Genomic DNA, 72,089 nt, shown 5'->3' on the forward strand with positions numbered 1-72,089 from the left:
TTGCTGGGAACAGCCTTCCAGTATCTCTTGCTGCCGCAAGTTACACCTCCTGCTGTTGAGCCAATGCTAGTGGAGCAGATCATATTTTCTGTAAAGGAGAGTTAGCGAAGGTATAAGTAAGAACCAATGCATGTATTCTGGAGGCAAAGGGCATTAAGTTCACCTGTGCCCAGTGAAGCCGGGAAACTGCAACACCTAGGGTAGGTCGGAAAGAGATGACCCTAGGTGAAAAAGATTGCTCTCATAAACTAGTGACCGAAGTCACAGTGGCCTGTGGTGAGAAGTCTCTCTACACTACCGCCCATATTGATTCCAGTTCGGCTGCCAACTTCATCCTGTCAGGACATGGCTTTTGAGCTTCAACTTCCGACACAACGACTTGATCAACCCATGGCTAGTGCTTCCATACATGAACAACTCTTGGCTGAGCCTATCCAATTCATGAGATAGCTCGTCAGGTTCCAGATTGGAGCTCTGCATTCTGAAAAGATTTTGTTCTGCGTGCTGTCAAAATCTGTGAACTCTGTCCTGCTGGGTCTGCCATGGTTGCGTTCACACGTGCCAGCTGTCGATTTGTCCTCCGGTTAAGTGCTTCAGTGGGGACTGTCGTGCGCTACCGCTTGCCTCGCCAAGGTCTTGACCTAGTCTCTGCCTTCCATGCCTACGAACTGTTCTTCTCTGCCCACCTATTGTCAAGCCTTTGCAGGCTTGACATTGAAGGCAGAGGTCTTGCCACCTCATAGACCTTACGATTGCCCCATAGACCTTCAGTCTGGCACCTCTCCTCCCCGAGGCTGGGTATACCCTCTATCACTACCAGAGACTCAGACCATATCAGAATATATCCAAGAGAACCTTGCCAAGGGATTTCTTCGTAAGTCCTCTTCTCCTGCTGCTGCCAGCTTCTTCTTCGTGACAAAGAAGGATGGTTACCTACATTGACTATCAGGGCTTTAACAAAATCACCATCAAAAACAATTATCCTCTGCCCTTGATTTCAGAACTTTTTGACAGAATCCGTGGGGCTAAGATTTTCATCAAATTGGATCTAATAGTGTATTATAACTTGATCCAGATATGCAAAGGCAACGAGTAGATGACATCTTCAGGGACCTTCTTTATATTAAAATGGTTGTATATTTGGACGACATCCTGATATTCTCTCATTATCTACTGTATCCACCCATAGAAGACACGTACGTCAGGTTCTGCAGCGTCTATGGGAGAACAATTAATGAGTCTGTCGTGTCTTCTATCCAGCACTTAGAAGAGGCCTTTATGAGAACTCCGGTGCTGCATCACCCTGACCCTAACAAACAGTTTCTACTAGAAGTGGATGCCTCCTTTATCGATGCTGGGGAAGTTCCTCTGCAAAAAACTTCTTCTGGGAATCTGTCTCCTGTGGATTCTTTTCTAAACTGTTCTCACCGACTGAGCGTAATTACTCTATTAGGGATTGCGAACTACTGGCCATTAAGATGGTGCTAGAAGGATGGCGTCATCTACTGGAAGGCACCAGCTCTCCAGTTATTATATACACTGATCATAAGAACTTAACCTTTCTGCAGTCAACCCAACGGCTAAATCCTCGTCAAGCCAGGTGGGCACTCCTCGTCAAGCCAGGTGTCCAAAAGCTGACAAACTGCTCAGAAGACATAACTAACACATGGAAAAGTGACAAGTACATATAGTCATGCGAAAATAGAAGAGGTGGAGAAGTAAAAGGAGGGGGAGACACAGATATAGGCATGTCATGCCCTTCTAAAATCCAAAAAGTGAGAAGCCGACACGGCCAGTCCGCTCCTACCCGTGCCACCTCCGTGTCGCCGGGTTTGTGCCAGAGCCGCAGTGAACCCTGACAGCCAGCCCCCCTCTCCCAATACTGGTGCCTGTCCGCTGGTGGGTCGAGCGAGCCCCCCTGTGGTGGAGGCAGCTCTAAGCTTTTTAATTTAAATTGTCTCTCTAATTTGAATGAATACACTTTAAATCCATTTACAAGGATCTATTGGAGGGCAAGTCTCATGCCAGCAGCCGCGGTAATTCCAGCTCCAGTAGCGTCCACTAAAGCTGCTGCAGTTAAAAAGCTTTTATAAGGATCGAGCTCGGCTGTCCACCGCAAGGCATCCTACTGCCAGTCCCAGCCCCTATGCCTTGGGGTGCCTCCTGATGCTCTTCACTAAGTATCCCATGGTCCCGAAGCATTTCCTTTGAAAAAATTAAGTGTCTAAACTACAGGTGGTGCAGCTTGCTTAACAGCCGGGATAATCCGCTCACTAGCAGACACTGCTACTAGGCACAAAGTATTTCCTGGGCTAGATGCAGTTAAAAATTTGTAATTAGATACTCTCGTTGGATGCTGAGAAAGCATTCCATAGAGTCTCCTGGCACGCCATATATGATTCTCTTAAAAAGCTTGGGGTAGGGGTCTAGGGGACCCTTTTATAGCCAAAATCACGGCCCTGTATCGCAATACGTCACCTAGGCTGAAGATAAATGGAACTGTAGCACCCTGAGGGCTCGGTTGCTACAGACGTATTGCACCTCACCCAGAGGTGTGATATCTCACTCTCAGGTAAGGATGGAGTGTGGATCAGGACCCGACACCTGCATGCATTACACCACATTGCCGTGGGGCAGGGCGACCAATATGCCCCTGAGATGGGCACGACAGTCCCTGTCCCTGGCTGGAGTGGGGGGAGGGAACACTGAGGAAGGGGAACCCTGTAGTGCAGGAGCAGGGAGGAAGCAGTTCCTGGGTGCATTGAGAAGGGAGTATAAAAGGTGGGCACCATCTTAGTTCAGTGCAGAGAAGTCTGAGCAGAAGTGGCAGGGAGCAGGGGCTCTGCATGAGCTCTGCTCCGGAGGCGGGCCTAGTAACAGAGGCCCAGGCCTGGAAGAGGGAGAAGGAAGGAAGAGGAGCGGAGAAGGCTCCAGGAACGAGGAATGAAGGGATCCCAGGGGTGCGGACGGGCGAGTCGCCACCGCACGCCCGAATCCACCTGCGTGGAGGGGTCAGGCCAAAGGGGGAGACCGGTCCCCGAACTAGTGGAGGCAGGAAACGACCCTCAGCTAGAAACCGGAGGCTCTGACATTTTATGTGGCGCAGCCCCTCGCTACACCCGCTAGGAAGGCACCACATAGGGTCAGGGAAACTGGCGCCAAGTTTACCAAGAGGAGGCCCGAGGCAGCCGGACAGAAGTGTTGGTAAGAAAGGCCAGACAAAGGACACACAAAGGGGGTCCTGTGAAGTGCTCCAAAGTTATCTGGGAGTTGTCTGAGCCCCTCACCTGATGAGCACAGTACGACGTGGGCAGCCGTTACCTGCAGACGTGGTCTGGATAATAAGAACTGTGAGTAAAGGCCCTGAACTGCATCACTGACTCCGTGTCGTTACTGCAGCTGCCCTGCACCATCACCCCCATCCTCCGCATACACTGCCCTGAGGCTATACTCCTCCCGTGGGGAGTTATGCTACGCTCTGCTGCACCCACAACACCAGCCTCAGTGGTCTGCCCTGTAGCGGCGGTTCACTCTGACCGCAATCCACGGGTGGCGTAGTCGGACATTTAAACATGAAAACCACATAAATAGTTCCGCCACTGGTTTGACCGCCCTGAGCCACGGAACTGGGTCGCCGCCACGAAGACTACAACCACCAGCATCCACCAAAAAGGGTCCGGCTCCGGGTGTCCCAAGGCCCAGGGGGTGCGTCACAACATTTTCATCACCTTTCACAATCACCAATGGGACAAGGCAGTGATGTCCTCTGTCCCCTCTCTTATACATCCTAGTGACGGAGCACCTGCTCTCATCAATTCGCCATAACCCCAATATTAGGTGGATTGAGGTGGGAGGCACCGAGTACAAGTGCTCTCTATTTGCTGATGATGTCCTAGTATATATCACTCAATCACATATATCCATCCATGCTGTTATGGCTGAAATAGATCACTTTGTTACATGGTAAAATTTTAAAATCAATGCAGCGAAGTCTGAGGCCCTCGATGTCTCCCTCCCCAAATCCATATAGGATTCCATCCAGTCCAACTTTCCCTTTGCCTGGCCCTCACAGGGTATCAAATACTTAGGAATTCCTATTCATAGAGACCTCTCCCATCTATGTTATCTTAATTTTGGGCCCTTTATTGAACAACTCCATACAGACTGTAACGGGTCTGGGAGGCGGAACCTCTGGGCTACAATACAAGGGGGCGGTCCTTGTAAGGGAGCGGGTGGCGACCAGGCAGGCAGTCACAGGAGGTGACCTGGACAGTCTCTGAGTGAACGGGACAGTCTCTGAGTGAACGGGACAGTCTCTGAGTGAACGGGGCTGGAGGTCACGGCAAGTGACCGGGGCAGTCTCTAGGTATAGGGTTGGTACGACCTGTGACGGCTGAAGATAGACGAGAGCTCCCAGGTGAGCAGGCGAGAGTCTCTGGATGAACGGATGGTCACAGCATGTGACGGCGGAGCCTCCAGGAAGACCAGCGGACAGGCGACAGATGAGCGCTCCCAGGTGAGCGGGCAGAAGTCTCTGGACAGGCGGGTGGTCACAGCACGTGACGGCAGAGCCTCCGGGTAGGCAGACAGACAGGTAGCAGATGAGCGCTCCCAGGTGAGCGGGCAGGAGTCACTGGACAGGCAGGTGGTCACAGCACGTGACGGCGGAGCCTCCAGGTAGGCTAGCAGGCAGATAGCAGATGTGCGCTCCCAGGTGAGCGGGCAAGCTGGTCCATAGACAGACTGACAGGAGTTGGTAGGCAGACCGTCGGACCTCAGGCAGGCAGGCAGGTAGCTGATGTGCGCTCCCAGGTGAGCGGGCAAGAGTCTCTGGAATATCTGGTGGTCACAGCACGTGACAGCGGAGCCTCCGGGCAGGCAAGCAGGCAGGTAGCGGAGAAGCGCTCCCAGGTGAGCGGGCAGGCTGGTCCTTAGACAGACTGACAGGAGTAGTAAGGCAGACCGTCGGACCTCAGACTAGCAGACAGGTAGCAAGTAATCAGGCAGGAATCTGACAGGTAACAGGCAGGTAACTGGCAACGGGACCTGAGGGCTGAAGCACAGGTGAGACACAGGTGCAAACAACATTGCTCGGGCACCTCCATTTTGGAGGAGGTGCCTTATATATGATGAAGTCCTCCGGCCATTGGCCGGGGACTCCTTAGGACGACGCGCGCGGCCCCTTTAAGAGGAGGGGAGCGCGCGCGCGCCCTAAGCACAGGGGCCGGGAGAGCAGAGCGGGAGGAGGACGCCGGGAAGGAGCGCGCGCTGACAGCAGAGCGGGAGAGGGACGCCGGGCACGGGGCAGAGCGGTGAGGGGAGCAGCGTCCCTGCCTAGCAGAGGGCAGGGACGCCGGCACTACAGTACCCCCCCCTTTAGGCCCCCCCTTTTTTAGGCCAGACAGAAATTTAGCTAGGATGAGAGGGGCATGGATGTTCTCCCGGGGCTCCCACGTTCTCTCCTCAGGACCAAACCCCTTCCAATCTACCAGAAAAAAGGTCTTTCCTCTTACCCTTTTGGTGGCAAGAATGTTCTCTACCTCAAACTCGTCCTCAGCGGAAACCGGAGCAGGAGGCGTACCTGTAGACTTGGAAAAAGAGTTAAGTACCACAGGTTTGAGGAGAGATACATGGAAGGAGTTAGGGATCCGTAAGTTGGCCGGGAGTTTCAATTTATAGGCCACCGGGTTGATCTGACTGGTGACCTCCAGAGGTCCGATGAACCGAGGCCCTAACTTGTAAGAAGGTATCTTGAGTCGAACATATTTAGATGAGAGCCAGACCTTATCTCCTGGACGAAATTGAGGAGGATCCAGGCGTTTTTTGTCAGCGTGTCTTTTCATCCGTTCGGACGACTGAAGGAGTGCGGATCGGGTACTCTCCCAAATGGAGGAAAATTTGCTAACGAGAGATTCCGCAGCCGGGTTGTCCACCGAGGTGGAGACAGGAAAAGGAATCCGAGGATGCTGACCAAAGACTACAAAAAACGGGGATTTGGAGGAGGATTCGCTCTCGTGATTATTGTAAGAGAACTCGGCCCATGGTAGGAGATCCACCCAGTCAGAATGGTGGGCATTAACGAAGTGCCGGAGGTAACTGGTCAGGTTCTGATTGATCCGCTCCACTTGACCATTGGACTGTGGGTGGTAAGCGGAAGAGAAGTCCAGGGTGACGTCTAGTAGTTTACAAGTGGCTCTCCAGAAGCGTGAGGTGAACTGTACCCCACGATCCGACACGATGTGGAGGGGCAGGCCATGAAGACGGAAGATGTGACGAATAAAGTCTCTAGCTAGCTCGGGTGCAGACGGGAGGCCTGGTAGGGGAACGAAATGAGCCATCTTGGAGAAGCGGTCAGCGACCACCCAAATGACCGTACAACCGGCAGAGAGTGGGAGGTCAGTTATGAAGTCCATTGCAATATGCTGCCAGGGGGCAGCAGGTACTGGGAGCGGAAGGAGGCGACCGGCTGGCAGATGTCTCGGAACCTTGTTGCGGGCGCAGGACACACAGGCAGAAACAAAGTCTATTACATCCTTGTGCAGGGTAGGCCACCAGTAGTGACGGGAAATAAGCTGGAGGGTCTTCTTCTGACCAGCGTGGCCAGCCAGTTTAGACGAGTGACCCCAGTGAAGGATCTTCTCCCGATCAGGTACTGATACGAACGTCTTTCCGGGAGGGAGACGATTTAGACTTACGGGAGCCACCTGCATTACTCTGGCGGGATCGATGATGTGTTTCGGATCTTCCTCGAGATAAGATACCAGAAAGGATCGAGACAAGGCGTCCGCCTTGACGTTTTTGTCAGCCGGGCGAAAATGAAGGACAAAATCAAAACGAGCAAAAAACAAGGACCACCGGGCTTGGCGCGGGTTAAGTCTCTGGGCATGCTGGAGGTAAGCCAAGTTCTTGTGGTCAGTGTAAATTATTACCGGGTGAAGAGCCCCCTCAAGCAGGTAACGCCACTCCTCCAATGCCAGTTTGATGGCCAATAACTCTCGATCTCCTATGGAATAATTGCGCTCTGAGGAGGAGAAGAGTTTAGAGAAGAAGCCGCAAGTTACCATCCTCCCGGAAGAAGATCTTTGAGTAAGTACCGCTCCAGCTCCAGAGGAGGAGGCGTCCACTTCCAGGAAGAACTGCTTGTTGCCGTCCGGGCGATGCAGCACCGGGGCGGAAGAGAAGGCCTGTTTTAAGGAAAGAAAGGCTTCTTCTGCTTCGGGCGGCCACTGTTTGGGATTAGTACCCTTACGGGTGAGCGCGGAAATTGGGGCAGTCCGGGAAGAGAAGTGTGGTATGAAGAGGCGGTAGTAGTTGGCGAAGCCCAGGAACCGCTGAATGGCTTTCAACCCCTCCGGTCGGGGCCATTTCTCGATGGCAGACAGTTTCTCTGGATCCATTCGTAGGCCGGTCTGAGAAATAATGTAGCCCAAAAACGGAAGCGAGGTCTGCTCAAAGAGGCACTTCTCGTATTTAGCGAAGAGGTGATTCTGCCTGAGCCTGAGCAGGACCTGACGAACGTCCCTCCGGTGAGTCTGGAGATCCGGAGAGAAGACCAAGATGTCGTCCAGGTACACTACTACGCAGGAGTAGAGAAGGTCCCGGAAGATGTCATTGACCAACTCTTGAAAGACGGCAGGAGCGTTACAGAGACCAAAGGGCATTACCAGGTATTCATAGTGGCAGTCCCGGGTGTTGAATGCCGTCTTCCATTCATCCCCCTGACGGATACGAACCAGGTTGTACGCCCCACGGAGGTCTAGTTTGGTGAAGATTCTAGCCCCCCTCAGACGATCAAATAATTCTGGAATGAGCGGAAGGGGGTACTTATTCTTCACCGTGATCTGGTTTAGGCCTCTATAGTCTATACAGGGACGGAGAGAGCCGTCCTTCTTTTTGATGAAAAAGAAGCCTGCTCCCGCCGGGGAGGTAGATTTCCGGATGAATCCCCTGGCCAGATTCTCCTCAATATATTCGGACATCGACCGGGTCTCAGCAGCGGATAAAGGATAAATACGCCCACGGGGAGGAGTAGTACCGGGTAACAGGTCGATGGGACAGTCGTATGGTCTATGAGGGGGTAATGTCTCTGCCTCCTTTTTATTAAAGACATCAGCATAAGACCAATAAGGAATCGAAAGTCCAGGTAGATTAGCTGGGGTAGGAGAGGGACGGACGGGATGGACGGGGACCAGGCAGGTCTTATGACAGTCTTGTCCCCAGCGAAGGACTTCTCCGGTCTGCCAGTCAAGCACGGGTGCATGTTTCTGGAGCCAAGGCAGACCTAGCAAGAGGGCGTGAGAGAGTCCAGGCAGAACATGAAAGGAGATACTTTCAGAATGCAGCATTCCCACCTGCAGAGTAATGGATTCGGTGATGAGTTGGATGGGGCGTGGTAAGAGCCCCCCATCCACGGCAGCCACAGACAAGGGTACAGCCAGAGGTTTGGTGGGGATGCGGTATTTCTCTACCAGGGACTGTGAAATAAGATTCCCGGCTGCTCCAGAGTCCAGTTGGGCTAGTTCGAAATAACGGTTCTCCCCGTAGACGATTGAAACTGACAACAGCAGGGATGGACAGGATTTATTCTTGTCTAGGTGGACCTCTCTGAGCGAACCTAGACACAGGCGTTTCCCGACCTCTCCGGGCAGGCACGGATCCGGTGCTCCTTACTGCCACAGTAGAAGCAGGTCCCCTCGGCACGGCGTAAGTCCTGACGGGTCTTGACCATCTTGGTCTGGTCGACCTGCATAGGCTCAGGAGGGTGTACCTGGTTAGAGACAGAAGGAGTGACGGGTTTCTGAAAAGTAGGAGCTAGACGTAGTAACCTCCTCTCACGGGTGACCTCTCTGGCACGCTCCTGGAACCGTAGGTCAATCCGGGTGGCAAGAGTTATTAAGTCATCGAGAGTGGTAGGAATGTCCCGACCGGCAAGTTCATCTTTAATACGGCCGGACAGACCCTCCCAGAAGACGGAAACCAGAGCGTCGTTATCCCAGGCCAGCTCCGAGGCAAGGGTACGGAACCGTATGGCATATTGGCCCACGGTGAGGCTTTCCTGACGGAGGCGTAGCAATGATGATGCGGATGAGGTCTTCCGTCCGGGTTCGTCGAAGACTTTCCGGAAAGCCGTGAGAAAAGCAGGCAAGTTGGACACCAGGGAGTCTCCTCTCTCCCATAGAGGATTTAGCCAGGCCAGAGCCTCCCCGGTGAGATGGGACATGATGAATGCAATTTTGGCTCGGTCGGAGTTAAACTGGTGGGACAATAGTTCAAAGTGCAGGGTGCACTGATTTATGAAGCCCCGAGCCTGGACGGAGTCGCCTCCGAAGCGAGGAGGTGCAGAAAGCCGGGGTCCGGGGTAGGATACCATGGTATTAGTGGGCAGCGGAGCTGCCGGATTGCGAGACATGGCACTGGCGGAGGTTGTCGGTGGAGCAGTCAGAGTATCCAGGCGAGTATTGACATTCCGCAGGTGACCCAGGATGGACTCCTGTTGGGACCTTTGACGGGACAGTTCATGACACAGGTCCGAGAGCGAGGGAGCTTGGGTGCCACCGGGTTCCAAGGCCCGAGCAAACTGTAACGGGTCTGGGAGGCGGAACCTCTGGGCTACAATACAAGGGGGCGGTCCTTGTAAGGGAGCGGGTGGCGACCAGGCAGGCAGTCACAGGAGGTGACCTGGACAGTCTCTGAGTGAACGGGACAGTCTCTGAGTGAACGGGACAGTCTCTGAGTGAACGGGGCTGGAGGTCACGGCAAGTGACCGGGGCAGTCTCTAGGTATAGGGTTGGTACGACGTGTTGCGGCTGAAGATAGACGAGAGCTCCCAGGTGAGCAGGCGAGAGTCTCTGGATGAACGGGTGGTCACAGCATGTGACGGCGGAGCCTCCAGGAAGACCAGCGGACAGGCGACAGATGAGCGCTCCCAGGTGAGCGGGCAGAAGTCTCTGGACAGGCGGGTGGTCACAGCACGTGACGGCAGAGCCTCCGGGTAGGCAGACAGACAGGTAGCAGATGAGCGCTCCCAGGTGAGCGGGCAGGAGTCACTGGACAGGCAGGTGGTCACAGCACGTGACGGCGGAGCCTCCAGGTAGGCTAGCAGGCAGATAGCAGATGTGCGCTCCCAGGTGAGCGGGCAAGCTGGTCCATAGACAGACTGACAGGAGTTGGTAGGCAGACCGTCGGACCTCAGGCAGGCAGGCAGGTAGCTGATGTGCGCTCCCAGGTGATCGGGCAAGAGTCTCTGGAATAGCTGGTGGTCACAGCACGTGACAGCGGAGCCTCCGGGCAGGCAAGCAGGCAGGTAGCGGAGAAGCGCTCCCAGGTGAGCGGGCAGGCTGGTCCTTAGACAGACTGACAGGAGTAGTAAGGCAGACCGTCGGACCTCAGACTAGCAGACAGGTAGCAAGTAATCAGGCAGGAATCTGACAGGTAACAGGCAGGTAACTGGCAACGGGACCTGAGGGCTGAAGCACAGGTGAGACACAGGTGCAAACAACATTGCTCGGGCACCTCCATTTTGGAGGAGGTGCCTTATATATGATGAAGTCCTCCGGCCATTGGCCGGGGACTCCTTAGGACGACGCGCGCGGCCCCTTTAAGAGGAGGGGAGCGCGCGCGCGCGCGCCCTAAGCACAGGGGCCGGGAAGGAGCGCGCGCTGAGAGCAGAGCGGGAGGAGGACGCCGGGAAGGAGCGCGCGCTGAGAGCAGAGCGGGAGGAGGACGCCGGGAAGGAGCGCGCGCTAACAGCAGAGCGGGAGAGGGACGCCGGGCACGGGGCAGAGCGGTGAGGGGAGCAGCGTCCCTGCCTAGCAGAGGGCAGGGACGCCGGCACTACACAGACCACGGTTGGCAAGTTAGAACTGTAAGATTCACTACGTGAACCACTGGTGTTTTGTGGAAAAGCACATGTACACTGCGTTCCAAATTATTATACAAAAAGTGTTTAGGAGTGATAAGGGAAGAATTTGTTTGTTTGTCAGTTAAACTCATTGATGGTGATGTGTGTCAGGGCTCTTTATATCACTGTAAGCAATTGCAGACACCTGTGCTAATTAGTTTGGCAGGTGTGTCCAATGAAAGGCAAGACTACTTAAGAAGGCTCTCTCACATTATTAAGCAGCCTACATTTTCTGCCAAAATGGGAAAGAAAAAGGATGTGTCGGCTGCTGAGAAGCAACAAATTGTGGAGTGTTTAGGTCAAGGCATGACTACAATCAACATTGTGCGATGATCAGGATGAAGTGTCTTGGCAATCAAGAAGTATGTAGCTGATTCACAGTACACACGTGTGCGTGCTGATAAGGGCAAATTGAGGACTCTTTCCTACAGGCAATTACGTCAGGTTGAAAGAGCAGCGGCAAAAAAGCCTTGTCATGGCAGCAGACAAGTTTTTGAAGCTGCTTGTGCCTCCAACGTCCCCCGAACAACAAGATGCAGGGTCCTTCAGAGGTTTGCAGCTGTGCATGCGCCATCCTGTCGACCTCCTCTATCCACTTCACACAAGCAGAAACGGCTCCAGTGGGCCAAACATTACATGAAGACTGATTTCAAAACTGTTTTGTTCACGGATGAGTGCCGTGCAGCGCTCGATGGTCCAGATGGATGGAGTGGAGGATGGCTGGTTGATGGACACCCCACGCAAACACGGCTACAGCGCCAACAAGGAGGAGGTGGAGTAATGTTTTGGGCTGGAATCATGGGGAGAGAGATTGTCGGCCCCTTTAGGATCCCTGAAGGCGCTAAAGATGAACTCCATAATGTATGTGGATTTTCTCAAACAGCACTTCCTGCCATGGTTCAAGAAGAAGAACCGTGTATTTCACAGCAAGATCATTTTTCTGCATGATAATGCACCATCTCATGCTGCACATAAAACATCTGCATCTCTGGCTGATATGGGCATAAAAGGGGACAAACTTATGGTGTGACCCCCATGCTCCCCTGACCTCTACCCCATTCAGAACCTTTGGAGCATCATTAAAAGGAGTGTCTATGATGGCGGGAGGCAGTTCACATCTAAGCAACAGCTCTGGGAGGGTATTCTGTCCTCATGCAAAACAATTGAAGCAGAAACCATCCAAAACCTGACAAATTCAATGGACGAGAGAGTTCAGAAGCTCCTTTCGAACAAGGGGTCCTATGTGAAAATGTAACATCACCTAGAATAAAGTTTTGAGTTGAAAACTGTTTGATTTCAGTTTCTAACAACCTGCTAATGCTTATAATTTCAAAAATGACCATTTTTTTGGTCTTTATTAAAATGAAAAGGTTGATCGAAAAGTTTGGGGGATCTAAGAGTGTGGCAACCCAGTAGTCATGATTACTTCGAATTCTGACAATATGAGGGTCATGCTGCAGGTAGTGCAGCAAGAAGGCACTTATGTGCCTTGCGCATCTCGGAGCCCCAAAATTATTTTCCGGGCTAGATGCAGCTAAAAAATATTTTTAATTTTAAATCTGGTGAAGCTTTAGTATAGATGGCCTAATAGGATCAGTGCTGCACACTGCTACAATGCCCAAATTATTTTCCAGTCAAGATACAGATAAACATGATTAGTAATTTGAAAGCTTAAAACGGTTGGTAGGGTGATTTTAACCAATCATCAAGCTTTTACTCTCCCCAGGATGACACAGGGGTAGAAAAGTCGTTTCGGATCCATGATTTGTTCATCTTTATGAACGTGAGTCTGTCTACATTATCAGTGGAGAGCCGCGTGCGCTTATCTGTCAGCACACCACCAGCAGCGCTGAACACACGTTCAGACAGAACGCTGGCTGCGGGGCATGACAAGATCTCCAAGGCGTAAGTGGCTAGCTCCGGCCATTTATCCAGATTGGAAGCCCAAAAAGAGCAAGGGTCCAGTGACACAGTCGTGGCTTCAATGTTTACTTGGAGATACTCCTGTACCATCGTCTCTAGGCGTTGACTATGTGTCAGACTTCTTGTCTCCTGTGGCCTTGCAAAGGATGGGCTAAAAAAGTGGTGAAATGATTCCGCAAAATTGATGTTACCAGCAGATACTGTGGTTCTGTTACGGTTTGAGTGCTGAACACTTGACGGTCCCACGGTTGGCAAGTTGGAACTGTGAGATTCACTACGTGCACCACTGGTATTTTGTGGAAAAGCACATGTAAGATTCTGCAACAGTCTCTGCTGATACTCCTGCATGCTTGCATCCCTTTCTATGGCAGGAATAATTTCTGCAAATTTACTTTTGTACCGGGGATCTAACAGTGTGGCAACCCAGTAGTCAGGATTATTTCTAATTCTCACAATTCGAGGGTCATGTTGCAGGTAGTGCAGCAAGAAGGCACTCATGTGTGTTGCGCATCCAGGAGCACCAAGTCCCTGTTGTGTTGGTGGCGAGGTAACAATCATGCTTCCTTCCTCTGTCCTCTCCCCCCAACCTCGCACAACAGAAATGTGATCAAGGTCTCCCTCATCTGATGAGTCTTCCATCAGTTCGTCCTCCACTTCTTCCTGGGCTCCTGCACCTTCCTCACTAGTTTGGCTGCTACCATGCGCCCTGGTAAAACCATCTCCCCCACCCTCACATGCCTGCCGCCTTGGTGCTGCCGACCGTCTGGACCTTGCAGATGTTAGCCCTTCCGCATACAACTCCTCCTCCTCTACTTCCTCCACCTCCTCTTGTGCCACCACCTGACTCCGAATTCTGTTTAACATGTGCTCCAGCATGTAAATCACCGGAATAGTCATGCTGATAATGGCATCGTCAGCACTAAACATCTTCGTCGCCATTTCAAAACTGTGCAGAAGGGTGCATAGGTCCCTGATCTGAGACCACTCCTCCAGCGTGATTTGCCCCACCTCTGAATCTCGTTGGCCCAGGCTATACGTCAGAACGTATTGCACCAGGGCTTGTCGGTGCTGCCACAGTCGCTGCAACATGTGCAGAGTTGAATTCCACCGGGTAGGCACATCGCATTTTAGCCGGTGAAGTGGCAGGCCCAACGACTTCTGTAGAGATGTAAGTCGCTGAGCTGCGAGATGCGAACGGCGGAAGTGAGCACACAGCGACCGTGCCCTCTGCAGAAGGCCATCTAGTCTGGGATAGTGGGCTAAAAATTGCTGGACAACCAGGTTCAACACGTGAGCCATACAAGGCACGTGTGTGACATTGCCCCGGCGAAGGGCCGCACCCAGGTTTGCAGCATTGTCGCACACGGCCTTCCCTGGTTTCAGGTCCAGTGGAGACAACCATTCATGAAATTGGTTCTCCAGAGCTGACCACAACTCCTCAGCTGTGTGACTCACATTTCCCAGACATTTCAATGTAAAAACCGCCTGATGACGTTGAGCCCTACTGCCAGCATAGTAAGGAGGTGTGCAGGATCCCTTCTGCGCAGTTAGAAAGCTTGTGGCATGACCAGACAGGCTTTGGGTGCAGGTGGAAGACCGAGAGGAGGTTGAGGAGGCAGAAGCAGTGGAGGAACTTTGACATAAAGAGGATTGACGCACAACTCGTGGGGACGGCAAGACTTGGACAGCAGCCCCTTGTCCTGCTGTCACCATAGTTACCCAGTGCCCAGTCAGCGACATGTAACGCCCCTGTCCATGCCTACTCGTCCAAGTGTCTGTGGTGAAATGCACCCTGTCACACACAGAGTTTCTCAAAGAAGCGGTGATGTTGTGTGCGACATGCTGGTGGAGCGCAGGCACACCTTTCTTTGAGAAGTAGTGCCGACTGGGCATCTGGTACTGGGGCACTGCGACGGACATAAGGTCTCGAAAATCCTCTGTGTCCACCAGGCGGAAAGGCAGCATTTCTGTAGCCAAGAGCTTGCAGATGGTGAAATTCAACCTCTTAGCTTTCTCATGGCTAGGAGGAAATGGTCTTTTACTTGTCCACATCTGAGGGACCGAGGGCTGGCTATTGTGCTTAGACGGGGTTGATAAGGGTGTCCCCGGCAAACTGCCGGTCTGTGAGGAAGATGCAGGCGGACATGTTAGGTTGCCTTGATCCAAAGGTGGTGCTATCGATGTCGGACAGCGCTCAACACCAGCTGGTGTTACCACCTCCAAAGAAAATGATGACCTGCCAATCACGCTGGCTGTTGCGGGTAAAGAGGTGGCAGGTCTGCGCCCCAAAACAGGTGTGACTGCTGTCCCCCCAGTCACAGAGGATGAAGAGGCCGCGGATGCACAAGATATGGCAGACGGTGATTGGCCCGGCCGGCTAGGCCGCATTGTAGCACACTGAGCTTCCCACTGCAACTTATGCTTCATGTCCATGTGCCGGTTCATGCATGAAGTACTCAAACTATGTATTTTTTGGCCTCTACTTAGCTTTTGCTGACAAATGTTACAGATAACACGAGTTGGGTCATCTTTATCGATCTGAAAAAATGCCCAGGCTATGCAAGGCTTAGCACCCATGCAACCTGAAGAGCCACCACGACTTGTGGTGAGAGGCAGAGTTGTGTTTGAGGATGCAGTTGTTGACGTGCTTCCAGTACTACGTCTCTGTCCAGGAAGGCGCAACCTGACCTCGTCGTCACTAGCATCTTCCTCCACCTCCTCTGCTGACCTCATCTCTTGGCTGACTGTGGGTTGACAGTAAGTGGGATCTCCGACCTCATCATCATCACCCTGTGCGTTATCACACCCGTCGTCCTCAGAGCCAACCTGTTCCTGCCCTGACAAAAAACTAAAGTTGTCGCTCCAATCAGGTATTTGAGTCTTATCATCGTCTTCCTCATTGTCTCCACCAACAGGAGTTACAGTTTGGGAATGAGGGTCTACATTATGGTCAGAACCTTCTGCGTCTGGTCCTGGATCCGACTCATAAAGATTCTGGGCATCAGTGCAGATCATTTCCTCGTCTGGATTCACAGAAGCGCTGGAGTCGACCTCTGATTCCCAGGCTATAGTATGAGTAAACAGCTCTGCAGACTCAACCATCTGTTCTACCTCATACTCAGACGGGCAGCTGGAGATTTGGGAGCTGTGAGGAAGCAAGTGCGATTTGGGTGACACCTTTGAGGACTGGAGTATTTGTGATGTTGAAGTTGATGTGGAGGAGAGCCCACTTAAAGGAGCACTTGATATCCGTTGAAGCACCTGCTGTTTTTGTGCCTCATCTGGAATTTGTAGCGATTGGCGTGGCCGTAAGAAAGGGATCTTATCACATTGTCCGCTAAAAGAAGTAGACATTTTAGTTTGGCTGGAAGATGGTCTTTCTTCTGCAGATGTTACTGTTGCTTTAACACCTACCCCACGGACACAACCTTTTTTCCCCTTCCCAACACGCCTATTCCCCTTTCCACCAGCAGCAGGCCTTTTTCCACTCATTTTGGTGGTTAACTAATTCACAACTCTGGAGTTGTTTGCAAAAAAAAACAATGGATGGTAACCGAGCAGAGCTGAGTGGCCAAACTGTGGTATTAGGCCAAAACTATTGGCTGGGTTAGATGCAGAAAAAAAATATTTTGAATTTGCAACCTGATGGAGGTCAGTATAGATGGACTAATACAAATAGTCCCACACACTGCTAGAAGCCCAAATATTTTTTCAGAGGTACTGTAGATGCAGATAAAAATTATTTTTAATTTGCAACCTGATGGAGGTCAGTATAGATGGACTAATAGACCAAGTCCCACACACTGCTAGAAGCCCAAATATTTTTTCAGAGCTAGATGCAGAAAAAAATTATTTTTAATTTGCAACCTGATGGAGGTCAGTATAGATGGACTAATAGACCAAGTCCCACACACCGCTAGAAGCCCAACTATTTTTTCAGAGCTAGATGCAGAAAAAAATTATATTCAATTTGCAACCTGCTGGAGGTCAGTATAGAAGGACTAATAGAACAAGTCCCACACACTGCTAGAAGCCCAAATATTTTTTCAGAGCTAAATGAAGAAAAAAAATATTTTTAATTTGCAACCTGATGGAGGTCAGTATAGATGGACTAATAGACCAAGTCCCACACACTGCTAGAAGCCCAAATATTTTTTCAGAGCTAGATGCAGAAAAAAATTATTTTTAATTTGCAACCTGATGGAGGTCAGTATAGATGGACTAATAGACCAAGTCCCACACACCGCTAGAAGCCCAAATATTTTTTCAGAGCTAGATGCAGAAAAAAATTATTTTTAATTTGCAACCTGATGGAGGTCAGTATAGATGGACTAATAGACCAAGTCCCACACACTGCTAGAAGCCCAAATATTTTTTCAGAGCTAGATGCAGAAAAAAATTATTTTTAATTTGCAACCTGATGGAGGTCAGTATAGATGGACTAATAGACCAAGTCCCACACACCGCTAGAAGCCCAAATATTTTTTCAGAGCTAGATGCAGAAAAAAATTATTTTTAATTTGCAACCTGATGGAGGTCAGTATAGATGGACTAATAGACCAAGTCCCACACACTGCTAGAAGCCCAAATATTTTTTCAGAGCTAGATGCAGAAAAAAATTATTTTTAATTTGCAACCTGATGGAGGTCAGTATAGATGGACTAATAGACCAAGTCCCACACACCGCTAGAAGCCCAACTATTTTTTCAGAGCTAGATGCAGAAAAAAATTATATTCAATTTGCAACCTGCTGGAGGTCTGTATAGATGGACTAATAGACCAAGTCCCACACACTGCTAGAAGGCCAAATATTTTTTCAGAGCTAAATGAAGAAAAAAATTATTTTTAATTTGCAACCTGATGGAGGTCAGTATAGATGGACTAATAGACCAAGTCCCACACACTGCTAGAAGCCCAAATATTTTTTCAGAGCTAGATGCAGAAAAAAAATATTTTTAATTTGCAACCTGATGGAGGTCAGTATAGATGGACTAATAGAACAAGTCCCACACACTGCTAGAAGCCCAAATATTTTTTCAGAGCTAGATGCAGAAAAAAATTATTTTTAATTTGCAACCTGATGGAGGTCAGTATAGATGGACTAATAGACCAAGTCCCACACACCGCTAGAAGCCCAACTATTTTTTCAGAGCTAGATGCAGAAAAAAATTATATTCAATTTGCAACCTGCTGGAGGTCAGTATAGAAGGACTAATAGAACAAGTCCCACACACTGCTAGAAGCCCAAATATTTTTTCAGAGCTAAATGAAGAAAAAAATTATTTTTAATTTGCAACCTGATGGAGGTCAGTATAGATGGACTAATACAAATAGTCCCACACACTGCTAGAAGCCCAAATATTTTTTCAGAGCTAGATGCAGAAAAAAATTATATTCAGTTTGCAACCTGATGGAGGTCAGTATAGATGGACTAATAGAATGATGCTATGCCCAAAAGATTTTACTTCACTAGGTGCAGTAAAAAAATTTGTATTCTATACACAGGTGGTATATCTTGCAACACAGATAGGCTACTCCACTGACTAACACACTCTGCAATAGGCCAAAAAGGATTAGCTTTGCTAGATTCAGCCAAATGCTGTGAAAAAAACTTGCACAGCACTGGCACAGACCTGCCTGGCAAAAACTGATAGGAACTCATGTAACCTAGTCCTGAAAAGGACTCCAATTACAATTAGTCTTTACTCCCACAACCTATCTATTTAAGAGCACAGACCTCCCTGATAAAAGTCGTAGGAAATGCTGTAACCTAGTCCTTGAAAGGACTGCAATCACAACTATTCCCTACTCCCAAGCTATCTGTATATTTGTGCGAAAATTGGCTTGAAATTAACAAGGTATAGCGCACACAGCAACAGCGGTGCCGTCTAACACGCAGCTGCAGCAGTGAGAAAATGGTGGCGACGGGGAAAATGGCTTGGTCTTATAGGGCAAGGACATGTGACATACACTGCCAATGACACATGCCCTTGCTTGTGTGAAAAAAAGCACTTCGCTCCGTGTGTGCGCTACTGATAGGCTGACAGATTGCACCTCCCCACTGCAAATGCGGGAAAGAGAAAAAAAAATGGAGATCTTCATTGTTCCTGCAGAGATCCATCCCCTGCCCCTCCCCCCGCCCCGCTGTACACTCAAACTGCGTATTAACATTAATTTTCATCATTACTGAGAAAAAATCCAGTTATGATTTTGGTGCACGAACAGTTATCGAACATAACCTCGAACAGCCGAATTTTTCTCAAATTGTTCGTGTTCGCCGAACGGCTCGAACACCGCCCAAAACAGCTCGAATTTGAGATTGGCGAACAGTTCGAGTAGAACAACGCTCATCTCTAGTTACAACATCATCTGGGTCATGGTGGAACAGTTCTCTAAGATGGGTCACTTTATCCCCTTGGTCGGCCTACCTTGGACTCCCAAGCTTGCCACATAGTTCTTCCAGCATGAGTTTCATCCTCATGCTTTCCCTCTCCACATTGTCTCTGACCGCAGAGTCCAGTTTACATCTAAATTTTGGAGAGATCTTTGCAAGCTGCTGAATGTCCAGCTGGATTTCTCCACCGCGTGCCATCCACAGAGCAATGGACAAGTGAAACCAGTTAACAAAACTCTTGAAAACTACAGTATGCTTGCCCCTTTATTTCTGCTCACCAGGATGACTGGATACAACGTCTTCTATGGGCAGAGTTCTCCTACAGCAACCACATTGGACTCACAATAAAACGTTCAAAAACGAAAGTGAAACTGTTTTCCTGTGAAATATGTTAAGGAACATCCTTTCCAGGGTAAAGTCTTGTATATAAGGTAAAATAAATAACTAAAAACAAAAATACTCCTCCACACCTTGGGCTATGTTCACAAGTAGCATTTTTTATGCCTTTTTGCACTTTTGTATTGCTTTCAACCGTGACAAATGCATTCACCAGGAAATGTCATTTTAACATTTTACAACCTTATCTGGTCATGTGCTGTGTGACACATGCATACAGTGCTGAAAAGACATGGGAACAGCATGGGGAAGACCCCTGGAAGCATCTCTGACACCCAGGTCAATTCCTAAAAGTGTGCCCATTGGAAGTGATCCTTGCTGCTTCAGAAGATGCAGACTTGCAACTATCCCTGTGCAAGTCCTTGTCCCAGGGCAGTGTTCAATTGTACCTCCCCCATTCCTTGCAATGCAAGCGCAAATATGCAGCCAACCACCCACCCACCTGTAGGCTGCAATACTATACTGCTAGCTTGGACTTGAAATGGGGCTTTTTAGTTTGGAGAAGGCCGAAGCTGGCCACTACCTCATGGCTGCGTCGGTGGCGAGGTCTCCATACTCAGTCCCCAGCCGCCACTATTTGTCCTGGGAACCTTCCCCACACTTTTCTTAGCTTGGCCTGCTTTAGGGCAGCATTGGACGAGCCCACCAGACAACCAGACTCCTCCGGTGGGCCCTGGCTTCTCAATCAGGGGAGTTGAGAGTGCCAAGGTGAGGAGCATGATGATGATAGAAGTTAGCATCTGCTTTGTTTTCTTGGAATGTGAGCGTAAGTGTGCAGCCTGCCACCCACCCACCCCCAGGCTGCAATACCATACTGCTAGCTTGCTTGCACTTGAAATGAGGCCTTTTAGGCTTGTGGAGGCAGACGCCGGCCACCATGTTATGGCTGCATCGGCGGCCTGGTATCCATACTCAGTCCCCAGCCGCCCGGCGGCCGGGTGTCCACACTCGGTCCCCAGCCGCCCCTATTTGTCCCGGTGCACCTTATACATAAGCACGCATACCAAAACATTACCTGAGCCCTCCCCAGTGCATTTAGTGGGAAGGACAGCCTAACCACAAACACGTGGACAAGTGAATGTGGCCAGGGATGGTCCATCTCACTGATGCCTTCACACTGGGTTAATATTGTGGAAGCCGGGACACAGTTGAACACTGGGATGCAACATGTCCTCTAGACATAGAGGATTGCGGGTCCTGGGTAAATCAGGCTTCAACACAAAGTTCAGAAGGTAGACAGCAGCAGTGGTCGGCCTCCTACACAACGAGTAAATTATTCATGATCATGAGGCCATCTATCTCCTTAGCTTTCTGTTCCTTGGAATGGAAGCGCATGTATGTAGTAGCGGATAGGCCTGAGGTGGTCAGTGTTTTGGCGCATATCCTACCTCCTCCGAGGATTGCTGGATGTTTTCCTGCTACTATCCCAGTTCTATGACTCCCATTAAAACAAAGCTTCAGGTGATGAATGATGGATGAGGTGGTGGCAAAGGAGAAAGAGCAGGAGGAACAGGGACCATTCACATCAATATCAGGCCAGTCAACCATACATGTCTTGTAGGATATGTTTCTGTACCAAAAGGAGCAGTTTGGCTACACAGTTGTAGGGCATACAGTGAGTGCAATGCCTACTAAAAATATTAAATGTAATAGATGTAAGTCTGTGCTGCCAGCTAGGTAGTACAAGATTATAGTCAAGTAAAAATCCTAGTCCAGATTCGGTCAGGTGATTTAGAGTCAGAGAAATCCGCATTAGTGGGACCCTATAGTAAAGAAAGATATGGCAAATAACGATTCCCCCTGTATAGGATGTCAGGTGTTGAAGGGGTTAATTGCAGGACACTAAGTACTGCTTTCTATTGTTATGTTATAACAACACCCACATCAACGGAGCAGGGAGAGTGGCATCAAAAGATTAACATTACCTTGGGTCATGTTGGCAGAGTCTGGGGCAGCTTAGAGCGAGATGCTGGGGATGTGCAGTAGCCTCGACGCGCGTTTCGCATGGAAATGGCTTCGTCAGGAAGCATATCCTACCTCCTCTGAGGATTGCTGGATTTTTTCCTGCTACTATCCCAGTTCTATGACTCCCATTAAAACAAAGCTTCAGGTGATGAATGATGGATGAGGTGGTGGCAAAGGAGAAAGAGCAGGAGGAACAGGGACCATTCACATCAATATCAGGCCAGTCAACCATACATGTCTTGTAGGATATGTTTCTGTACCAAAAGGAGCAGTTTGGCTACACAGTTGTAGGGCATACAGTGAGTGCAATGCCTACCAAAAATTTTGAGGCACTCCAATGCCCCTTGGAAGTGACATGGAGGTCAGAGGGCCTTAACTAAACCTTTTTTTCCATTTATAGCAACTGGGTCTCCTGTACACTGTTAGCCTAAGCAGTGAATGGAAGGCTTTCCAAAAATTATGAGGAACTGCAATGCCCCTTGAAACAGACGTGGATTACAGCATACTAAAAACCTTCTACCCATTATTGGGGAGTGGGTCTCCCTTAGTGTTCGCCTATGCATTGAAAAGCAAAAACTGACTAAAATTAGGAGGAAATGCAATGCCCGTTGGAAGAGTCGTGGAGGTTAGAGGTAATTAAAAACAATATTTCAATGCCCCTTGGAAGAGCTGTGGAGTTCAGAGTGGTTTAACAAGAAGGTTTTAATGCCCCTTGGAAGAGACGTGGAGGTCACAGTCAGAGCAGAGCGGGAGGAGGACGCCGGGAAGGAGCGCGCGCTAACAGCAGAGCGGGAGAGGGACGCCGGGCACGGGGCAGAGCGGTGAGGGGAGCAGCATCCCTGCCTAGCAGAGGGCAGGGACGCCGGCACTACACAGACCACGGTTGGCAAGTTAGAACTGTAAGATTCACTACGTGAACCACTGGTGTTTTGTGGAAAAGCACATGTACACTGCGTTCCAAATTATTATACAAAAAGTGTTTAGGAGTGATAAGGGAAGAATTTGTTTGTTTGTCAGTTAAACTCATTGATGGTGATGTGTGTCAGGGCTCTTTATATCACTGTAAGCAATTGCAGACACCTGTGCTAATTAGTTTGGCAGGTGTGTCCAATGAAAGGCAAGACTACTTAAGAAGGCTCTCTCACATTATTAAGCAGCCTACATTTTCTGCCAAAATGGGAAAGAAAAAGGATGTGTCGGCTGCTGAGAAGCAACAAATTGTGGAGTGTTTAGGTCAAGGCATGACTACAATCAACATTGTGCGATGATCAGGATGAAGTGTCTTGGCAATCAAGAAGTATGTAGCTGATTCACAGTACACACGTGTGCGTGCTGATAAGGGCAAATTGAGGACTCTTTCCTACAGGCAATTACGTCAGGTTGAAAGAGCAGCGGCAAAAAAGCCTTGTCATGGCAGCAGACAAGTTTTTGAAGCTGCTTGTGCCTCCAACGTCCCCCGAACAACAAGATGCAGGGTCCTTCAGAGGTTTGCAGCTGTGCATGCGCCATCCTGTCGACCTCCTCTATCCACTTCACACAAGCAGAAACGGCTCCAGTGGGCCAAACATTACATGAAGACTGATTTCAAAACTGTTTTGTTCACGGATGAGTGCCGTGCAGCGCTCGATGGTCCAGATGGATGGAGTGGAGGATGGCTGGTTGATGGACACCCCACGCAAACACGGCTACAGCGCCAACAAGGAGGAGGTGGAGTAATGTTTTGGGCTGGAATCATGGGGAGAGAGATTGTCGGCCCCTTTAGGATCCCTGAAGGCGCTAAAGATGAACTCCATAATGTATGTGGATTTTCTCAAACAGCACTTCCTGCCATGGTTCAAGAAGAAGAACCGTGTATTTCACAGCAAGATCATTTTTCTGCATGATAATGCACCATCTCATGCTGCACATAAAACATCTGCATCTCTGGCTGATATGGGCATAAAAGGGGACAAACTTATGGTGTGACCCCCATGCTCCCCTGACCTCTACCCCATTCAGAACCTTTGGAGCATCATTAAAAGGAGTGTCTATGATGGCGGGAGGCAGTTCACATCTAAGCAACAGCTCTGGGAGGGTATTCTGTCCTCATGCAAAACAATTGAAGCAGAAACCATCCAAAACCTGACAAATTCAATGGACGAGAGAGTTCAGAAGCTCCTTTCGAACAAGGGGTCCTATGTGAAAATGTAACATCACCTAGAATAAAGTTTTGAGTTGAAAACTGTTTGATTTCAGTTTCTAACAACCTGCTAATGCTTATAATTTCAAAAATGACCATTTTTTTGGTCTTTATTAAAATGAAAAGGTTGATCGAAAAGTTTGGGGGATCTAAGAGTGTGGCAACCCAGTAGTCATGATTACTTCGAATTCTGACAATATGAGGGTCATGCTGCAGGTAGTGCAGCAAGAAGGCACTTATGTGCCTTGCGCATCTCGGAGCCCCAAAATTATTTTCCGGGCTAGATGCAGCTAAAAAATATTTTTAATTTTAAATCTGGTGAAGCTTTAGTATAGATGGCCTAATAGGATCAGTGCTGCACACTGCTACAATGCCCAAATTATTTTCCAGTCAAGATACAGATAAACATGATTAGTAATTTGAAAGCTTAAAACGGTTGGTAGGGTGATTTTAACCAATCATCAAGCTTTTACTCTCCCCAGGATGACACAGGGGTAGAAAAGTCGTTTCGGATCCATGATTTGTTCATCTTTATGAACGTGAGTCTGTCTACATTATCAGTGGAGAGCCGCGTGCGCTTATCTGTCAGCACACCACCAGCAGCGCTGAACACACGTTCAGACAGAACGCTGGCTGCGGGGCATGACAAGATCTCCAAGGCGTAAGTGGCTAGCTCCGGCCATTTATCCAGATTGGAAGCCCAAAAAGAGCAAGGGTCCAGTGACACAGTCGTGGCTTCAATGTTTACTTGGAGATACTCCTGTACCATCGTCTCTAGGCGTTGACTATGTGTCAGACTTCTTGTCTCCTGTGGCCTTGCAAAGGATGGGCTAAAAAAGTGGTGAAATGATTCCGCAAAATTGATGTTACCAGCAGATACTGTGGTTCTGTTACGGTTTGAGTGCTGAACACTTGACGGTCCCACGGTTGGCAAGTTGGAACTGTGAGATTCACTACGTGCACCACTGGTATTTTGTGGAAAAGCACATGTAAGATTCTGCAACAGTCTCTGCTGATACTCCTGCATGCTTGCATCCCTTTCTATGGCAGGAATAATTTCTGCAAATTTACTTTTGTACCGGGGATCTAACAGTGTGGCAACCCAGTAGTCAGGATTATTTCTAATTCTCACAATTCGAGGGTCATGTTGCAGGTAGTGCAGCAAGAAGGCACTCATGTGTGTTGCGCATCCAGGAGCACCAAGTCCCTGTTGTGTTGGTGGCGAGGTAACAATCATGCTTCCTTCCTCTGTCCTCTCCCCCCAACCTCGCACAACAGAAATGTGATCAAGGTCTCCCTCATCTGATGAGTCTTCCATCAGTTCGTCCTCCACTTCTTCCTGGGCTCCTGCACCTTCCTCACTAGTTTGGCTGCTACCATGCGCCCTGGTAAAACCATCTCCCCCACCCTCACATGCCTGCCGCCTTGGTGCTGCCGACCGTCTGGACCTTGCAGATGTTAGCCCTTCCGCATACAACTCCTCCTCCTCTACTTCCTCCACCTCCTCTTGTGCCACCACCTGACTCCGAATTCTGTTTAACATGTGCTCCAGCATGTAAATCACCGGAATAGTCATGCTGATAATGGCATCGTCAGCACTAAACATCTTCGTCGCCATTTCAAAACTGTGCAGAAGGGTGCATAGGTCTCTGATCTGAGACCACTCCTCCAGCGTGATTTGCCCCACCTCTGAATCTCGTTGGCCCAGGCTATACGTCAGAACGTATTGCACCAGGGCTTGTCGGTGCTGCCACAGTCGCTGCAACATGTGCAGAGTTGAATTCCACCGGGTAGGCACATCGCATTTTAGCCGGTGAAGTGGCAGGCCCAACGACTTCTGTAGAGATGTAAGTCGCTGAGCTGCGGGATGCGAACGGCGGAAGTGAGCACACAGCGACCGTGCCCTCTGCAGAAGGCCATCTAGTCTGGGATAGTGGGCTAAAAATTGCTGGACAACCAGGTTCAACACGTGAGCCATACAAGGCACGTGTGTGACATTGCCCCGGCGAAGGGCCGCACCCAGGTTTGCAGCATTGTCGCACACGGCCTTCCCTGGTTTCAGGTCCAGTGGAGACAACCATTCATGAAATTGGTTCTCCAGAGCTGACCACAACTCCTCAGCTGTGTGACTCACATTTCCCAGACATTTCAATGTAAAAACCGCCTGATGACGTTGAGCCCTACTGCCAGCATAGTAAGGAGGTGTGCAGGATCCCTTCTGCGCAGTTAGAAAGCTTGTGGCATGACCAGACAGGCTTTGGGTGCAGGTGGAAGACCGAGAGGAGGTTGAGGAGGCAGAAGCAGTGGAGGAACTTTGACATAAAGAGGATTGACGCACAACTCGTGGGGACGGCAAGACTTGGACAGCAGCCCCTTGTCCTGCTGTCACCATAGTTACCCAGTGCCCAGTCAGCGACATGTAACGCCCCTGTCCATGCCTACTCGTCCAAGTGTCTGTGGTGAAATGCACCCTGTCACACACAGAGTTTCTCAAAGAAGCGGTGATGTTGTGTGCGACATGCTGGTGGAGCGCAGGCACACCTTTCTTTGAGAAGTAGTGCCGACTGGGCATCTGGTACTGGGGCACTGCGACGGACATAAGGTCTCGAAAATCCTCTGTGTCCACCAGGCGGAAAGGCAGCATTTCTGTAGCCAAGAGCTTGCAGATGGTGAAATTCAACCTCTTAGCTTTCTCATGGCTAGGAGGAAATGGTCTTTTACTTGTCCACATCTGAGGGACCGAGGGCTGGCTATTGTGCTTAGACGGGGTTGATAAGGGTGTCCCCGGCAAACTGCCGGTCTGTGAGGAAGATGCAGGCGGACATGTTAGGTTGCCTTGATCCAAAGGTGGTGCTATCGATGTCGGACAGCGCTCAACACCAGCTGGTGTTACCACCTCCAAAGAAAATGATGACCTGCCAATCACGCTGGCTGTTGCGGGTAAAGAGGTGGCAGGTCTGCGCCCCAAAACAGGTGTGACTGCTGTCCCCCCAGTCACAGAGGATGAAGAGGCCGCGGATGCACAAGATATGGCAGACGGTGATTGGCCCGGCCGGCTAGGCCGCATTGTAGCACACTGAGCTTCCCACTGCAACTTATGCTTCATGTCCATGTGCCGGTTCATGCATGAAGTACTCAAACTATGTATTTTTTGGCCTCTACTTAGCTTTTGCTGACAAATGTTACAGATAACACGAGTTGGGTCATCTTTATCGATCTGAAAAAATGCCCAGGCTATGCAAGGCTTAGCACCCATGCAACCTGAAGAGCCACCACGACTTGTGGTGAGAGGCAGAGTTGTGTTTGAGGATGCAGTTGTTGACGTGCTTCCAGTACTACGTCTCTGTCCAGGAAGGCGCAACCTGACCTCGTCGTCACTAGCATCTTCCTCCACCTCCTCTGCTGACCTCATCTCTTGGCTGACTGTGGGTTGACAGTAAGTGGGATCTCCGACCTCATCATCATCACCCTGTGCGTTATCACACCCGTCGTCCTCAGAGCCAACCTGTTCCTGCCCTGACAAAAAACTAAAGTTGTCGCTCCAATCAGGTATTTGAGTCTTATCATCGTCTTCCTCATTGTCTCCACCAACAGGAGTTACAGTTTGGGAATGAGGGTCTACATTATGGTCAGAACCTTCTGCGTCTGGTCCTGGATCCGACTCATAAAGATTCTGGGCATCAGTGCAGATCATTTCCTCGTCTGGATTCACAGAAGCGCTGGAGTCGACCTCTGATTCCCAGGCTATAGTATGAGTAAACAGCTCTGCAGACTCAACCATCTGTTCTACCTCATACTCAGACGGGCAGCTGGAGATTTGGGAGCTGTGAGGAAGCAAGTGCGATTTGGGTGACACCTTTGAGGACTGGAGTATTTGTGATGTTGAAGTTGATGTGGAGGAGAGCCCACTTAAAGGAGCACTTGATATCCGTTGAAGCACCTGCTGTTTTTGTGCCTCATCTGGAATTTGTAGCGATTGGCGTGGCCGTAAGAAAGGGATCTTATCACATTGTCCGCTAAAAGAAGTAGACATTTTAGTTTGGCTGGAAGATGGTCTTTCTTCTGCAGATGTTACTGTTGCTTTAACACCTACCCCACGGACACAACCTTTTTTCCCCTTCCCAACACGCCTATTCCCCTTTCCACCAGCAGCAGGCCTTTTTCCACTCATTTTGGTGGTTAACTAATTCACAACTCTGGAGTTGTTTGCACAAAAAAACAATGGATGGTAACCGAGCAGAGCTGAGTGGCCAAACTGTGGTATTAGGCCAAAACTATTGGCTGGGTTAGATGCAGAAAAAAAATATTTTGAATTTGCAACCTGATGGAGGTCAGTATAGATGGACTAATAGACCAAGTCCCACACACTGCTAGAAGCCCAAATATTTTTTCAGAGCTAGATGCAGAAAAAAAATATTTTTAATTTGCAACCTGATGGAGGTCAGTATAGATGGACTAATAGACCAAGTCCCACACACCGCTAGAAGCCCAACTATTTTTTCAGAGCTAGATGCAGAAAAAAATTATATTCAATTTGCAACCTGCTGGAGGTCAGTATAGAAGGACTAATAGAACAAGTCCCACACACTGCTAGAAGCCCAAATATTTTTTCAGAGCTAAATGAAGAAAAAAATTATTTTTAATTTGCAACCTGATGGAGGTCAGTATAGATGGACTAATAGACCAAGTCCCACACACTGCTAGAAGCCCAAATATTTTTTCAGAGCTAGATGCAGAAAAAAATTATTTTTAATTTGCAACCTGATGGAGGTCAGTATAGATGGACTAATAGACCAAGTCCCACACACCGCTAGAAGCCCAAATATTTTTTCAGAGCTAGATGCAGAAAAAAATTATTTTTAATTTGCAACCTGATGGAGGTCAGTATAGATGGACTAATAGACCAAGTCCCACACACTGCTAGAAGCCCAAATATTTTTTCAGAGCTAAATGAAGAAAAAAATTATTTTTAATTTGCAACCTGATGGAGGTCAGTATAGATGGACTAATAGACCAAGTCCCACACACTGCTAGAAGCCCAAATATTTTTTCAGAGCTAGATGCAGAAAAAAATTATTTTTAATTTGCAACCTGATGGAGGTCAGTATAGATGGACTAATAGACCAAGTCCCACACACCGCTAGAAGCCCAAATATTTTTTCAGAGCTAGATGCAGAAAAAAATTATTTTTAATTTGCAACCTGATGGAGGTCAGTATAGATGGACTAATAGACCAAGTCCCACACACTGCTAGAAGCCCAAATATTTTTTCAGAGCTAGATGCAGAAAAAAATTATTTTTAATTTGCAACCTGATGGAGGTCAGTATAGATGGACTAATAGACCAAGTCCCACACACCGCTAGAAGCCCAAATATTTTTTCAGAGCTAGATGCAGAAAAAAATTATTTTTAATTTGCAACCTGATGGAGGTCAGTATAGATGGACTAATAGACCAAGTCCCACACACTGCTAGAAGCCCAAATATTTTTTCAGAGCTAGATGCAGAAAAAAATTATTTTTAATTTGCAACCTGATGGAGGTCAGTATAGATGGACTAATAGACCAAGTCCCACACACCGCTAGAAGCCCAACTATTTTTTCAGAGCTAGATGCAGAAAAAAATTATATTCAATTTGCAACCTGCTGGAGGTCTGTATAGATGGACTAATAGAGAAAGTCCCACACACTGCTAGAAGGCCAAATATTTTTTCAGAGCTAAATGAAGAAAAAAATTATTTTTAATTTGCAACCTGATGGAGGTCAGTATAGATGGACTAATAGACCAAGTCCCACACACTGCTAGAAGCCCAAATATTTTTTCAGAGCTAGATGCAGAAAAAAAATATTTTTAATTTGCAACCTGATGGAGGTCAGTATAGATGGACTAATAGAACAAGTCCCACACACTGCTAGAAGCCCAAATATTTTTTCAGAGCTAGATGCAGAAAAAAATTATTTTTAATTTGCAACCTGATGGAGGTCAGTATAGATGGACTAATAGACCAAGTCCCACACACCGCTAGAAGCCCAACTATTTTTTCAGAGCTAGATGCAGAAAAAAATTATATTCAATTTGCAACCTGCTGGAGGTCAGTATAGAAGGACTAATAGAACAAGTCCCACACACTGCTAGAAGCCCAAATATTTTTTCAGAGCTAAATGAAGAAAAAAATTATTTTTAATTTGCAACCTGATGGAGGTCAGTATAGATGGACTAATACAAATAGTCCCACACACTGCTAGAAGCCCAAATATTTTTTCAGAGCTAGATGCAGAAAAAAATTATATTCAGTTTGCAACCTGATGGAGGTCAGTATAGATGGACTAATAGAATGATGCTATGCCCAAAAGATTTTACTTCACTAGGTGCAGTAAAAAAATTGGTATTCTATACACAGGTGGTATATCTTGCAACACAGATAGGCTACTCCACTGACTAACACACTCTGCAATAGGCCAAAAAGGATTAGCTTTGCTAGATTCAGCCAAATGCTGTGAAAAAAACTTGCACAGCACTGGCACAGACCTGCCTGGCAAAAACTGATAGGAACTCATGTAACCTAGTCCTGAAAAGGACTCCAATTACAATTAGTCTTTACTCCCACAACCTATCTATTTAAGAGCACAGACCTCCCTGATAAAAGTCGTAGGAAATGCTGTAACCTAGTCCTTAAAAGGACTGCAATCACAACTATTCCCTACTCCCAAGCTATCTGTATATTTGTGCGAAAATTGGCTTGAAATTAACAAGGTATAGCGCACACAGCAACAGCGGTGCCGTCTAACACGCAGCTGCAGCAGTGAGAAAATGGTGGCGACGGGGAAAATGGCTTGGTCTTATAGGGCAAGGACATGTGACATACACTGCCAATGACACATGCCCTTGCTTGTGTGAAAAAAAGCACTTCGCTCCGTGTGTGCGCTACTGATAGGCTGACAGATTGCACCTCCCCACTGCAAATGCGGGAAAGAGAAAAAAAAATGGAGATCTTCATTGTTCCTGCAGAGATCCATCCCCTGCCCCTCCCCCCGCCCCGCTGTACACTCAAACTGCGTATTAACATTAATTTTCATCATTACTGAGAAAAAATCCAGTTATGATTTTGGTGCACGAACAGTTATCGAACATAACCTCGAACAGCCGAATTTTTCTCAAATTGTTCGTGTTCGCCGAACGGCTCGAACACCGCCCAAAACAGCTCGAATTTGAGATTGGCGAACAGTTCGAGTAGAACAACGCTCATCTCTAGTTACAACACCATCTGGGTCATGGTGGAACAGTTCTCTAAGATGGGTCACTTTATCCCCTTGGTCGGCCTACCTTGGACTCCCAAGCTTGCCACATAGTTCTTCCAGCATGAGTTTCATCCTCATGCTTTCCCTCTCCACATTGTCTCTGACCGCAGAGTCCAGTTTACATCTAAATTTTGGAGAGATCTTTGCAAGCTGCTGAATGTCCAGCTGGATTTCTCCACCGCGTGCCATCCACAGAGCAATGGACAAGTGAAACCAGTTAACAAAACTCTTGAAAACTACAGTATGCTTGCCCCTTTATTTCTGCTCACCAGGATGACTGGATACAACGTCTTCTATGGGTAGAGTTCTCCTACAGCAACCACATTGGACTCACAATAAAACGTTCAAAAACGAAAGTGAAACTGTTTTCCTGTGAAATATGTTAAGGAACATCCTTTCCAGGGTAAAGTCTTGTATATAAGGTAAAATAAATAACTAAAAACAAAAATACTCCTCCACACCTTGGGCTATGTTCACAAGTAGCATTTTTTATGCCTTTTTGCACTTTTGTATTGCTTTCAACCGTGACAAATGCATTCACCAGGAAATGTAATTTTAACATTTTACAACCTTATCTGGTCATGTGCTGTGTGACACATGCATACAGTGCTGAAAAGACATGGGAACAGCATGGGGAAGACCCCTGGAAGCATCTCTGACACCCAGGTCAATTCCTAAAAGTGTGCCCATTGGAAGTGATCCTTGCTGCTTCAGAAGATGCAGACTTGCAACTATCCCTGTGCAAGTCCTTGTCCCAGGGCAGTGTTCAATTGTACCTCCCCCATTCCTTGCAATGCAAGCGCAAATATGCAGCCAACCACCCACCCACCTGTAGGCTGCAATACTATACTGCTAGCTTGGACTTGAAATGGGGCTTTTTAGTTTGGAGAAGGCCGAAGCTGGCCACTACCTCATGGCTGCGTCGGTGGCGAGGTCTTCATACTCAGTCCCCAGCCGCCACTATTTGTCCTGGGAACCTTCCCCACACTTTTCTTAGCTTGGCCTGCTTTAGGGCAGCATTGGACGAGCCCACCAGACAACCAGACTCCTCCGGTGGGCCCTGGCTTCTCAATCAGGGGAGTTGAGAGTGCCAAGGTGAGGAGCATGATGATGATAGAAGTTAGCATCTGCTTTGTTTTCTTGGAATGTGAGCGTAAGTGTGCAGCCTGCCACCCACCCACCCCCAGGCTGCAATACCATACTGCTAGCTTGCTTGCACTTGAAATGAGGCCTTTTAGGCTTGTGGAGGCAGACGCCGGCCACCATGTTATGGCTGCATCGGCGGCCTGGTATCCATACTCAGTCCCCAGCCGCCCGGCGGCCGGGTGTCCACACTCGGTCCCCAGCCGCCCCTATTTGTCCCGGTGCACCTTATACATAAGCACGCATACCAAAACATTACCTGAGCCCTCCCCAGTGCATTTAGTGGGAAGGACAGCCTAACCACAAACACGTGGACAAGTGAATGTGGCCAGGGATGGTCCATCTCACTGATGCCTTCACACTGGGTTAATATTGTGGAAGCCGGGACACAGTTGAACACTGGGATGCAACATGTCCTCTAGACATAGAGGATTGCGGGTCCTGGGTAAATCAGGCTTCAACACAAAGTTCAGAAGGTAGACAGCAGCAGTGGTCGGCCTCCTACACAACGAGTAAATTATTCATGATCATGAGGCCATCTATCTCCTTAGCTTTCTGTTCCTTGGAATGGAAGCGCATGTATGTAGTAGCGGATAGGCCTGAGGTGGTCAGTGTTTTGGCGCATATCCTACCTCCTCCGAGGATTGCTGGATGTTTTCCTGCTACTATCCCAGTTCTATGACTCCCATTAAAACAAAGCTTCAGGTGATGAATGATGGATGAGGTGGTGGCAAAGGAGAAAGAGCAGGAGGAACAGGGACCATTCACATCAATATCAGGCCAGTCAACCATACATGTCTTGTAGGATATGTTTCTGTACCAAAAGGAGCAGTTTGGCTACACAGTTGTAGGGCATACAGTGAGTGCAATGCCTACCAAAAATATTAAATGTAATAGATGTAAGTCTGTGCTGCCAGCTAGGTAGTACAAGATTATAGTCAAGTAAAAATCCTAGTCCAGATTCGGTCAGGTGATTTAGAGTCAGAGAAATCCGCATTAGTGGGACCCTATAGTAAAGAAAGATATGGCAAATAACGATTCCCCCTGTATAGGATGTCAGGTGTTGAAGGGGTTAATTGCAGGACACTAAGTACTGCTTTCTATTGTTATGTTATAACAACACCCACATCAACGGAGCAGGGAGAGTGGCATCAAAAGATTAACATTACCTTGGGTCATGTTGGCAGAGTCTGGGGCAGCTTAGAGCGAGATGCTGGGGATGTGCAGTAGCCTCGACGCGCGTTTCGCATGGAAATGGCTTCGTCAGGAAGCATATCCTACCTCCTCTGAGGATTGCTGGATTTTTTCCTGCTACTATCCCAGTTCTATGACTCCCATTAAAACAAAGCTTCAGGTGATGAATGATGGATGAGGTGGTGGCAAAGGAGAAAGAGCAGGAGGAACAGGGACCATTCACATCAATATCAGGCCAGTCAACCATACATGTCTTGTAGGATATGTTTCTGTACCAAAAGGAGCAGTTTGGCTACACAGTTGTAGGGCATACAGTGAGTGCAATGCCTACCAAAAATTTTGAGGCACTCCAATGCCCCTTGGAAGTGACATGGAGGTCAGAGGGCCTTAACTAAACCTTTTTTTCCATTTATAGCAACTGGGTCTCCTGTACACTGTTAGCCTAAGCAGTGAATGGAAGGCTTTCCAAAAATTATGAGGAACTGCAATGCCCCTTGAAACAGACGTGGATTACAGCATACTAAAAACCTTCTACCCATTATTGGGGAGTGGGTCTCCCTTAGTGTTCGCCTATGCATTGAAAAGCAAAAACTGACTAAAATTAGGAGGAAATGCAATGCCCGTTGGAAGAGTCGTGGAGGTTAGAGGTAATTAAAAACAATATTTCAATGCCCCTTGGAAGAGCTGTGGAGTTCAGAGTGGTTTAACAAGAAGGTTTTAATGCCCCTTGGAAGAGACGTGGAGGTCACAGTAGCTGAACAAGACGGTTTTAATGCCCCTTGGAAGAGACGTGGAGTTCAGAGTGGTTTAACAAGACGGTTTTAATGCCCCTTGGAAGAGACGTGGAGGTCCCAGTGGAATAAAAAGACAATATCAATGCCCCTTGGAAGAGTGGTGGAGGTCCCAGTGGAATAAAAAGACAATATCAATGCCCCTTGGAAGCGTGGTGGAGGTTACAGTGGAATCAAAAGACAATATAAATGCCCCTTGGAAGAGTGGTGGAGGTCGCAGTGGAATAAAAAGACAATATCAATGCCCCTTGGAAGAGTGGTGGAGGTCGCAGTGGAAGAAAAAGACAATATCAATGCCCCTTGGAAGAGTGGTGGAGGTCCCAGTGGAATAAAAAGACAATATCAATGACCCTTGGAAGAGACGTGGAGGTCACAGTAGCTTAACAAGACGATTTTAATGCCCCTTACAAGAGCCATGCAGTACAGCATATTAAAAACATTATTCCCATTATTGGGGAGTGGGTCTCCCATAGTCTTTGCCTATGCCTTCCAAGCAAAAGCTGCCAAAAATTAGGACGGAGGAACTTGCAATGCTGGAAACACGGACAACGGTCACCCTGGTGGTATAGTGGTGGTGGAGGCTGAGGATAAGGAGAAGAGCAAAAAACAGCCGAAATGAGGAAGCGTATACCCATGTGTGGGTGTGAAGCCGTGCATGGGATTACACCTCCCTAAATAACACAGTGGTTTTGACTTTATGTTACTCTGCTGTCATTTGGTGGTGATGAGAAGTCTGGCCCAATCCAGCCCTTGTTCATTTTGATAAGGGTCAGCTTGTCAGCATTGTCAGTTGACAGGCGAGTGCGCTTATCAGTTATAATTCCCCCAGCGGCACTAAAAACACGCTCCGATAACACGCTAGCGGCAGGGCAGGCCAGGACCTCCAAGGCGTACAGAGCGAGTTCATTCCAAGAGTCCAGCTTGGATACCCAATAATTAAAAGGCACAGAGGAATCACGGAGGACGCTGGTACGATCGGCAAGGTACTCCCTCACCATCTTTTGAAACTTTCCACTCCTTGTGAGAGTACCCCGCGCCTCAGGGCCTGTAAGCTGGGCGTGTGTCAGAAAACTGTCCCAGAACATTGACAGTGTTCCCCTGCCTCTGCTGGATTGGAGTTGCATCTCTCTCGCCTGTACGCCTTGGTTGGGCAACGAACTGTGACCTCTGCCGCTAGCGTGTTCAGATGGGAATTTTTTTAAGAGTTCTGCAGCAAGGGCCTTCTGGTACTGCCCCATTTTTGTAGACCTCTCCACCTCAGGAATAAGAGAGTGAAAGTTCTCCTTGTAGCGGGGGTCTACAAGTGTCACCAACCAGTAATGACTGTCACCCAACATTTTGACAACGCGAGGGTCACGGTTAAGGCAGCGTAACATAAAGTCAGCCATGCGTGCCAGACTGGTAACGGGCAAGATTTCCGTGTCCTCACCAAGATGACGACTGACCATGCTTTCCTCCTCCTCCTCCCCCACCCCCCTGTCCTCAGGCTATCCACGCTGAACCGATGGTATGTCCGTTGTACAGGTACTACCGTCTACAGCGCATGATACCAGCTCCTGTTCTTCCTCCTCCTCTCTCTCATTGTCCCCAATGCACGTTAGGATGAGATGAGGCTTGGCTGTGTGTAATTGCCCGCTATGGCTTCTTGATCCATCTCATCATACTCTGGCTGCAATGCCTCCTCTTTAATTCTCTGCAGAGAGAATTGCAAAATACAGACAAGTGGGATGCTGACGCTAATGATGGCGTCATCGCCACTCACCATCTTGGTGGACTCCTCAAAGTTTGTCAGGATGGTACATATGTCAGACATCCAGGTCCACTCCTGAGGTCTTATGTATGGAGTCTGACCTGAATATCGACGGCCTTGTTGCAGCTGGTACTCCACAACTGCTCTCTTCTGCTCACAAATCCTTTGCAACATGTGGAGGGTAGAGTTCCAATGTTCCATCACACACCAGTCGGTGTGCCGGAAGCTGCAAACGCTGCAGCAACACAGCAAGGGCGGCGGAAGCTGTAGCCGAGTTCCGAAAATGAGCTGACAGGTGGCGTACTTTGACGAGCAGATCTGGCAACTCGGGGTATGATTTAAGAAATCGCTGAACCACGAGGTTAAGCACATGAGCCAGGCATGGTACGTGTGTGATCTCGCCTCGCCTCAGAGCCGCCACCAGGTTACAGCCATTGTCACACACGACCATGCCTGGATGTAGGTTCAGCGATCTCAGCCACAGATCTGCCTGCTCTTTCACAGCTGTCCACAACTCACAAGCAGTGTGAGGTTTATCACCTAAGCTTATGAGTTTCAGCACAGCCTGTTGCCGCTTGGCTGAGGCAGTACTGCAGTGCTTCCAGCTTGTAACTGATGTGGTGATATCTGAGATGGAGGCTGAACATGAGGAGGAGGAGGAGGATGATGCGCAGGAGCTGTACACTGTGGGGGCAACTCTGACAGACATAGGGCCCGCAATCCTCGGTGTGGGGAGGATGTGTTCCGTCCCAAGGTTCGACTGGGTCATGGCTTCCACTATGTTTACCCATTGTTCCGTCAGGGAGATGTACCATCCCTGGCCACAAGCACTTGTCCAAGTGTCCGTTCTCGGGTGGACTCTCCCAGTAACTGTGTTGTTGAGGGCACGGCAGATGTTTTGGGTTACGTGCTTGTGTAGTGCGGGGATGGCACACCGGGCAAAATAGTGTCGGCTGGGGACCGAGTACCGAGGGACGGCCACCGCCATAAGGTTGCGGAAGGATTCCGTCTCCACCAGCCTAAAAGGCAGCATTTCCAACGCAAGCAGTCGTGAAATGTGCAAATTTAGGACTGTGGCCTGTGGGGCGTTTGGCTGCGAATTTGCGCTTTCGTTCAAATGTCTGGGATATGGACAATTGAACGCTGCGGTGGGACGTGGACGTTGATGCTGTTTCTTGAGAAACTGCCATAACAAGTGAAGACTAAGAAGAGGGGGCATCTTTGCATGCAGTATGGACAGGGGATTGCCTTGCACGCACAACAGGGGGTTCTCTTACACGCACAACAGAGGAAGAAGCAGTGGTGATACCCACTGACACTGGTCGTGGACCCTGGGATTCACCCCACAAAGTCGGGTGCTTTGCTGACATGTGCCTGATCATGCTGGTGGTGGTCAGGCTGGTAGTTTTGTCACCCCTGCTGATGCTGGCCTGGCAGGTGGTACAAATGGCCTTTTTGGGGTTATTAACAGAGTCTTAAAAAAATTTCAGACTCTGGAAGACCTACCGGTTGTACTGGCAACGTCCCTCGTGTTGGTGTTACAGGGAATGGTTGCCCGCCTTCTGTCTGCGGCCACCACACTGCTTCTTCCTTCCTGTTGGGGTACTCCGTCTCCCTCCCCCTGTGTGCTGCTTGCCTCGCTCTGCGTGTCCTCCTGCCACGTTGGGTCAGTTACTAGATCATCCACCACCTCCTCCTCTTCCACTTCCGCACCACGGTCCTCCTCCTCACTTCCTGGCAATTGTGTTTCGTCATCGTCCACCTCTTGTGACAAATTGCCAGCGTCGCCTTCCTGTGGCCGTGGCTGTTCAAATATTTGGCCATCGCTACATGGGATCTCCTCTTTCACCACTTCAAGCGGAGCAGGCGAGGGGCCCAAATATGGAAATGGACCAGTGAACAGCTCTTCAGAGTGTCCAAGTGTGGGATTTAGTTGCTGTCTGAGGACACTCGGCATGGTGGGAGGAAGGAGCATCAGGGTGAGGAGGAGTATGCGGTCGAGACTCACGGCTACTAAGACTTGATCGTGTGGAAGACAGACTGGAGATGGTGGTGCCAGGGTGACTGGAAGTATTATCTGCTATCCAATTAATAATCTGTTCACACTGATCAGTTGGCAAAAGTGTTTTTGTTGTGTGCTTCCCTAGTAATTCGGTCAAGAACTGGAAGCGAGAAGATGTGGCTGTTGGTTGTGGCACATTTTCACCTTGGCCACGGCCCCGTCCTCTGCACGCACCATCACCAGAACGTCCAGTTCGACGTCCTTTGCCACGCGCCTTGCCCATTGTAAATGAAGTATACTAGCTTACGCTCGCACTATCAATGGCAAAAGGGTAATAAAAAGGAGATTAGAACAGTGGAAGAGGAAAACTGCAGTTCTATTTCTCTGGCCTACACCAGAATCTTTTAAACAGATATATTTGTGTCTGAACAGTCAGCGAGACACACAAACTGTTTTTTTTTATGTAAAAAAGGCAAAAAGGTGGATTAAACCCAGATTTGAACCATGGAAGAGGAAAACCACAGTTCTATTTCTCTGGCCTACACCAGAATCTTTTAAACAGATATATTTGTGTCTGAACAGTCAGCGAGACACTCAAACTGTTTTTTTTATGTAAAAAAGGCAAAAAGGTGGATTACACCCAGATTTGAACCGTGGAAGAGGAAAACCACAGTTCTAGTTATCTGGCCTTCACCAGAATATTTTAAACAGATATATTTGTGCCTGAACAGTCAGCGAGACACTCAAACTGTTTTTTATTATGGAAAAAAGGCAAAAAAGTGGATAATTCATAGATTTGAACCGTGGAACTGCAAAACCACAGTTCTAGCTATCTGGCCGAAACCAGACTCTTTTAAACAGATATATTTGTGTCTGAACACTCACAGACACACTCAATTTTTTTTTTGTGGGGAAAAAATACCAAAAGGTTAATAAGACGGGTATTTGTACAGTCTGAGTGAGGAAAAAAAAAAAAAAAGAGGATTTAGATAAAAAAAAAAGAATTTTTCCTGGCCCCTGAGACCTGGGGCTAAGTCTAGCAATTTGAGCAACAGCAGCACACAGGACTGTAAGGCAGTGTTTGTTGGTATAACCACTACGTCTCCTTTACAGCCTGCCTGCCTGCCTGATATCTGGGATAAATATTAGTCCTCAGAAGGACTGTTTGATTTTGCAGGCTTTAGAGACTCTACACTACCTATTTCGCAGTATAAATCTCTCCCTAGCTCAGCAGCACTCTCCCTACACTGTCTGATCCGGAGTGACTGTGTCCAAGATGGCGGCACCCGGTTTTAAATACTCAAGGTGACGCTGTGCGGCCAGCCAATCACTGTAATGCCCACAACCAACATGGCTGCGGCATTATAGTGACTGGCTGGCAATCCCTGCATGTTCATTGGCTCTGTAAAGAGCGCCAAACATGCAGGGCGGAGACCCGAGCTCCCGCCTGAGTAACCCGAAAATGCTCGGTGCTCGCCGAACATCCCGAGTAGTGAGATGCTCGTGCAAGTACCGAGCAGTGTTGAGCATGCTCGCTGAACACTAATCATGATCCCTGACCCTTAAATTCTGAATAATGGCTTGAAAGGACAAATGTGAACTATAAAAAAGGAGTATCTGCGTCTTTTCGGGGAGACTCTATATGATGTTAGCCTAAGGGACCACAGTCTGGCTGGAAAAATACAGATCTGCTCCATTGACCATTGATGAAATTCAGAGACGATTTGAAAAATCCAGGTTGGGACAATCAGGTCACCTGGCCACATATCTCACGGCTCTAATCCAAGCGGGCCAGCGGAAGGGTGAGACTCTGTAATTTGTACCATCTGATGTATTTGCTGGGACTGTTCTATATGTTATTGATTGCTGGTGGTTCAATAAATTATTGCCACACTGTTTACCATCACTCTGTGTTGTCTTAGTGTTCTGCCCACGGTAAAGGAGATCGGGCATTCAATGATATGAGCCCTGGTCTAAAGATAGCTGGGCCAGCAGACAAGAGCACCCACTGACCCCCGTGCTTATCTACTGCAGAATAATATAATATACAGCTCACCTGCTGCAGAATATTATAATATACAGCTTATCTACTGCAGAATATTATAATATACAGCTCATCTACTGCAGAATATTATAATATACAGCTTATCTACTGCAGAATAATATAATATACAGCTCACCTGCTGCAGAATATTATAATATACAGCTCATCTACTGCAGAATATTATAATATACAGCTCATCTACTGCAGAATATTATATATACAGCTCATCTACTGCAGAATATTATAATATACAGCTCATCTACTGCAGAATATTATAATATACAGCTCACCTGCTGCAGAATATTATAATATACAGCTCATCTACTGCAGAATATTATAATATACAGCTCATCTACTGCAGAATATTATAATATACAGCTCATCTTCTGCAGAATATTATAATATACAGCTCATCTTCTGCAGAATATTATAATATACAGCTCATCTGCTGCAGAATATTATATATACAGCTCATCTACTGCAGAATATTATAATATACAACTCATCTGCTGCAGAATATTATAATATACAGCTCATCTGCTGCAGAATATTATATATACAGCTCATCTACTGCAGAATATTATAATATACAGCTCATCTACTGCAGAATGTTATAATATACAGCTCACCTGCTGCAGAATATTATAATATACAGCTCATCTACTGCAGAATATTATAATATACAGCTCATCTTCTGCAGAATATTATAATATACAGCTCATCTACTGCAGAATATTATATATACAGCTCATCTACTGCAGAATATTATAATATACAGCTCATCTACTGCAGAATATTATAATATACAGCTCACCTGCTGCAGAATATTATAATATACAGCTCATCTACTGCAGAATATTATATATACAGCTCATCTACTGCAGAATATTATAATATACAGCTCATCTTCTGCAGAATATTATAATATACAGCTCATCTACTACAGAATAATATAATATACAGCTCATCTACTGCAGAATATTATATATACAGCTCATCTACTGCAGAATATTATAATATACAGCTCATCTACTGCAGAATATTATAATATACAGCTCATCTACTGCAGAATATTATATATACAGCTCATCTACTGCAGAATATTATAATATACAGCTCATCTACTGCAGAATATTATAATATACAGCTCACCTGCTGCAGAATAATATAATATACAACTCATCTACTGCAGAATATTATAATATACAGCTCACCTGCTGCAGAATATTATAATATACAGCTCATCTGCTGCAGAATATTATAATATACAGCTCATCTACTGCAGAATATTATAATATACAGCTCATCTTCTGCAGAATATTATAATATACAGCTCATCTACTGCAGAATATTATAATATACAGCTCATCTACTGCAGAATATTATAATATACAGCTCATCTTCTGCAGAATATTATAATATACAGCTCATCTTCTGCAGAATATTATAATATACAGCTCATCTGCTGCAGAATATTATATATACAGCTCATCTACTGCAGAATGTTATAATATACAGCTCACCTGCTGCAGAATATTATAATATACAGCTCATCTACTGCAGAATATTATAATATACAGCTCATCTTCTGCAGAATATTATAATATACAGCTCACCTGCTGCAGAATATTATAATATACAGCTCATCTACTACAGAATATTATAATATACAGCTCATCTTCTGCAGAATATTATAATATACAGCTCATCTACTGCAGAATATTATAATATACAGCTCATCTACTGCAGAATGTTATAATATACAGCTCACCTGCTGCAGAATATTATAATATACAGCTCATCTACTGCAGAATATTATAATATACAGCTCATCTTCTGCAGAATATTATAATATACAGCTCACCTGCTGCAGAATATTATAATATACAGCTCATCTACTGCAGAATAATATAATATACAGCTCACCTGCTGCAGAATATTATAATATACAGCTCATCTACTGCAGAATATTATAATATACAGCTCATCTACTGCAGAATATTATAATATACAGCTCATCTTCTGCAGAATATTATAATATACAGCTCATCTACTGCAAAATATTATAATATACAGCTCATCTTCTGCAGAATATTATATATACAGCTCATCTACTGCAGAATATTATAATAGACAACTCATCTACTGCAGAATAATATAATATACAGCTCACCTGCTGCAGAATATTATATATACAGCTCATCTTCTGCAGAATATTATAATATACATCTCATCTACTGCAGAATATTATAATATACAGCTCATCTACTGCAGACTATTATAATATACAGCTCACCTGCTGCAGAATATTATAATATACAGCTCATTTACTGCAGAATATTATAATATACAGCTCATCTACTGCAGAATATTATTATATACAGCTCACCTGCTGCAGAATATTATAATATACAGCTCATCTACTGCAGAATATTATAATATACAGCTCATCTACTGCAGAATATTATAATATACAGCTCATCTACTGCAGAATATTATAATATACAGCTCACCTGCTGCAGAATATTATAATATACAGCTCATCTACTGCAGAATATTATAATATACAGCTCACCTGCTGCAGAATATTATAATATACAGCTCATCTACTGCAGAATATTATAATATACAGCTCATCTACTGCAGAATATTATAATATACAGCTCATCTACTGCAGAATATTATAATATACAGCTCATCTACTGCAGAATATTATATATACAGCTCACCTGCTGCAGAATAATATAATATACAGCTCACCTGCTGCAGAATATTATAATATACTGCTCATCTACTGCAGAATATTATAATATACAGCTCATCTACTGCAGAATAATATAATATACAGCTCATCTACTGCAGAATATTATAATATACAGCTCATCTACTGCAGAACATTATAATATACAGCTCATCTACTGCTGAATATTATAATATATAGCTCAATACTAAAGAATATTATAAAATACAGCTCATCTACTGAAGAATATTATAATATACATCTCATCTACCGCAGAATATTATAATATACAGCTCATCTACTGCAGAATATTATAATATACATCTCATCTACTGCAGAATAATATAATATACATCTCATCTACTGCAGAATAATATAATATACAGCTCACCTGCTGCAGAATATTATAATATCCATCTCATCTACTGCAGAATATTATAATAAACAGCTCACCTGCTGCAGAATATTATAATATACAGCTCATCTACTGCAGAATATTATAATGTACAGCTCATCTACTGCAGAATATTATAATATACAGCTCATCTTCTGCAGAATATTATAATATACTGCTCATCTACTACAGAATATTATAATATACAGCTTATCTACTGCAGAATATTATAATATACAGCTCATCTACTACAGAATATTATAATATACAGCTCACCTGCTGCAGAATATTATAATATACAGCTCACCTGCTGCAGAATATTATAATATACAGCTCATCTGCTGCAGAATATTATAATATACAGCTCATCTTCTGCAGAATATTATAATATACAGCTCATCTTCTGCAGAATATTATAATATACAACTCATCTACTGAAGAATATTGTAATATACAGCTCATCTTCTGCAGAATATTATAATGTACAGCTCATCTACTGCAGAATATTATAATATACAGCTCATCTTCTGCAGAATATTATAATATACTGCTCATCTACTACAGAATATTATAATATACAGCTTATCTACTGCAGAATATTATAATATACAGCTCATCTACTACAGAATATTATAATATACAGCTCACCTGCTGCAGAATATTATAATATACAGCTCACCTGCTGCAGAATATTATAATATACAGCTCATCTGCTGCAGAATATTATAATATACAGCTCATCTTCTGCAGAATATTATAATATACAGCTCATCTTCTGCAGAATATTATAATATACAGCTCATCTTCTGCAGAATATTATAATATACAGCTCATCTACTACAGAATATTATATATACAGCTTATCTACTGCAGAATATTATAATATACAGCTCATCTACTGCAGAATATTATATATACAGCTCATCTACTGCAGAATATTATAATATACAGCTCATCTACTACAGAATATTATAATATACAGCTGCAGAAGATGAGCTGTATATTATAATATTCTGTAGTAGATGAGCTGTTTATTATATTATTCTGCAGTAGATGAGTTGTATATTATAATATTCTGCAGTAGATGAGCTGTATATTATAATATTCTGTAGTATTGAGCTGTATATTATAATATTCTGCAGTAGATGAGCTGTATATTATAATATTCTGCAGTAGATGAGTTGTATATTATAATATTCTGCAGTAGATGAGCTGTATATTATAATATTCTGCAGTAGATGAGATGTATATTATAATATTCTGCAGCAGATGAGCTGTATATATAATATTCTGCAGTAGATGAGCTGTATATTATAATATTCTGCAGAAGATGAGCTGTATATTATAATATTCTGCAGTAGATGAGCTGTATATTATAATATTCTGCAGTAGATGAGTTGTATATTATAATATTCTGCAGTAGATGAGCTGTATATTATAATATTCTGCAGCAGATGAGCTGTATATATAATATTCTGCAGTAGATGAGCTGTATATTATAATATTCTGCAGTAGATGAGCTGTATATTATAATATTCTGCAGTAGATGAGCTGTATATTATAATATTCTTAGTAGATGAGCTGTATATTATAATATTCTGCAGTAGATGAGCTGTATATATAATATTCTGCAGAAGATGAGCTGTATATTATAATATTCTGCAGAAGATGAGCTGTATATTATAATATTCTGCAGCAGATGAGCTGTATATATAATATTCTGCAGCAGGTGAGCTGTATATTATAATATTCTGCAGTAGATGAGATGTATATTATAATATTCTGCAGCAGATGAGCTGTATATATAATATTCTGCAGTAGATGAGCTGTATATTATAATATTCTGCAGAAGATGAGCTGTATATTATAATATTCTGTAGTAGATGAGCTGTTTATTATAATATTCTGCAGTAGATGAGCTGTATATATAATATTCTGCAGTAGATGAGCTGTATATATAATATTCTGCAGTAGATGAGCTGTATATTATAATATTCTGCAGAAGATGAGCTGTATATTATAATATTCTGTAGTAGATGAGCTGTTTATTATAATATTCTGCAGTAGATAAGCTGTATATTATAATATTCTGCAGTAGATGAGCTGTATATTATAATATTCTGCAGTAGATGAGTTGTATATTATAATATTCTGCAGCAGGTGAGCTGTATATTATAATATTTTGCAGTAGATGAGCTGTATATTATAATATTCTGCAGTAGATGAGTTGTATATTATAATATTCTGCAGTAGATGAGCTGTATATTATAATATTCTGCAGTAGATGAGCTGTATATTATAATATTCTGCAGTAGATGAGCTGTATATTATAATATTCTGCAGAAGATGAGCTGTATATATAATATTCTGCAGTAGATGAGCTGTATATTATAATATTCTGCAGAAGATGAGCTGTATATATAATATTCTGCAGTAGATGAGCTGTATATATAATATTCTGCAGAAGATGAGCTGTATATATAATATTCTGCAGTAGATGAGCTGTATATATAATATTCTGCAGAAGATGAGCTGTATATATAATATTCTGCAGTAGATGAGCTGTATATTATAATATTCTGCAGAAGATGAGCTGTATATATAATATTCTGCAGTAGATGAGCTGTATATATAATATTCTGCAGAAGATGAGCTGTATATATAATATTCTGCAGTAGATGAGCTGTATATTATAATATTCTGCAGTAGATGAGTTGTATATTATAATATTCTGCAGTAGATGAGCTGTATATTATAATATTCTGCAGTAGATGAGCTGTATATTATAATATTCTGCAGTAGTTGAGCTGTATATTATAATATTCTGCAGTAGATGAGCTGTATATTATAATATTCTGCAGTAGATGAGATGTATATATAATATTCTGCAGAAGATGAGCTGTATATTATAATATTCTGCAGTAGATGAGCTGTATATTATAATATTCTGCAGAAGATGAGATGTATATTATAATATTCTGCAGTAGATGAGCTGTATATTATAATATTCTTCAGTAGATGAGCTGTATATTATAATATTCTGCAGAAGATGAGCTGTATATTATAATATTCTGCAGTAGATGAGCTGTATATATAATATTCTGCAGTAGATGAGCTGTATATTATAATATTCTGCAGAAGATGAGCTGTATATTATAATATTCTGCAGAAGATGAGCTGTATATATAATATTCTGCAGTAGATGAGCTGTATATATAATATTCTGCAGTAGATGAGCTGTATATTATAATATTCTGCAGTAGATGAGCTGTATATTATAATATTTTGCAGTAGATGAGCTGTATATTATAATATTCTGCAGTAGATGAGCTGTATATTATAATATTCTGCAGTAGATGAGCTGTATATTATAATATTCTGCAGTAGATGAGATGTATATATAATATTCTGCAGAAGATGAGCTGTATATTATAATATTCTGCAGTAGATGAGCTGTATATTATAATATTCTGCAGTAGATGAGCTGTATATTATAATATTCTGCAGAAGATGAGATGTATATTATAATATTCTGCAGTAGATGAGCTGTATATTATAATATTCTTCAGTAGATGAGCTGTATATTATAATATTCTGCAGAAGATGAGCTGTATATTATAATATTCTGCAGTAGATGAGCTGTATATATAATATTCTGCAGTAGATGAGCTGTATATTATAATATTCTGCAGAAGATGAGCTGTATATTATAATATTCTGCAGAAGATGAGCTGTATATATAATATTCTGCAGAAGATGAGCTGTATATATAATATTCTGCAGTAGATGAGCTGTATATTATAATATTCTGCAGTAGATGAGCTGTATATATAATATTCTGCAGTAGATGAGCTGTATATATAATATTCTGCAGTAGATGAGCTGTATATATAATATTCTGCAGTAGATGAGCTGTATATATAATATTCTGCAGAAGATGAGCTGTATATATAATATTCTGCAGTAGATGAGCTGTATATATAATATTCTGTAGTAGATGAGCTGTTTATTATAATATTCTGCAGTAGATAAGCTGTATATTATAATATTCTGCAGTAGATGAGCTGTATATTATAATATTCTGCAGTAGATGAGCTGTATATTATAATATTCTGCAGTAGATGAGCTGTATATATAATATTCTGCAGAAGATGAGCTGTATATATAATATTCTGCAGTAGATGAGCTGTATATATAATATTCTGTAGTAGATGAGCTGTTTATTATAATATTCTGCAGTAGATAAGCTGTATATTATAATATTCTGCAGTAGATGAGTTGTATATATAATATTCTGCAGTAGATGAGCTGTATATATAATATTCTGCAGAAGATGAGCTGTATATATAATATTCTGCAGTAGATGAGCTGTATATTATAATATTCTGCAGAAGATGAGCTGTATATATAATATTTTGCAGTAGATGAGCTGTATATTATAATATTCTGCAGAAGATGAGCTGTATATATAATATTCTGCAGTAGATGAGCTGTATATATAATATTCTGCAGAAGATGAGCTGTATATATAATATTCTGCAGTAGATGAGCTGTATATTATAATATTCTGCAGTAGATGAGCTGTATATTATAATATTTTGCAGTAGATGAGCTGTATATTATAATATTCTGCAATAGATGCGCTGTATATTATAATATTCTGCAGTAGATGAGCTGTATATTATAATATTCTGCAGTAGATGAGATGTATATATAATATTCTGCAGAAGATGAGCTGTATATTATAATATTCTGCAGTAGATGAGCTGTATATTATAATATTCTGCAGTAGATGAGCTGTATATTATAATATTCTGCAGTAGATGAGCTGTATATTATAATATTCTGCAGAAGATGAGATGTATATTATAATATTCTGCAGTAGATGAGCTGTATATTATAATATTCTTCAGTAGATGAGCTGTATATTATAATATTCTGCAGTAGATGAGCTGTATATATAATATTCTGCAGTAGATGAGCTGTATATTATAATATTCTGCAGTAGATGAGCTGTATATTATAATATTCTGCAGTAGATGAGCTGTATATATAATATTCTGTAGTAGATGAGCTGTTTATTATAATATTCTGCAGTAGATAAGCTGTATATTATAATATTCTGCAGCAGATGAGCTGTATATATAATATTCTGCAGTAGATGAGCTGTATATTATAATATTCTGCAGTAGATGAGCTGTATATTATAATATTCTGCAGTAGATGAGATGTATATATAATATTCTGCAGAAGATGAGCTGTATATTATAATATTCTGCAGTAGATGAGCTGTATATTATAATATTCTGCAGTAGATGAGCTGTATATTATAATATTCTGCGGCAGGTGAGCAGTATATTATAATATTCTGCAGAAGATGAGCTGTATATTATAATATTCTGCAGTAGATGAGCTGTATATTATAATATTCTGCAGTAGATGAGATGTATATATAATATTCTGCAGAAGATGAGCTGTATATTATAATATTCTGCAGTAGATGAGCTGTATATTACAATATTCTGCAGAAGGTGAGCTGTATATATAATGTTCTGCAGCAGATGAGCTGTATATATAATATTCTGCAGTAGATGAGTTGTATATTATAATATTCTGCCGTAGATGAGCTGTATATATTATAATATTCTGCAGTAGATGAGCTGTATATTATAATAATCGGCAGTAGATGAGCTGTATATTATAATATTCTGCAGTAGATGAGCTGTATATATAATATTCTGCAGAAGATGAGCTGTATATATAATATTCTGCAGCAGGTGAGCTGTATATATAATATTCTGCAGTAGATGAGCTGTATATTATAATATTCTGCAGTAGATGAGCTGTATATATAATATTCTGCAGAAGATGAGCTGTATATATAATATTCTGCAGCAGGTGAGCTGTATATATAATATTCTGCAGTAGATGAGCTGTATATTATAATATTCTGCAGAAGATGAGCTGTATATATAATATTCTGCAGTAGATGAGCTGTATATATAATATTCTGCAGAAGATGAGCTGTATATATAATATTCTGCAGTAGATGAGCTGTATATTATAATATTCTGCAGAAGATGAGCTGTATATATAATATTCTGCAGTAGATGAGCTGTATATTATAATATTCTGCAGAAGATGAGCTGTATATATAATATTCTGCAGTAGATGAGCTGTATATATAATATTCTGCAGAAGATGAGCTGTATATATAATATTCTGCAGTAGATGAGCTGTATATTATAATATTCTGCAGTAGATGAGCTATATATTATAATATTTTGCAGTAGATGAGCTGTATATTATAATATTCTGCAGTAGATGAGCTGTATATTATAATATTCTGCAGTAGATGAGCTGTATATTATAATATTCTGCAGTAGATGAGATGTATATATAATATTCTGCAGAAGATGAGCTGTATATTATAATATTCTGCAGTAGATGAGCTGTATATTATAATATTCTGCAGTAGATGAGCTGTATATTATAATATTCTGCAGAAGATGAGATGTATATTATAATATTCTGCAGTAGATGAGCTGTATATTATAATATTCTTCAGTAGATGAGCTGTATATTATAATATTCTGCAGAAGATGAGCTGTATATTATAATATTCTGCAGTAGATGAGCTGTATATTATAATATTCTGCAGAAGATGAGCTGTATATTATAATATTCTGCAGTAGATGAGCTGTATATTATAATATTCTTCAGTAGATGAGCTGTATATTATAATATTCTGCAGAAGATGAGCTGTATATTATAATATTCTGCAGTAGATGAGCTGTATATATAATATTCTGCAGTAGATGAGCTGTATATTATAATATTCTGCAGAAGATGAGCTGTATATTATAATATTCTGCAGAAGATGAGCTGTATATATAATATTCTGCAGAAGATGAGCTGTATATATAATATTCTGCAGTAGATGAGCTGTATATTATAATATTCTGCAGAAGATGAGCTGTATATTATAATATTCTGCAGAAGATGAGCTGTATATATAATATTCTGCAGAAGATGAGCTGTATATATAATATTCTGCAGTAGATGAGCTGTATATTATAATATTCTGCAGTAGATGAGCTGTATATATAATATTCTGTAGTAGATGAGCTGTTTATTATAATATTCTGCAGTAGATGAGCTGTATATTATAATATTCTGCAGTAGATGAGCTGTATATATAATATTCTGCAGAAGATGAGCTGTATATATAATATTCTGCAGTAGATGAGCTGTATATTATAATATTCTGCAGAAGATGAGCTGTATATATAATATTCTGCAGTAGATGAGCTGTATATATAATATTCTGCAGAAGATGAGCTGTATATATAATATTCTGCAGTAGATGAGCTGTATATTATAATATTCTGCATTAGATGAGCTGTATATTATAATATTTTGCAGTAGATGAGCTGTATATTATAATATTCTGCAATAGATGAGCTGTATATTATAATATTCTGCAGTAGATGAGCTGTATATTATAATATTCTGTAGTAGATGAGCTGTATATTATAATATTCTGCAGCAGATGAGCTGTATATTATAATATTCTGCAGTAGATGAGCTGTATATTATAATATTCTGCAGCAGGTGAGCTGTATATATAATATTCTGTAGTAGATGAGCTGTATATTATAATATTCTGCAGTAGATGAGCTGTATATATAATATTCTGCAGAAGATGAGCTGTATATTATAATATTCTGCAGTAGATGAGCTGTATATATAATATTCTGTAGTAGATGAGCTGTATATTATAATATTCTGCAGTAGATGAGCTGTATATTATAATATTCTGCAGAAGATGAGCTGTATATTATAATATTCTGCAGTAGATGAGCTTTATGTTATAATATTCTGCAGTAGATGAGCTGTATATTATAATATTCTGCAGTAGATGAGCTGTATGTTATAATATTCTGCAGTAGATGAGCTGTATATATAATATTCTGTAGTAGATGAGCTGTATATTATAATATTCTGCAGTAGATGAGCTGTATATTATAATATTCTGCAGAAGATGAGCTGTATATTATAATATTCTGCAGTAGATGAGCTGTATGTTATAATATTCTGCAGTAGATGAGCTGTATATTATAATATTCTGCAGTAGATGAGCTGTATATTATAATATTCTGCAGAAGATGAGCTGTATATATAATATTCTGCAGAAGATGAGCTGTATATTATAATATTCTGCAGTAGATGAGCTGTATATATAATATTCTGCAGAAGATGAGCTGTATATTATAATATTCTGCAGTAGATGAGCTGTATATATAATATTCTGCAGAAGATGAGCTGTATATTATAATATTCTGCAGTAGATGAGATGTATATATAATATTCTGCAGAAGATGAGCTGTATATTATAATATTCTGCAGTAGATGAGCTGTATATATAATATTCTGCAGAAGATGAGCTGTATATATAATATTCTGCAGTAGATGAGATGTATATATAATATTCTGCAGTAGATGAGCTGTATATTATAATATTCTGCAGTAGATGAGCTGTATATATAATATTCTGCAGTAGATGAGCTGTATATATAATATTCTGCAGAAGATGAGCTGTATATATAATATTCTGCAGTAGATGAGATGTATATATAATATTCTGCAGTAGATGAGATGTATATATAATATTCTGCAGTAGATGAGATGTATATTATAATATTCTGCAGTAGATGAGCTGTATATTATAATATTCTGCAGTAGATGAGCTGTATATATAATATTCTGCAGAAGATGAGCTGTATATATAATATTCTGCAGTAGATGAGCTGTATATATAATATTCTGCAGAAGATGAGCTGTATATATAATATTCTGCAGTAGATGAGATGTATATATAATATTCTGCAGTAGATGAGCTGTATATTATAATATTCTGCAGTAGATGAGCTGCATTTTATAATATTCTGCAGTAGATGAGCTGTATATATAATATTCTGCAGAAGATGAGCTGTATATTATAATATTCTGCAGTAGATGAGCTGTATATATAATATTCTGCAGTAGATGAGCTGTATATTATAATATTCTGCAGAAGATGAGCTGTATATTATAATATTCTGCAGAAGATGAGCTGTATATATAATATTCTGCAGAAGATGAGCTGTATATATAATATTCTGCAGTAGATGAGCTGTATATTATAATATTCTGCAGAAGATGAGCTGTATATTATAATATTCTGCAGAAGATGAGCTGTATATATAATATTCTGCAGAAGATGAGCTGTATATATAATATTCTGCAGTAGATGAGCTGTATATTATAATATTCTGCAGTAGATGAGCTGTATATATAATATTCTGTAGTAGATGAGCTGTTTATTATAATATTCTGCAGTAGATGAGCTGTATATTATAATATTCTGCAGTAGATGAGCTGTATATATAATATTCTGCAGAAGATGAGCTGTATATATAATATTCTGCAGTAGATGAGCTGTATATTATAATATTCTGCAGAAGATGAGCTGTATATATAATATTCTGCAGTAGATGAGCTGTATATATAATATTCTGCAGAAGATGAGCTGTATATATAATATTCTGCAGTAGATGAGCTGTATATTATAATATTCTGCATTAGATGAGCTGTATATTATAATATTTTGCAGTAGATGAGCTGTATATTATAATATTCTGCAATAGATGAGCTGTATATTATAATATTCTGCAGTAGATGAGCTGTATATTATAATATTCTGTAGTAGATGAGCTGTATGTTATAATATTCTGCAGCAGATGAGCTGTATATTATAATATTCTGCAGTAGATGAGCTGTATATTATAATATTCTGCAGCAGGTGAGCTGTATATATAATATTCTGTAGTAGATGAGCTGTATATTATAATATTCTGCAGTAGATGATCTGTATATATAATATTCTGCAGTAGATGAGCTGTATATTATAATATTCTGCAGTAGATGATCTGTATATTATAATATTCTGCAGTAGATGAGCTGTATATTATAATATTCTGCAGTAGATGAGCTGTATATATAATATTCTGCAGAAGATGAGCTGTATATTATAATATTCTGCAGTAGATGAGCTGTATATATAATATTCTGTAGTAGATGAGCTGTATATTATAATATTCTGCAGTAGATGAGCTGTATATTATAATATTCTGCAGAAGATGAGCTGTATATTATAATATTCTGCAGTAGATGAGCTTTATGTTATAATATTCTGCAGTAGATGAGCTGTATATTATAATATTCTGCAGTAGATGAGCTGTATGTTATAATATTCTGCAGTAGATGAGCTGTATATATAATATTCTGTAGTAGATGAGCTGTATATTATAATATTCTGCAGTAGATGAGCTGTATATTATAATATTCTGCAGAAGATGAGCTGTATATTATAATATTCTGCAGTAGATGAGCTGTATGTTATAATATTCTGCAGTAGATGAGCTGTATATTATAATATTCTGCAGTAGATGAGCTGTATATTATAATATTCTGCAGAAGATGAGCTGTATATATAATATTCTGCAGAAGATGAGCTGTATATTATAATATTCTGCAGTAGATGAGCTGTATATATAATATTCTGCAGAAGATGAGCTGTATATTATAATATTCTGCAGTAGATGAGCTGTATATATAATATTCTGCAGAAGATGAGCTGTATATTATAATATTCTGCAGTAGATGAGATGTATATATAATATTCTGCAGAAGATGAGCTGTATATTATAATATTCTGCAGTAGATGAGCTGTATATATAATATTCTGCAGAAGATGAGCTGTATATATAATATTCTGCAGTAGATGAGATGTATATATAATATTCTGCAGTAGATGAGATGTATATATAATATTCTGCAGTAGATGAGCTGTATATTATAATATTCTGCAGTAGATGAGCTGTATATATAATATTCTGCAGTAGATGAGCTGTATATATAATATTCTGCAGAAGATGAGCTGTATATATAATATTCTGCAGTAGATGAGATGTATATATAATATTCTGCAGTAGATGAGATGTATATATAATATTCTGCAGTAGATGAGATGTATATTATAATATTCTGCAGTAGATGAGCTGTATATTATAATATTCTGCAGTAGATGAGCTGTATATATAATATTCTGCAGAAGATGAGCTGTATATATAATATTCTGCAGTAGATGAGCTGTATATATAATATTCTGCAGAAGATGAGCTGTATATATAATATTCTGCAGTAGATGAGATGTATATATAATATTCTGCAGTAGATGAGCTGTATATTATAATATTCTGCAGTAGATGAGCTGCATTTTATAATATTCTGCAGTAGATGAGCTGTATATATAATATTCTGCAGAAGATGAGCTGTATATTATAATATTCTGCAGTAGATGAGCTGTATATTATAATATTCTGCAGCAGATGAGCTGTATATTATAATATTCTGCAGTAGATGAGCTGTATATATAATATTCTGCAGAAGATGAGCTGTATATTATAATATTCTGCAGTGGATGAGCTGTATATATAATATTCTGCAGTAGATGAGATGTATATATAATATTCTGCAGTAGATGAGCTGTATATTATAATATTCTGCAGTAGATGAGCTGTATATATAATATTCTGCAGTAGATGAGATGTATATATAATATTCTGCAGCAGATAAGCTGTATATTATAATATTCTGCAGTAGATGAGCTGCATTTTATAATATTCTGCAGTAGATGAGCTGTATATATAATATTCTGCAGAAGATGAGCTGTATATTATAATATTCTGCAGTAGATGAGCTGTATATTATAATATTCTGCAGCAGATGAGCTGTATATTATAATATTCTGCAGTAGATGAGCTGTATATTATAATAGTCTGCAGTAGATGAGCTGTATATATAATATTCTGCAGTAGATGAGCTGTATATATAATATTCTGCAGAAGATGAGCTGTATATTATAATATTCTGCAGTGGATGAGCTGTATATATAATATTCTGCAGTAGATGAGATGTATATATAATATTCTGCAGTAGATGAGCTGTATATTATAATATTCTGCAGTAGATGAGATGTATATATAATATTCTGCAGAAGATGAGCTGTATATATAATATTCTGCAGTAGATGAGATGTATATATAATATTCTGCAGTGGATGAGCTGTATATATAATATTCTGCAGTAGATGAGATGTATATATAATATTCTGCAGTAGATGAGCTGTATATTATAATATTCTGCAGTAGATGAGATGTATATATAATATTCTGCAGAAGATGAGCTGTATATATAATATTCTGCAGTAGATGAGATGTATATATAATATTCTGCAGTGGATGAGCTGTATATATAATATTCTGCAGTAGATGAGATGTATATATAATATTCTGCAGTAGATGAGCTGTATATATAATATTCTGCAGTAGATGAGATGTATATATAATATTCTGCAGTAGATGACCTGTATATTATAATATTCTGCAGTAGATGAGCTGCATTTTATAATATTCTGCAGCGGAGGACGGAGCGGAGGACGGAGAGGAGGACTGAGAATAACCACAAGAGCCCAGCAGGGACACAGGAAACCCCGTGCTTTTATGTATCTTGGAGCCTACAGATTTACGTTACATAAGATAAAACAGATGAGACCCACCAGGGATGAAATCCTATAACCCCCCCCCCATAAAGCGCAGCCAAGCTCCTCCCCTGTACAGTGATAACAGAACTATTATAGCGCTATTACAGGCGAGTAGGTAACGTGTCTCCAGCCAATAAGAGCGGCCCGTCCATTATCCAATCAGATTACAGAGGTGTCGGGGCAGCGACCAATCAGGACGCGCTGATGACAGTTCTGGATCGGCGGTCCCGGCTTCCCGTCCGTGCTCTTTATCGGTGTCCGCTCCGCTCTCAGGAGCGGCTGTCAGGCGGTGTCTAGTAACCGTCTGTGAATACGTTCCCGGCTTCCCTGCCTGTGACGCTGCTGGTGGAGGGCGGTTTGTGTTATGGCGTCTTATTACCTCCGTTACATGACAAGCGCTGGCTTGTCAGCTGCCGTGAGACTACAACTCCCAGCATGCCCGCCTATGTCCTGATGGTGCTGGTGTGCCGGGAGCTGTAATGTCGCCATGTTGGCTCTCCTGTGGCTTACTCTAGTCTTGCGCTGCTGCTAGACACCAGTAGGGGGAGCCCTGTGCATAGGATTTCATATATGGGCTCTATAACCCAAGTCTGTTCCCCGGGCTCCCCCTGGTGGTGGATGCAGGTATAGCATGGGGCTGAATGATCAGCTGCTCTTCGCCCGGCTTCTGTAGTTAGAGAGAAACCTCCCTACTAATTCTCTGGGGTTTCCTCTTCTCCTTGTCTCTACAGTCTGTGGTAGTGCAGATGAATCATGTACTGCTGAATACATGGACCTGATGCATGAAGACTAGTGATGAGCGAGCATGCTCTCTACTGCTCGGTGCTCGCCCCAGCATCTCACTGCTCGAGATGCTCCACGCTCCCCGAGTATTTCCGGGGTTGCTCGGCGGGAGCTCGAGTCCCCTCCCTGCATGTTTGTTGCTCTTTACTGAGCTAATGAACATGCAGGGATTGCCTGTCACTCATTGTAATGCCGCAGCCATGTTGGTTGTGGCATTACAGTGATTGGCTGGCCGCACAGAGTCATCAGGTCTATATCAGACCTGGGGCTGCTGTGCTCGTCAGTCACCCCGGAATCAGACAGTGGAGGGAGAGCAGGTAGATCTGTGGCTCACACCGCCGAGCCTAAAGCCAGGCATGGTCGTGTGTGACAATGGCCGGACCCTGGTGGCAGCTCTGAGGCGAGCTCACACACGTACCATGCCTGGCCCATGTGCTTAACCTCGTGGTTCAGCGCTGTCTCAAATCCTACCTGGAGCTGGCGGATCTGCTTGTTAAAGTACGCCGCCTGTGTGCCCATTTTAGAAAATCACCTCCAGCTTCCGCCGCCCTTGCCGTGTTTCAGCAGCGTTTGCAGCTTCCGGCTCATAGACTGATATGTGATGTCCCTACGCGTTGGAACTCTACATTGCAGATGTTGGGAAGGATTTGTGAGCAGAAGAGGGCAGTTGTTGACTACCAGCATCAACAAGGCCGTCGGTATTCAGTTCAGACTCCACACGTAACACCTCAGGAGTGGACATGGATGTCAGACATATGTACCATCCTCCAAAACTTTGAGGACTCCACCAAGATGGTGAGTGGCGATGACGCCATAATTAGGCTATGTGCCCACGATGCAGAAATGAAGCAGAAAATTTCTACATCATTTCTGCATCTCCCTGGCAGATTATGCATGCGTTTTTCCTGCCAAATACATGCGGATTTGAAGCGTTTTCACATGCGTTTCCGCATGCGGATTGACAAGCGCTTTCCAGGCGATTTTAGCATCACTTGGAAAGTGCTTGACAACTAGGTCACACTATATAAATCCATGCAACCGGCATGGATTTATATAGTGTGACCGTAAGAATGTTTAAAAATAAAAAAATAAACCTATACTTACCCTCCGATGGCCCGGCCTGTGTAGCTGCGCTCGCTTCTGTCTGCCAGCTGATCGCGGGACACTGCACTGAAGGGCCTGCGGTCACATGACTGTGACGTCACCGCAGGTCCTTCAGTCCTGCCCGCAAGCAAAGGGAAGGAGACCGGGGGCCATCAAAAGGTGAATATAAACTTTATTTTTTATTTTATTCTTTTTTTTACAGGTACAATGGTACCCAGGTCTGGATGAGAGTCTCCTCTCCTCCAGAACTGGGTACCATCCGCACATTGAAACGCATATAATCCGTGAGTACAAATGTACTGACACGAATTATGTGCGTCTCAATGCAAGTCAATGGCGGCGATTACGCTGCGCTTCCGCAAAATTAATGGACATGCTGCGGATTTTTGAGCGCAGCATAAACGCTGCGGAAACATCCGCAGCATGGGCATAGAACTTGCGGAATCCCCTTGGGGACCATGGGGGGCGGATTACCTAGCGTTTAACAAGCGTTTATGCTGCGGAAATTCCACAGCATATACGCTTGAAAAACGCTATGTGGGCACTTAGCCTTAGCGTCACCATCCTGCTTCTGTCTTCTGAAATGCTCTCTGCTCACAATAAAAGAGTATGCACTGCTGGCGGAGCACGATGAGATGGAGCAAGGAACCATACAGGGTGATTACACACAGCCCAGCCTCATCTCATCCCAATGTGGATTGGGTGACAATGAGGAAGAGGAGGAGTAAGAACAGGAGCTAGTTTCCTGCGCTATAGATGGTACTATCTGCACTACTGTCATACCGTCTGTTCAGCGTGGATGGTCTGAGGACAGAGAGGAGGAGAGCATGGTCAGTGGTCCTATTGGTGAGGACACAGAAGTATTGCCTGTTAGCAGTCTGGCACGCATGGCTGAGTTTGTTACGCTGCCTTTCCCATGACCCTCGCGTTCTCAAAATTTTGGGTGACCGTCATTACTGGTTGGTGACACTTCTAGACCCACTCTACAAGTAGAAATTTCTATCTCTTATTCCTGAGGCGGACAGGTCTACAAAAATGGGGCAGTACCAGAAGGCCCTTGTTGCGGAACTATTAAAAATCTGAAAACGCTGGTGGCAGAGGTCACAGTTCGTTGGACAACCAAGCAGCAGAGGCGAGAGACACAACTCCAATCCAGCAGAGGCAGTGGAACACTGTCCAAGTTCTGGGAGAATTTTCTCTGCCCCTCCCAGGCCCTGAGGCTCGGGGTACTCTCACAAGGAGAGCAAAGTTTGGGAAGATGATGAGGGAGTACCTTGCCGACCGTACCAACGTCCTCTGTAATTCCTCTGTGCCTTATAATTGTTTGGTATCCAAGCTGGATACGTGGAATGAACTGGCTCTCTACGCCTTGGAGGTCCTGGCCTGCCCTGCCGCCAGTGTTTTATCAGAGCGGGTTTTTAGTGACGTTGGTGGAATTATAACTGATAAGCACATCCGCCTGTCAACTGAAAATGCTGACAGGCTGTCTCTTATAAAAATGAACAAGGGCTGGATTGGGCCAGACTTCTCAACACCACAGTATGAAAGCAGCGTAACATAAACTCAAACCAGTGTCTTTTTTTGGGAGGTGTATTCACATGCACCTTTTCACACCCACACATGGGTATACGCTTCCTGATTTTGGTGGCTATTTGCTCTTGTCCTCCTCCTTCTCCTCATCATCCACCACCATATCACCAGGGTGACCGTGGTCCGTGATGCAACACCCACAAATTTTTTTAAAGGGTGTTTATGATGCCCATAAAAAATTTTTTTTATGTTGTATGTTATCTGTCAGGACCCTGTAATGGGTAATTGCTGCAGTGTAGACATGGCGGCTGATCAGTGCTGCTCATAGCACTATGGATCTGTCAGGTCCCTGTAATGGGTAATTGCTGCAGTGTAGACATGGCTGCTGATCAGTGCTGCTCATAGCACTATGGATCTGTCAGGACCCTGTAATGGGTAATTGCTGCAGTGTAGACATGGCTACTGATCAGTGCTGCTCATAGCAGAATGGATCTGTCAGGACCCTGTAATGGGTAATTGCTGCAGTGTAGACATGGCTGCTGATCAGTGCTGCTCATAGCAGAATGGATCTGTCAGGACCCTGTAATGGGTAATTGCTGCAGTGTAGACATGGCGGCTGATCAGTGCTGCTCATAGCACTATGGATCTGTCAGGACCCTGTAATGGTAATTGCTGCAGTGTAGACATGGCTGCTGATCAGTGCTGCTCATAGCACTATGGATCTGTCAGGTCCCTGTAATGGGTAATTGCTGCAGTGTAGACATGGCTGCTGATCAGTGCTGCCCATAGCACTATGGATCTGTCAGGACCCTGTAATGGGTAATTGCTGCAGTGTAGACATGGCTGCTGATCAGTGCTGCTCATAACACTATGGATCTGTCAGGACCCTGTAATGGGTAATTGCTGCAGTGTAGACATGGCTGCTGAGCAGTGCTGCTCATAGCACTATGGATCTGTCAGGACCCTGTAATGGGTAATTGCTGCAGTGTAGACATGGCTGCTGATCAGTGCTGCTCATAGCACTATGGATCTGTCAGGACCCTGTAATGGGTAATTGCTGCAGTGTAGACATGGTGACTGATAAGTGCTGCTCATTGCACTATGGATCTGTCAGGACCCTGTAATAGGTAATTGCTGCAGTGTAGACATGGCTGCTGATCAGTGCTGCTCATAGCACTATGGATCTGTCAGGACCCTGTAATGGGTAATTGCTGCAGTGTAGACATGGCTGCTGATCAGTGCTGCTCATAGCACTATGGATCTGTCAGGACCCTGTAATGGGTAATTGCTGCAGTGTAGACATGGCTGCTGATCAGTGCTGCTCATAGCACTATGGATCTGTCAGGACCCAGTAATGGGTAATTGCTGCAGTGTAGACATGGCGGCTGATCAGTGCTGCTCATAGCACTATGGATCTGTCAGGACCCTGTAATGGGTAATTGCTGCAGTGTAGACATGGCTGCTGATCAGTGCTGCTCATAGCACTATGGATCTGTCAGGACCCTGTAATGGGTAATTGCTGCAGTGTAGACATGGCTGCTGATCAGTGCTGCTCATAGCACTATGGATCTGTGAGGACCCTGTAATGGGTAATTGCTGCAGTGTAGACATGGCTGCTGATCAGTGCTGCTTATAGCACTATGGATCGGTCAGGACCCTGTAATGGGTAATTGCTGCAGTGTAGACATGGCTGCTGATCAGTGCTGCTCATAGCACTATGGATCTGTCAGGACCCTGTAATGGGTAATTGCTGCAGTGTAGACATGGCTGCTGATCAGTGCTGCTCATAGCACTATGGATCTGTGAGGACCCTGTAATGGGCAATTGCTACAGTGTAGACATGGCTGCTGATCAGTGCTGCTCATAGCACTATGGATTGGTCAGGACCCTGTAATGGGTAATTGCTGCAGTGCAGACATGGCGGCTGATCAGTGCTGCTCATAACACTATGGATCTGTCAGGTCCCTGTAATGGGTAATTGCTGCAGTGTAGACATGGCTGCTGATCAGTGCTGCCCATAGCACTATGGATCTGTCAGGACCCTGTAATGGGTAATTGCTGCAGTGTAGACATGGCTGCTGATCAGTGCTGCTCATAGCACTATGGATCTGTCAGGACCCTGTAATGGGTAATTGCTGCAGTGTAGACATGGCTGCTGATCAGTGCTGCTCATAGCACTATGGATCTGTCAGGTCCCTGTAATGGGTAATTGCTGCAGTGTAGACATGGCTGCTGATCAGTGCTGCTCATAGCACTATGGATCTGTCAGGACCCTGTAATGGGTAATTGCTGCAGTGTAGACATGGCTGCTGATCAGTGCTGCTCATAGCACTATGGATCGGTCAGGACCCTGTAATGGGTAATTGCTGCAGTGTAGACATGGCTGCTGATCAGTGCTGCTCATAGCACTATGGATCTGTCAGGACCCTGTAATGCGTAATTGCTGCAGTGTAGACATGGCTGCTGATCAGTGCTGCTCATAGCAATATGGATCTGTCAGGACCCTGTAATGGGTAATTGCTGCAGTGTAGACATGGCTGCTGATCAGTGCTGCTCATAGCACTATGGATCTGTCAGGACCCTGTAATGCGTAATTGCTGCAGTGTAGACACGGCTGCTGATCAGTGCTGCTCATAGCAATATGGATCTGTCAGGACCCTGTAATGGGTAATTGCTGCAGTGTAGACATGGCTGCTGATCAGTGCTGCTCATAGCACTATGGATCTGTCAGGTGCCTGTAATGGGTAATTGCTGCAGTGTAGACATGGCTGCTGATCAGTGCTGCTCATAGCACTATGGATCGATCAAGACCCTGTAATGGGTAATTGCTGCAGTGTAGACATGGCGGCTGATCAGTGCTGCTCATAACACTATGGATCTGTCAGGTCCCTGTAATGGGTAATTGCTGCAGTGTAGACATGGCTGCTGCTCAGTGCTGCTCATAGCAGAATGGATCTGTCAGGACCCTGTAATGGGTAATTGCTGCAGTGTAGACATGGCTACTGATCAGTGCTGCTCATAGCACTATGGATCTGTCAGGTCCCTGTAATGGGTAATTGCTGCAGTGTAGGCATAGCTGCTGATCAGTGCTGCTCATAGCACTATGGATCTGTCAGGTCCCTGTAATGGGTAATTGTTGCAGTGTAGACATGGCTGCTGATCAGTGCTGCTCATAGCACTATGGATCTGTCAGGACCCTGTAATGGGTAATTGCTGCAGTGTAGATATGGCTGCTGATCAGTGCAGCTCATAGCACTATGGATCGATCAAGACTCTGTAATGGGTAATTGCTGCAGTGTAGACATGTCGGCTGATCAGTGCTGCTCATAACACTATGGATCTGTCAGGTCCCTGTAATGGGTAGTTGCTGCAGTGTAGACATGGCTGCTGCTCAGTGCTGCTCATAGCAGAATGGATCTGTCAGGACCCTGTAATGGGTAATTGCTGCAGTGTAGACATGGCTACTGATCAGTGCTGCTCATAGCACTATGGATCTGTCAGGTCCCTGTAATGGGTAATTGCTGCAGTGTAGACATGGCTGCTGATCAGTGCTGCTCATAGCAGTATGGATCTGTCAGGACCCTGTAATGGGTAATTGCTGCAGTGTAGACATGGCTGCTGATCAGTGCTGCTCATAACACTATGGATCTGTCAGGTCCCTGTAATGGGTAATTGCTGCAGTGTAGACATGGCTGCTGATCAGTGCTGCTCATAGCACTATGGATCTGTCAGGTCCCTGTAATGGGCAATTGCTGCAGTGTACACATGGCTCCTGATCAGTGCAGCTCATAGCACTATGGATCTGTCAGGTCCCTGTAATGGGTAATTGCTGCAGTGTAGACATGGCAGCTGATCAGTGCTGCTCATAGCACTATGGATCTGTCAGGTCCCTGTAATGGGCAATTGCTGCAGTGTACACATGGCTCCTGATCAGTGCAGCTCATAGCCCTATGGATCTGTCAGGACCCTGTAATGGGTAATTGCTGCAGTGTAGACATGGCGGCTGATCAGTGCTGCTCATAGCACTATGGATCTGTCAGGACCCTGTAATGGGTAATTGCTGCAGTGTAGACATGGCTGCTGATCAGTGCTGCTCATAGCCCTATGGATCTGTCAGGACCCTGTAATGGGTAATTGCTGCAGTGTAGACATGGCGGCTGATCAGTGCTGCTCATAGCACTATGGATCTGTCAGGTCCCTGTAATGGGTAATTGCTGCAGTGTAGACATGGCTGCTGATCAGTGCTGCTCATGGCTCTATGGATCTGTCCGGTTCCGGTAATGGGTAATTGCTGCAGTGTAGACATGGCTACTGATCAGTGCTGCTCATGGCTCTATGGATCTGTCCGGTTCCTGTAATGGGTTGTTGCTGTGGTTGGAGGCACAGTCCTCTATTCTCTGGTCCTGGCATCTGTAGGAGGATCATCGCTATAACACTGGGCACCTGCTTACCAGGAATGGCTTCCTCTCCTGAGCTCACGCTATACTCCTCCTGACAAGGACCAGCATTATGAAGGGCTCCTCTAATATTCCTGAGTTGTGGTGTCAGGAGATTGTCCAGGGGTTGGTGAGGAGGACCCTACTTGTTGGTGTGTTCTAAAATGAAACGTGGCTCATTCTTATATTTTGCCTGCAGAATCTGACTATAATGGCGACCGTGATCTACAGTGACCAGGAGAACGGTGATGTTAATGCTGCGCTGTTGTCCAGAGATCGTGCACAACTATCAGGTGCCGGTAAGTGGTTTCTAAAGGTAACGGCCGATCTGGCCCCAATTCATCAAGGGGTTTAATAGATTTCTAGCAGAACTCTGACAGGTCAAAACTTTTATGCAACTAGATGTTAATTTTTTTATATAATATATATATATAATTGGTTAGTATATGGGTACAGGAGGCGCTGTGGGCTCGTCACTACTAGTGGCAGTAAATTTGTGGACAGGGAACCAGGGTTGTCCAAATAAGTGTTGATATAGCCGAGAAGAAGTAAATTTGCGCTAGTGGTAGTGAACAGAAGGACGGCACGAGAGATTTTGAGTGCAAGGGATAATTTTATTTAATCGAACATGTGCTTAAAAATAGCTAGTTAAAATGATTCAGACTCAGTGAGGTCACTGGGTCGGATATAAGAATAGTTATTAAAAGTATTAAAAGTTATAAAATCGATAAATAGATCGGTGTCCACTGATACAAGGTAATCACTGATTGATAAAAATAGGCCTTTTTCCCTCGTAGTCTGAGGATGTTCGGTTGCAGTAGATGTATAAGGAGGCAAAGGCTTGTAGACCTGGTGGGATAGAATAGGAATGTATAAATATGGTATACTAATGAGCGATGGGGGAAGGGGTAGGTATCTGTTTGTCTGTGGTTACCTGATACTGGTGCCTCGTATGGGGTATGGAGGTTCACTGGTGGCACGTGTTGGTGCCTGGGAGGGAGGACGAGGGGTACCTAGAGTGGGGTACACAAAAAAATGTATGGATAAGTGGGGGTGGAACTCGACAGAGATGTCTCTGCTGGACTCTGAGTTGGGTCGTGAGTTACCTGTTCTTGGTATGGTACTCAATAGACTGTGGTAGTAGTTAGCTGTTGATCCACAGTAGCACTGCTACTGGTGTGACAGTCAGCAGGCTGTGTGGATAATACTGGATTCACCGGAGCAGTACTATAGGGAGTGAGAGGAGACAAGTATTAAGAATAGGGTGCAGGGCTCAAGGGTTAAGGTACAGGGTTCAAAGAGGGTAGTTTTGGATTAGTTACCTTCTAGAGGGTAGCGGGGGGTGTCCTGATTATTTTGGATGACTAGGAGGTATCGGTCCTGGTCCTTCTTGGAGAGAGGTAGAGGATATGTCACACACGGCTGTGGGTTGATGATCTGAGTTAGATCTGCAGGGGGAAGGAATAGGGATAGATCATAAATTAACTGATGTAGCTGTGGTACAAGCCTTGGAGACAAGAGTTTTGGGGTTACCTGTTGGTAGGTACAAGGGGCATCCAGGGACGTCTTAGAATGAGCTGGAGGTAGTAGTCCTGGTCCCTTGTTGAGTGGAGGTAGCACGAGGAGGTCAGAAGTAGGATGCAGCAAGAGGCTTGTACTAGCATGTAATGCCTCTGTTCGCTGTATAGAGATCTGTAGGGAGGGGGAGGGGGTGTATCTGTTAAGGTATCACTGGATTGTGGCTGTAGCCTCCAGTTTTTACCCAGAGATTGTGATTTACCTGCTTCGTAGGGATTAGGGTGTCAATAGTAGATGCTGGTTCAGGTCTCCGTAATGTAGATACAGCAGGGTGCTGTAGTAGGAGGCTATAGTTATGTCAGAGGTAACCAGAGATAGGATACAGTAGGAGGCTTATGTTTTCCTATGTTGGGTGCACCAGGAGGCTCTGGCTGGAAACAGTGGGTGCCAGATTCAGCAATAGGGAGGGTGGCTGGTGCAGAGCCCAACTGAAGGGGTTGATAGCAAGTACTGTGGGGAACAGGGAAAAACCGTTAGAGGGTCAGCTGCGTACAGTATGGACTTGGTGGGGCAGGGGCCCGTTGTTACTTACGGTCTGTAGAGGGCTTCACCGTCTGGGGGTGGTCGAGGTCCGGAGCGAGAGCGGAGTCCTGGCCAGTGACTGCCGCGTGCTCGCTACTTCCGGGTAGGAGGAGGAGAGAGAGAGTATGTGGAGAGCGCGCGAGAGGGGGGCAGCGTGACGTGGGGTCACGTGGTGTGCAGCGTGCACAAGGTACGGAGGCCTGTGGGCGCCTCTTTAGCTGTGTTAAGGGTCAGTCCGACGCGTTTCAACAACTGCGGCTGTCTTCCTCAGGGATGGCTTAACCCAGTCAAATGGTGTCCTTATATATGCAGGGCTGGTGACGTCATAGGTCAATTTGTTAGTCATTAAATGCAAAGAGCTCTATTTCGCTGTTCAATCCTCTTGGTCTTAAGGTGTTCAGTTTAAAAATCCACTCACTTTCTTTCCTGGACATGCTCTTAATAAAATCTCCTTGTCTCCAGTTCTTGTGGACGATTTGTATACCTACTATTTTAATTCCTTTTATTGACCCATTGTGTTTTTTTATAAAGTGTTTTGAGAGAGGGTGGCCCATGTATTTATTTTTGATGTTCCTTAAATGTTCGTTGATCCTGATGTTCATAGGTCTTTCTGTTCTGCCTATATATAATTTGCCACATGGGCAATATAGCCCGTATATGACCCCTGTGGTGTTGCATGTTATAAAATCTGTGATGGGGTATATTTCTTTTTGGTGGCTGACGGTGTGTTGTTTTGGTGTGTTTAGGGTTTTGCATGTCTTACATTTTTTGCATGGAAAGAAGCCTTTTAGTTTTTGATGGAATGGGGTTTGAGGTTTTTGAGAACTGGTGTGTATCCTTACTGTGGGGGCTATAATTGATCCTAGGTTACGTGCCTTTTTGAAGATGAATTTGGGTCGGTTTGGGATTTTGTCATCGTGTTCGATTAAATAAAATTATCCCTTGCACTCAATATATATATATTTATTTATTTAAGCACTTTCACTCCAGCTCTGCCAAGTGGACGGAGCATGGTGAAGCCACCTGAGTCACAACTTTCCATAAATTAAGTGCACCCCATCACTATGGTGCGCCTCACCAGAAGTGTTAAGTGGAGTCCACCTCATAATAAACTTTGCTTTTACTTTTGCCCACCCATCTTTAAAGAATCTCTCCCATCAGTTTTTATTCTCTATATATTGCAGTCATCATATTATATAGCACTGTGTACTTACAATTGCTCATTTTGCCTTTCTACCCAGCTTATTGTCATTTACCTAATGGAAAAGAGATGTGATTAAAAACTGACTAGCTGAATCCTTCTAATCTCTATGTTAACACAAGGTGAACTTTTCCTGCATGAGTCATAAGTCCCTGCAGAGGAGGAGGGAGCAGCTGGGTCAGGAGGTGAAGAGGAGAATGATTTTTGCAGGGAAGAGGCTTCCTGTTTCTACATAGAAAAGAATTTACTGGATAGAAAGGTAAAGTGAGCAATTGTTAGTACACAGTCCTATATAATTACAATATATTAAGAGGATAAGCTCTGATGGGAGAGGTTCTTTAAGACTGTCATGTATTGGGTAATGAGTTGGGGTGTCAGTCTCCATCAGTGCTGGCTGAACACTGACTATCCTGCTCAGATTACTACACATGGCGCTGCTCCTCCCTGTAGTATGGGCTACGCAGGACGGTGCCGAGGCTCCAGATTCTACCTGCACAGCAACAAGGTCCCAACACTTCTACCTCTATAACTTGCCTAATGCAGACGCAAACCTGCAGCCTTTCCACTGAGATCTTGTCGGCCTTCTACACTGCCATGGCTTTGTCTGCACAATGTAGCTTAAAGGGAATGTCCACTTCTTAAGCATCCTAGAAGTCTACAATATAAGGTCAGTATTCCTCTAACCCTCTGCCTTATTTGGCTGCCATTGAAGGCAGTCAGCGAAATGGGTTCAATTTTCTATAGAAGTGGCAGAATTTAACCCCTTCCTGACCGTGTTATTTCCCATCTCTGCATTTTTCTTATTATTCTAAGAGCAGTAACTTTATCTTTCTGTCAATACAGCCATATGAGGGTTTTTGTTTTTATGCCGTTCACTGATCAGGTAAATTATTTTTATATTTTGATTGGACTTTTACAGAAGTAACGCCCATATGGTTTATTTTAAAATGGTTCATAGAGGGGCAGGGGTGATTTGAATGTTCAGATTATACTTTTTCCTTTTTGTCCCCTTAGGCTGTGTGCCCACGATGCATTTTTTAAGCGTTTCCGCAGCGGCAAAAATGCTGCAGAAACGCTTAAAAAACACATGGTAGAAGGCCTGCCATGTTCCCCAATGATAATCCGCATGTGCTGTGCACATGCTGCGGAAATTTCTGCTGCGGATTATCATTGCAGAAAAAAAACGCAGCACTACCAATTATTTTGCGGAAGTGCTGCTTTTTCGCCGCCACTTACTTGCATTAGAACGCATGGATTACGCATCACTGTATATGTAGATGCGCAATCCACGCGTTCCAATGTGCGGATGGTTCCCAGGTCTAGAGGAGAGGAGACTCTCCTCCGGACCCGGGTACCATAGAAACTGTGAAAAAAAGAATAAAATAAAAACTAAATATGATACTTACCTTCTGGCGGCCCCCGCTGCGCTCCTCCTCTCATGCCGGCAAATCGCGATGGACTGAAGGACCTGCGCTGATGTCATAGTCATGTGATGGGTCACGCGACGCTGACGTCGGCAGGTCCTTCAGTGCAGTGTACCGCGATCTGCCGGCAGTCAGCACCGAGTGAAGCAAGACTCTGGGGTCCATCGGAAGGTAAGTATAGATTTATTTTTTATTTTTTGACATTCTCTCGGGTCACACTATATAAATCCATGCCGTTTGCATGGATTTATATAGTGTGACCAAGTTGACAAGCACTTTCCAAGTGATGCTAAAATCGCTTGGAAAGCGCTTGACAACCCGCATGCGGAAATGCATGTTAAGAACTCTTCATTTCCGCATGTCCCTGGCAGGAAAATGCATGTACAATCCGCATGTACAATCTGCATGTACAATCTGCATGTACAATCCGCATGTACAATCCGCATGTACAATCCACATGTACAATCCGCATGTACAATCCGCATGTACAATCCACATGTACAATCCGCATGTACAATCCGCATGTACAATCCGCATGTACAATCCGCATGTACAATCCACATGTACAATCCGCATGTACAATCCACATGTACAATCCACATGCGTTTTTTCTGCCAGGGGAGATGCAGAAACGCTCAGGAAAAATCCGGAGTATTTCTGCATCGTGGGCACATAGCCTTAGGGGACTTGAACATGCAATCATCTGATTTCTTGTTACGTACAGCAATACTGCAGTATATAGCCAGCATTCACAGATCTGTCATGACAGGCATGGGTCTTTTCAGCAGACTCCTTTCTGGCAGTGATGGCATCCCACGATCGTGTTACAGGGGCACAGATGGGCACATGGCATGACTCCCTTCTCAGTTCGCTGTTAATGCCGCTGTCCGTCTCTAACAGGTGGAGCTCTGCCCTACATGTGGCTATTAGAGGTTGATGATGGCTAAATATCACAGCTGGCATATGATGTAACTGCAAATCATGTTGGTAAGGGGTTAAAGTGCCACTCCAGTGGGTTTTTTTTCTTTCACTTTTAGTGCAGAAATGATTTTCAAGTATGTGCTCAGATTGGGCATGGGTGCTGGGATTACTAGTACACCTGACATCCAGGTGGGCATAATTCTGTTCCTTGCGTATTGGAAGACTCTGCCACTGCTGCTTTGGTGTTGGCAATCTTTCAGTTTCTTGCCCATTGATGCTCGGGAACAGTCCTCAAAGTATCTATTTATCGGTCGACCATGACTGCACCACGAGAGAGGGAATCCGCCCACCAAGTACAAGAAACCTACAGGCTTAAAAGGGGCGGCACCTCTCGCCTCAGTTTGGTTTCCTATCCTTGATGAAGGGAACCTGTGGCAGGCTTACCTGTTGAAGATGTACGGATTCTGAAGAATCGAGCTGTCGAGCAGCGCCCACAGCCTGGGGTCGGCAGCTCCAGCATCGCTCTGCGTCAGTGGCTGTGGAGCGGCGCCTATGTCTGGGGTTGGCAGCCCCAGCATCAAATGGGCGCTGGATGGCAGCAGGGGCTGTGCCCCTGTCTGGGGTTGGCAGCCCCAACATCATGCTGGTGCCAGATGGTAAGGGGGAGCTGCGCCCCTATCTGGGGTGGGCCGCCCCAGTGTCGTTCTGGCGCCAGGCAGTGGTGTCCCTGTGGGAAGTTGCAGCTTCAGTGCCGCATGATACGGCGGGGCCACACGCTTCCGGTCTCTCTATGTAGCCGGAGGCGTGGCATGATGCTGCTGTGCGCCCCGGTGGTCACGTGACCGGACCAGGAAGTTCCGGCCACATGTGTGCCGACTCCAAAGGGAGTGCTGCAATAACCTCTACGGCCAGCAGGTGGCACGCCCAGTGGTAGAATTAGCAACCCTTAAATCCCTCTCCCTTAAAACAGCACTACTAATAGCTTTAACCTCTGCTAGGAGGATTGGTCACATTCAGGCTCTGTCTACGGCCTTACCATTTACTCAAATCTTGGATGATAGGCAGGATCAGGTTTAAGAATGACTCTATCTCCCTAAGGTAGCTACTCATTTCCACTGACTTCAGGAAGTAGTACTACCCTCCTTCTGTCCTAATCCGAGTAACCAGAAGGAAGCAGAGTTGCATACATTAGACGTAAGGAGTTGTGTGGTTAGGTACCTCTCGGTTACCAAAGACTTTAGGAAAGAGAGCTCATTGTTTATATCCTACCAAGGGGTTAGGAAAGGGTTTAAAGTCAAGGTCCCCGTAGCTAGATGGATGAGGGAGGATATTTCTCTAGCTTATGCGTTTAGTGGCGAAGAAGTATCACAAGGGTTGAACGCTCACTCCACCCGGGCTGTCTATCTCCTGGGCAGAGAAGACGGGTGTCTCGATAGACATATGTAAGGCTGCTACCTGGTCTTCTCCCTCTACATTCTATAGGCACTATAGACTGGATATGGGTGTTTCATCTGACCTCACCTTTGGGAGATGGGTGCTCCAAGCTGTGGACCCTCCCTAGACTTCTTAATCTCTACAATTCTCTCGTGGTGCTGTCATGGTCGACCGATGGTCATAAGTTACTTACCGGTAACGGGATTTTTCTGAGACCATGACAGCACCCTTATATTTCCTCCCTTCATGTTTGTGGGAGCACTCGGTTTGTTAGAATTTCACACTTAATGGGTGGTGTATGATAGAGTCATTTTGCGATTGTTTGCTATGTTTATCCTGGCAGTCCTCTCAATACTCTGTAATCCAAACTGAGGCGAGAAGTGGCACCCCTTGTTAAGCCTGTAGGTTTGCTGTCCTTGGTGGGCTGACCCCCCCCCCCCCCATGGTGCTGTCATGGTCTCCGAAAGATCCTGTTACCGGTAAGTAACTTGACTTTTTCCCTATAGGAAAGTCGCTTGTCAAAAGCCACCAGGGCAAAGTGCGCAGTTCTGCATCAAGTGGGAAAACATCAAGAAAAGCTCTGGGAAATGTCAACAAGCAAGTAATGACCCAGAAGAACGGGCAGCCTCTGAAAGGAGACCGGAAAGTGCCAAAGCCTGCGCCAGCTGTTATACAGGTATAATGTATTACCGCAGCTCTGATCATACACCGCTCTTGTGTTCTGCCCTGTACTGATGTACAGACTTGTATCTACATAATCCTAAAATGCCACAGGAACATCTGCAAGAAGATCACATGGCATGTTCTACTATTACAAGTCCCATTATTATCTGTTGGATTAAAGTGGGCTAATATCTGGCTAATCTAGCTGTGTAATGTGTATGGGGGTCTCCTGGCTGCCCTAACAAATATTCAGTTCAAATACCCGCTCCTTGTTCTCTAGGCACAAATTGCTTAGAGGCAGCAGATTACCCTCCTCCCCACAGAACACATGAGAGCTCATCTGTATGTTGGGAGAGATGGCTGCTAGCCAAACAGTGTATGGCCAGGCCACAGCTATGCCACAAGGGCTTGGCTGACTCCTTTTCAGATCATATATGGAGAACCTAATGGCAAACACTGGATAAATGAAGCTTGTGACCTGGTTCCTGTTCCCCTCTAGGTTTCTGGCACTTCTGATAAGACAGACGAGCAGCAGTACCCCGACATTGAGAAGTTTGTTCCCTACAATCCTGCAGGTAACTCTTCCACACCTTGCTGTACCTATTGCCTGCCATTAGCCACTTGCCTTTACATTTAATTTTGAGCATGAGAATCAATTCTAATACTTGCACCTGAATCTGGATGGGGTTAGTGAATTTGTCACCAGGATTTTGCTGCCCCATCTGAGAGCAGCAT

The sequence above is a fragment of the Phyllobates terribilis genome, unplaced genomic scaffold, assembly GCF_046119375.1.
Source record: "Phyllobates terribilis strain yellow unplaced genomic scaffold, ASM4611937v1 Scaffold_175__1_contigs__length_3988992, whole genome shotgun sequence".
Lineage (NCBI taxonomy): Eukaryota > Metazoa > Chordata > Amphibia > Anura > Dendrobatidae > Phyllobates > Phyllobates terribilis.